The 72,089-nt window shown below is 36.6% G+C and overlaps 3 protein-coding genes, 1 long non-coding RNA gene and 1 other non-coding gene across 7 annotated transcripts; 2 read left to right on the top strand and 3 right to left on the bottom strand.

Annotated features, from left to right (window-relative positions):
- The first annotated feature begins 2,750 nt into the window (after nucleotides 1–2,750).
- Nucleotides 2,751–3,660, top strand: LOC138895440 (uncharacterized). The gene is made up of 2 exons (XM_070180127.1): nucleotides 2,751–2,893; nucleotides 2,997–3,660. The coding sequence occupies exons 1-2, from the start codon at nucleotides 2,751–2,753 to the stop codon at nucleotides 3,658–3,660; spliced, it is 807 nt and encodes a 268-aa protein (XP_070036228.1).
- Nucleotides 3,661–11,403: 7,743 nt separating this feature from the next.
- Nucleotides 11,404–13,692, bottom strand: LOC104115194 (uncharacterized). Of its 3 annotated transcripts, XR_690553.4 has the most exons (5): nucleotides 13,336–13,692; nucleotides 13,044–13,153; nucleotides 12,622–12,746; nucleotides 12,185–12,494; nucleotides 11,404–12,101 (listed from the first exon to the last, which is right to left on the bottom strand). It is a non-coding gene; the product is annotated as an uncharacterized lncRNA (long non-coding RNA). The 3 variants fall into 3 exon arrangements; XR_690551.4 differs by lacking the exon at nucleotides 13,336–13,692 and having other exon boundaries at nucleotides 12,185–12,500; nucleotides 13,044–13,304; XR_690550.4 differs by lacking the exon at nucleotides 13,336–13,692 and having other exon boundaries at nucleotides 13,044–13,303.
- Nucleotides 13,693–30,036: 16,344 nt separating this feature from the next.
- On the top strand, nucleotides 30,037–33,701 carry LOC104115196 (GDSL esterase/lipase At4g10955). The gene is made up of 2 exons (XM_009625777.4): nucleotides 30,037–30,322; nucleotides 32,479–33,701. Exons 1-2 carry the CDS (start codon nucleotides 30,165–30,167, stop codon nucleotides 33,455–33,457), a joined length of 1,137 nt encoding a protein of 378 aa, XP_009624072.1. The 5' UTR covers nucleotides 30,037–30,164; the 3' UTR covers nucleotides 33,458–33,701.
- Nucleotides 33,702–34,006: 305 nt separating this feature from the next.
- Nucleotides 34,007–34,079, bottom strand: TRNAR-ACG (transfer RNA arginine (anticodon ACG)). The gene has a single exon. It is a non-coding gene; the product is annotated as a tRNA-Arg (tRNA).
- A 7,016-nt stretch (nucleotides 34,080–41,095) lies between these two features.
- Nucleotides 41,096–60,861, bottom strand: LOC104115197 (callose synthase 7-like). The gene is made up of 42 exons (XM_009625778.4): nucleotides 60,285–60,861; nucleotides 59,384–59,484; nucleotides 58,685–58,797; nucleotides 58,498–58,585; nucleotides 58,295–58,405; nucleotides 58,049–58,171; nucleotides 56,804–56,902; nucleotides 56,571–56,662; nucleotides 56,052–56,175; nucleotides 55,360–55,494; nucleotides 55,206–55,282; nucleotides 55,041–55,128; nucleotides 53,550–53,672; nucleotides 52,286–52,403; nucleotides 51,786–52,117; nucleotides 51,660–51,712; nucleotides 51,393–51,453; nucleotides 50,539–50,620; nucleotides 50,409–50,458; nucleotides 50,248–50,334; nucleotides 50,033–50,137; nucleotides 49,827–49,921; nucleotides 49,636–49,717; nucleotides 49,391–49,554; nucleotides 49,123–49,246; nucleotides 48,879–48,982; nucleotides 48,663–48,756; nucleotides 48,405–48,556; nucleotides 47,202–47,311; nucleotides 46,990–47,109; nucleotides 46,817–46,885; nucleotides 46,529–46,718; nucleotides 46,344–46,455; nucleotides 46,065–46,184; nucleotides 45,883–45,998; nucleotides 45,721–45,804; nucleotides 45,310–45,422; nucleotides 45,009–45,238; nucleotides 42,980–43,777; nucleotides 42,837–42,887; nucleotides 42,101–42,286; nucleotides 41,096–41,539 (listed from the first exon to the last, which is right to left on the bottom strand). Exons 1-42 carry the CDS (start codon nucleotides 60,499–60,501, stop codon nucleotides 41,306–41,308), a joined length of 5,727 nt encoding a protein of 1,908 aa, XP_009624073.2. The 5' UTR covers nucleotides 60,502–60,861; the 3' UTR covers nucleotides 41,096–41,305.
- Between the last annotated feature and the right edge of the window lie 11,228 nt (nucleotides 60,862–72,089).

Here is a 72,089-nt window from a genome sequence, read left to right as displayed (position 1 = left end):
ATCTATAAACTTTAAAACTTCAAACTTCCACAACCGATGCCGAAACCTATCAAATCACGTCCGATTGACCTCAAATTTTGCGCACAAGTCCCAAATAACATAACAAAACTATTCCAATTCCCGGAATCACAATCCGATATCAAAAATTTCACTCCCGGTCAAACTTTCCAAAAATTTAACTTCCGCCATTTCTGGCCAAATTCCACTACGGACCTCCAAATCACAATCCGGACGCGCTCCTAAGTCCAAAATAACCCAACGGAGCTAACAAAACCATAAAACTCCATTCCGGATTCAAATTTACAAAAAAATCAAACTTGGTAAACTCTTTTAAATTTAAAGCTTCTAGCTGAGAATCATTCTTTTAAATGAATTACGAATAACCTGGAAACCAAAACCGACGATTCATATAAGTCATAATACATCATACGGAGCTACTCATGCCCTCAAACAACCGAGCGAAGTGTAAATGCTCAAAACGACCGGTCGGGTCATTACAAAAATAATGGAATATTCATTCTTTATCCTGGACTATCCTAAAAGGAAGGGGGAAAAATCCTTTTTCTCTCATTCTCGTTGTATGTTCTGAGAATTAAGAATGCTTTTGAATGTGTCAATAGCTTTAAGTAATAAGAATAGTATAGCCTTGTACATTCAATTACTAATCATGAATCACGTTCTTTTATCTGCAAATTATGAGGATTGGTACTGCTAGTATGAAAATCTTTTATGCCGCTTTGGGCTTCAAAATCTTAAAGGTCCTATATTATTGTTAATAATAAAATAAGGATGAATGGAGAAGCCTTAGCCTTGAAGGTGGCGCCGATGATAAAGATCGAATGCATGGCTTGTACGATTCTGGCATGTTTAAAGGAATTAGGTTATGAAATATCTTCCACCTAATTATTAATTTATTAAAACAAAAATTGATAACTTTATTATGTAGCTGTTGTGGAGATATTTAATTTAGGTTCTCATCTCTTATAATATTTTGGATTATTAAGATGTGAATCCATTTATTATTTATTTTATGTATGTGATCAATGTTTATATAGTTTGTTAGTCACTAAAGTGATCAAACTAGATTGTTTAAACTATTCACATGCATAAAATCTTCAGATATTTAATTTATGTGTGGATTATGTTTATATAGTTTGTTAGTCACCAAAGTGGCCAAACTATGGGACAAAAATCTATATGAGGTATCTGTATGAAGGTGGATGCTCAATTTTTACACTGTCATGTCAAGGAGAGACAAGGGCCTTTAGATTGTATAATTACAGTAATATATGGCTTTAATGCAATTGAACATAGAGAGGCTATGTGGCAAGGATTGAAAGGGGAGTATTATACATGGTCAAATAAGCAGAGTGGTGCAGATAGGGTCTGTAGCATAATAGATAGAGCATTTGGTAATCATGAATGGATGTTGCAATGGGGGCATGTAGTAACTCCGTATGAACTTCCTTTAATCTCTGATCATTCTCCTATGATCTTGTCCCTCAAGACTAAGGCTAGAAACATCAATGTATGGACTGGTCATCAGGATTTCCTGCCTATGGTGCAATAAAGTTGGGAGCAGAAACTAGATATGTGGCTTATGAAGGATATATGGTTAAAGCTTAAGTTGCTTAAACCTTTGTTGAAACAGCTGAACAATGCAAAATTCAAGAGTATTTCTCAGAAAATTGTCCTAGCTCGAGAGGAGCTGCAGTTAACTTAGGAGATGATAAATGCTCAATGTACTGACCATCTCTTGGCAAAAAGGGAAACAAATCTTGCTTGATTTGGAGAAATGGTCACTTGTGGAAGAAAGTGCTCTTAGGCAGAAAGCTCGTGCAAAATGGTTAAAACTTGGGGATGCCAATACCAAGTATTTTTCAGCTTTGGTTAAGGAAAGAACACAAAAGAAGCAGATATTACATCTTACATCCCTTACTGGTGCATAACTGACTGATCCTCTAGCTATAAAGGAGGAAATTATTGCTTTCTATAAATCCCTTATGGGTACAGCTTCCCCTTCAATTCCAGCAGTTAACAGACTCACAATGATGAAAGGTCCAACCCTCTCTCAACAATAAATAAGGGAGTTATGTGATGATATTACTGACCAAGATGTATGGTATGGATTACAGGCCATAGAGAATGACAAAGCTCCAGGTATTGATGTGTACAACTCTCATTTCATTAAACAAGCTTGGCCAATACAGAAGGATGAGGTGACTCTGGCAGTTAAACAGTTCTTTGCATCGGGGAAAATGTTTAAAGTTATTAACTGCACTACGATCACTTTAGTTCCAAAGAATTCTAGTCCTCTGACAGTAAAGGAGTATAGACCAATTGCTTGCTGCACCATATTGTATAAGATCATAGAAAAAATCTTGGCTGCTAGGATTCAGAAAGTTATACCTAGTATCATCTGTGATGCTCAGGTAGGTTTTATTCCAAGAAGGAAAATCTCAGATAATATTATCTTGGCCCATGAATTAGTCAAAGATTATCGAAGGAAAAATGCATCTCCCAGATGTATGGTGAAGATTGATTTGCAGAAAGCCTATGATTCAGTAGAATGGCCCTATTTGAAGCAGGTTATAAGTGAATTGGGGTTCCGCGACAGATTTGTCTCTTGGATAATGGAATGTGTACAAACTGTGAATTATACTGAGATGGTAAATGGGGAAACTACAAAGCCATTTGATGCTGCTAAAGGATTGAGATAGGGAGACCCCATTTCTCCTTATCTATTCACAATGGCTATGGAATATTTGAGCAGGAAGCTACATGAACTTAGGGACGACAAATCCTTTAACTTCCACCCCAGATGTGCCAAATTGAAGATCACCCATCTGAGCTTTGCAGATGACTTATTGTTATTTTCTAGAGATGACCTGAAGTCAGTTAATGCACTTTACCAAGCTTTCAAACAGTTCTCATAAGCTTTAGGGTTACAAGCTAATCTACAGAAAAGCTCTATCTATTTTGGTGGAGTTGATCAGGTGGAAAGAGATAGAATTGTACATAAGCTTGGCATTCCTGCTGGTGAGTTACCTATTAGGTATCTGGGAGTTCCCCTATCCACTAAAAAGATCTCCTATACTCAATGGAAACCCTCTAATAGAGAATATAGTGGCCAGAATTACCTCCTGGACAGCTAAGAAACTCTCTTATGCTGGAAGAGTTCAACTGGTGCAATCTGTTCTTTTTGGAGTCCAATCATATTGGTCTAAGCTATTTCAAATTCCAGTTAAGATCCTTAAACTGATTGATGCATATTGTAGAATTTTTGTGTGGTCGGGCACTGAAACTATTACAAAAAAGGCCCTTGTCTCTTGGGGAAAAATGTGTTTTCCCAGAACCTTTGGAGGATTAAACCTCCTTAACATAAGGATTTGGAATAGAGCTGCTCTAGCTAAGACACATTGGGACCTTTCTCATAAAGATGACAAATTATGGATCAAATGGATCCATGAGTTCTACCTCAAAGGCCAGCCTCTTAGCATAGCTAGAGTTCCCCAACAAGCTTGTTGGATCATGAGGAAAATCTTGGAAGCTCGACAGACTTTGTTGCAAGTGCAGATAAGAAAGGGGCCAGGCAGCCTGACAAACAAATTTATGAGCAGCTGCTACCTAGTTACCTTAAAGTACCCTGGAAATGTGTGATGTATAAGAATGATGCTAGACCCAAGGCCAAATTCATCATGTGGCTGCAGCTACAAGACAAGCTTCTCACTACTGATAGGCTAGCAAAATGGGGCATAGCTCTTGACTTAGAATGTGTCATGTTCCATACTCAACCTGAAAGTAGAAATCATTTGTTCATGGACTGTGATTTCACCAGAGCAGTGTGGAATAGGATTCTCCTATGGCTTCAGAAGCAGGAACGGCCAACCATTGGATGGGATCAACATGTAGCTTGGATAATCCAGAATGTAAAAGGGAGGACTCAACAAGCACACATCTTCAAAAGTGTCTATGCAGAATGTGTCTATGCCATTTGGATGGAGAGAAATCAGAGGATCTTCGAAAAGAAATCAAGGAACTGGGAGATTATAGCTAGAGAGATTGCCTACTTGTCCAATGTTAGAGCATCTCATGGTGTCCAAAACTTGTTACATAGCATGTTGTTCTAGCTTGGCTAACTAGAGGTGATTACTGGTTTGCTAGTTCAGCTTAGACTTTTGGTGTTTTTCTTTAGATAGCTAGTTGTGTTAAACTGGCTATGGTATTGTAATGTTGATTCCTGGTGATTAATATAAAGTTAGTTACCAAAAACAAAAGTATCCAAACTAGTATGTTCATGAAAAATATGCATACATAAAATTATAGTTTATCCATGAAATTAATGAAATGTCTATAATTGAAAATAAATGGATAAATTAATTTTCACTATTGCTAGAACCTAAGGATTTACCCAAAGGTGGATCAATCATTCTATGAATAGTGAAAATAATGAGGTAAATTAATATTCTTAGTCAAATATATATTGTCTGTCCAAAGATGTCATATGTGTTTGGTTAAAAATATTTAATTGCCTATTAATGACTAAATGACATTTAAATTATGATAGTGTGTCGTAGTATTTACCCCAAGGATAATTACAATATGCTTTAATTGTTTAACTGAATCCATATTGATTTGTGAGCATGTATTATCTATTTTGCAGCAATTCCTCTTCATTCGCATGCTTCTTCTGTTACTGTGTTCAACAGATTGAACTTCTCTGAATGGCATGAACAAGTCAAGTTCCACTTAGGTGTAATGGATCTTGATATGGCTCTGTTGAATGATAATCCCGCTGCCATTACTTGTCACGACCCAAAAATCACACATATCGTGATGGCGCCTATCTCAATACTAGGCAAGCCGACAACATCAATAACCCATAATATTTTTTAAATACTGAAAATATAATAATTAAGTTTAAGAGAAAATCCCACAAATACTGGATATAAATGCACTCCCAAAACTCGGTGTCACTGAGTACATGAGCATCTAAAGGGTAACAAAGACTGACTGATAAAAACACTGTCTGAAAATATAAAACAGTACAAAAACTGAAAGGAGGAGGGTCAAGGTTTGCGGACGTCAAGCAGCTATCTCAATAGTCTCCAACAGATAAAGCTCCGAAAAACTAGCAACTGCCGTGTCCGGAGGTACCTGGGTCTCCACACGAGGTGCAGGGTGTAGTATGAGTACAACTAACTCAGCAAGTAAAAATACTAAATAAAGAAATGAAGATAGTGACGAGCTTCACAACTAAGTCCAATTACAGTAATTTCCAACATAAAAAGGTAGGCATGCTTTCAAGTTCAACATTTACAACTCAAACAGTAATTTTATATCAAATTCTACTAAAATAGAAGATAATGTCTTTCAGAAGTTTCCAAAATAGTGATATATGACAACTGAAGTGCAACAATAATGTATCAATGCATCCTCTCAGAGCAACAGTCACTCAGTCCTCTCATTCACTCCAACCTCACAATCACCCTTTCCTCACAGTCACTCATTCCTCTCAATCACTCAGCACTCGACACTCGTACTAAGTAAGTACCTGTGCTCACTTGGGGTATGTATAGACTCCGGAGGGGCTCCTTCAGCCCAAGCGCTATAACAAGCCAATCATGGCATAAATCATTGAAATATGTTGCGACATGCAGTCCGATCCCATAAATATTCTTACAATTAGGCCCTCAGCTTCACTTAGTCATCAATCTCTCTAGTCTCTCGGGCTCTCAGAAATCATGCTAAACAGCCCAAACAACAATGATATGGTGCATCAATAATGAACAATAGAGACTGAGATGTAATGTGCAAGTAAAACTGTGACTGAGTATAAAATAGCAAGTTAGCAGATAACTCAACATGTACACGACCTCTGTGGGTCCCTACAGTGTCAACACATGGTTTAAACGTGATTTATAGTTCGATTTCTCTAATACATCGAAAATGTACGGATATCAACAGATTATTCAATCACATAGTTACATGAAATTTATCAAGCCACAATTCCTATGGTACACGCCCACACGTCCGTCGCCTAGCATGTGCGTCACCTCAAAACAATCACATATCACAAAATTTGGGGTTTCATACCCTTAGGACCAAATTTAGAACTGTTACTTAACTCAAACCGTGAAATTCTTTATTCTGCAATGCCTTTGCCTCGCGAATCGTCCTTCAAATGCCTCGAATCTAGTCACAAATAATTCGGTTAAGTCAATACAAATTATAGGAATTAATTCCATATGAAAATATTAAATTTCCAACAAAAATCCGAAATTGCACTTAAAAATCGTTCGTGGGGTCCACGACACGAAACCCGACAAAAGTTACAAAATTCGAAATCTCATTCAACCATGAGTCCAACCATATAAATTTTTACCAAATTCCGACATCCACTCCACCCTCAAATATTCAAATTAAACCAAGAGGGTTTTTAAAATTTTCCAACTTAAATCACCGATTAAAAGTTAAAAACAACAATGAATTCGGGTAATTTGACCAATATTGATTTAAGAACACTTACCCCGTTATTTTCCTTAAAAATCTACCGAAAATCGTCTCTTCCCGAGCTCCAATTCGTCAAAAATAAAAAATGGGACGAAGTCCCATTTTCAGAACTTAAACTCTCTGCCCAGCGATTCCTTCTTCGCGAACGCGAGCCTTGCCTCGCGAACGTGATGCTTCACCGGGCTGCTCAATCGCGAACGCGTCCTCTCCATCGCGAACGCGAAGACCAATTTCCCCCAGGCCGACTTTCCCCTTAGCGAACGCGTAGCTTTGCCCCATACCCCCCTTCCCCCCCCCCCCCGAACCTTCGCAAATGCGTGCCCTCAGTCGCGAACGCGAAGCACAAAATGGGTCAGTCCAAATTTCCCCTTCGCGTTCGTGAAGAACAACATCAGTGCCAGCAACCCAGCAGCAACAACCCAGCCAAACTTGGTCCGAAACCACCCCGAAACACACCCGAGGCCCCCGAGACCTAAACCAAATATACCAACAAATCCCAAAATATCATACGAACTTAGTCGAAGTCTCAAATCACATCAAATAACACTAAAAATATGAATCACACCCCAATTCAAGCCTAATGAAATTAGTAAATTTTAAATTTTACATTCGACGCCGAAACCTATCAAATCAAGTACGATTGACCTCAAATTTTGCACACAAGTCATAAATAACATAACAGAGGTATTCCAATTTTTAGAATCGGATTCCGGCCCCGATATCAAAAAGTCAACTCCCCGGTCAAACTTCCAAACTTAAATTTCTATTTTAGCCATTTCAAGCCTAATTTAACTACGAACTTCCAAATAATTTTTCGAACACGCTCCTACGTCCAAAATTAACATACAGAGCTATTGGAACCATCAAAATTCTATTTCGGGGTCGTTTACACATAAGCCAATATCTTGTCAACCTTTTCAACTTAAATTTTTATTTTGGAGACTAAGTGTCTCAATTCATTTCAAAACCTCACTGGACCCGAACCAATTACCCCGGCAAGTCTCATAACAACTGTAAAACATAAATTGAGCAGTAAATAGGGGAACATGGTTGTAATACTCAAAATGACCGGCCGGGTCGTTACATTTTCCCTCTCTTAAACAAACGTTCGTCCTCAAACAGGTTTAGAATTATACATGGAGCCTCAAATAAGTGTAGATATTTGCTCCGCATCTTCCGCTCATTCTCCCAAGTAGCTTCTCCAACTGGCTGGCCTTTCCACTGCACTTTCACTGAAGTTATGTTCTTTGATCTCAACTTTTGAATCTGCAGGTCTAAAATGGCCACCAGCTCCATATCATAAGTCAAATTACCATCCAACTGCACTGTGCTGAAATCCAAAACATGATACAGTTCCCCGACATACTTCCGGAGCATAGATACATGAAACACTGGATGGACACTCGATAAACTAGGAGGCAAAGCAAGTTCATAAGCCACCTCTCCAATCTTTTTAAGCACCTCAAACGGCCCAATATACTGAGGGCTCAACTTGCCCTTCTTCCCAAACCTCAACACACCCTTTGTGGGTGAAACCTTGAGCAGAACCTTCTCCCCACCCATGTAAGCGACATCACGGACCTTCTTGTCGGCATAACTCTTCTGTCTAGACTGCGTCATACGAAGCCGCTCTTGAATTAATTTAACCTTCTCCAAACCATCCTGAACCAAATCAGTACCCAATAGCCTAGCCTCACCAAGCTCAAAATAACCCACCAAAGACAGACACCGTCTCCCATATAAAGTCTCATACGGAGCCATCTGAATGCTCGACTAGTAACTATTGTTGTAGGCAAACTCTGCGAGTGGCAGAAATTGATCCCAAGAACCCCCCAAATCTATAACACAGGCGCGCAATATATCTTCCAATATCTGAATAGTGTGCTCAGACTGTCCGTCCATTTGAGGGTGAAATGTTGTACTCAACTAAACTTGTGTACCCAGACCTCGCTGCACTGCTTTCCAAAACTGTGATATAAACTGCGTGCCCCGATCTGAAATGATTGACACTGGCACACCATGTAGGCGAACAATCTCGCGGATATAAGTCTTAGCCAACCGCTCCGAAGAATAAGTAGTACCAACTGGAATAAAATGCGCGGACTTGGTCAACCAATCTACAATCACCCAAACAGCATCAAACTTCCTCAAAGTCCGTGGGAACCCAACTACGAAGTCCATGGTAATACGGTCCCACTTCCACTCCTGAATTTCAAGTCTCCGAAGCAATCCGCCCGGTCTCTGATGCTCGTAATAATTAATGTGATATAATAAATTGTATTAATATTATATTGTGAATATAATTAAATTACACTGAAATTATACAATTGAAATCTTTGGGGAGTTTATTTAAGTGAATCATATTTGAAATTGTACACTGGCTATAAAAAATATATTAAAATTTTACTATGGATCATAAATTTTATAAAAATTATATTGTGAATATAATAAATTATATAGAAGGTATACTGTGAATATAATAAATTATACTGAATTATATTGTAAAACTCGTGGAAGTTATCTATGGTCCTATGAAGAGTGAATCGAATCATACTAAAATTATACTAATGAATATTTTGAAGATAAAGTGCATAAAAGTTTTATACCTAAACACAATTAGATAACCAAAATATACCATGGATTTTAATTGTGTTTAGGTATAAAAATGGTATGTACTTCATCTTAAAAATACATGGATATTTTGTTTACTTAATTGTGTTTAGGTATACAAATGGTATGCACTTTATCTGCCTCTTGATTAACATTTACTTGAGTTAGGTATAATACTTGGGTGTCGAGATTGGGTGTGAAAATGGAAGATATAAAAATGGTATGCACTTTATCTGCAACTTGGTTAACATTTACTTGGGTTAGGTATAATATTTTGTTGTCGAGTTTGGGTGTGAAAATGGAAGATATGGAAGCATATATGAACATATAATAGACGGATATGTATGTATAATATACTTAATATATTTTGTACATTTTATTAAGAGGCTATTGGAAAAGAATATAGGAGAAGTTAAACATGATTTATGGGCGGGAGGGGAATGATGTGTTAGCAATGAATGTATTTAGGAGATGATGGCAAGAATTAAGGAGATAAAAGTGAAGTCCTAATTTTTTAGGAGAGATTTTTGGGATGAAATTGCGACATTCTCGGACATTAAGAAGATGCCAAAGTCTTTTAGGTGTCTATACTTAATGATGCTAGGATTCTGTATATACTATTATTTAAAAATGTGATACTTAAACTCCACGGATGAGGGACCTCTATAAATACTACCACTAACCTAAACTAAGTTTTCCCCTGCCTTCTTTAATTCCCTGATCGTTGTTTCTTCTCTTTCAATGGCTTCCCTTACCAACCATTGTTTCTTCATCTTTCTATTAGTGATCTCCTCTTTCTTTTTCGCGCAGGCTGAAACTTCCCCGTTTTATTCCATTTACAGCTTCGGAGACAGTGATTCTGCTTCTACTTCTGATCATTTAGCCGCTGTGCTTGGTCTGCCTTCTCTACAACATTACACCAAAGAAGGCGTTGAGTTTGAGTCCGGTATTAGTTTCATGACGCCTGGAGCAACAGTTATGAGTCCCTTTTCCTTCATAAAGAATGGCATCCCAGCGCCTCAGCAGTCTCATCACTCGCAGATTTCCGCCTTTATGAAACTCTTCTATAAGGATTGCTTCTCTTTTCATGACTGCGGCAGGAACAAGGTTCTTCAGAAAGCTATCGTCTTTATGGATCAGCCTGGTTTTAATGATTACAAGCACTCTCTTTTGCATACAAAATCTATTTCCGAAGTGTCCAAACTTGTCCCTGATGTTGTGGAGACAATCAAGAGTTCTATCGAACAACTGATCAAAGATGCAGAGGCCAAACACTTAGTGGTTTCTGGAATTATTCCAATTGGTTGCCTTCCAGGTTTTCGAACGATGTTTTCCGATAATAGCAGGAAAATTCAATGTCACAAAGGACTAAATTTGTTCGCAACATTGCACAATGATCATCTATGGCAAGGGTTGGAGGAGCTACGATTGAAGTACCCTGAAGTTGAGATCATATATGCAGATTATTTCAAGGCGTTTATGGCAGTTCTATGCAATCATGAGTTCTTGGGATTCAAGACTAAGACATTGATGAAGGTTTGTTGTGGTAGTACTGACAGCGGTCCGTTTAATTTTGATCCGCATAAGCAGTGTGGAGAGGAAGGAGTTGTAGCATGTTCTGATAGGGCTTCGCATATACATTGGGATGGATTTCGACTGACACCGGAGGCTTCGAAGAATATGATTGATACTCTCTTCAGCAAAAACGGTTTTGTATTTCCAGAGTTTAAGTTCTCAACAAATCATCATACAGCTGCAGCAGAAAGGCACCGTTCCAAGGTTTCTGGACGATTTAGAGATGGTCTAAGGCATTTATTGGAGTTGCATGCTAATAACGTAGTGGACTACTGAAATACTAGTATTTGTTTTGCTCTGTCCAATCTGAGTCGTTTTAATTTTGCTGATGAGGTTCGAACAAACAAAGAGTTTTGTACTTTGATATATATTGGGTAGGCCCTCAAATATTGTTTTGTATGTACAGAGGCTGATTTCCTCTTCTCACTGTATACCTTTCGTGTTTACTAATCAATAAGCAATTCTTTGATTTGTCTCGAATGATGCAGTGTCTCTTGTTTTTGTTTTTCTATGCTTAATTTCTGACACTGAAAATTTGAAAATTGAGTACATAAATTAAGGGGAATGGGTTCTTTAATTGACAAGTTAGGGGAGCGTGACCTATCTGATATTCGTGGTAAGATCTTTTCTATCCTTGGATCCTCAGCATTTGAGTTATACAGCTCGGATTAGCGCAAATATGACGCAGATGACTATATGTGGATGTTGTGGCCTTAAAGCTGGCTGTTTTTGTATAACAAATGCACATGGAAATGTTTGACGTTAGTGTTTTTGTAAAGTAGCCAACTCAGATGCACATGAAGGACAAAGCTTAACTGATGTATTGAGCTACTCGCACAGAAAGTGATGTTTTTCATGTACTCGTCTTCAAAGTCTAGAAAAGAATCTTGGTATGGTTTGCGAAATCCTGAGGATTCTCACTTCCTTTCAATTGCTTCTGCCCATATTTCCTCCAATTGTAGCCATCTTCTGCTTTCTGTTCTCTAACATATTGAGATGGTTGATTGTAATGTATTGGAGCTGGATTACTCTGCATGTTCTCTTGGAAAAGCTTTGAACTGGAGCCACTTCAGTTTTCACCCCAGTAGTTTTGCTGTGGGGAGTTCATTTTGCTGGTTAAGTTTCCTACTGCGGCAATAGATGGGCTAGAGTCCTCCCCAGGGTGAGAGTGGGTGACATCTGCACCAAAAACTAATGCTAGGACTGTCGCTGACAAGGGGAATTCCCCTTGATATAGAATAAAAAAGCAGAGTGTTTCTTCCTCCCACCTTCACATTGATTTTCAGCGCTACATTGGCTAGATCGATACTGTTTGCTCATCTTATATACTCTTACATGTTTTGTGAAACAGCACTGTGAGACAACTCCTAGTTCAGTCTCACAAATTCGCTTCTTCAGATCACCTGGTCAAGAAATAAAAAAGATTAGCCACCACAAATTGCAAACTTCTGCTAAAGAAGACAAGAAGTTTTATTTTCATTTATACCATAAAGATAAAACTTTATTGTCATAGCATGAGGCTGCAACTTTGTCATAGCATCGCGTAATCGAGTTTTCAAGACTCTTTCGACCTGATCAGGGCGTGCACTCGAAGGTGGCAGAACAGGATTTGGATTGAGAAACAAAATAGTAAAGTCAATATTGGGTTGAAACACCAAACAGACTAGAAAAGAACACTGCAAACTGCTTATTTACCATGCCAGATATCTGGCACATTTGTGCAAGCTCAGAACAAAACTCATGTGCAACACTGTCTTGCTCCTTGCCAGAAAAGTGTATTCAGATCCAATTGTTAACTGTTCCTCCATTTACCATTCAGTCAATAAGAGATACAAAGTTAATCTTAGCTGAACAACGAACAACAGCCCCACAGTCTGATATAGAAATGGAAATAAAATGGAAGTGAATTTATAAGTAAATTACCATGTCATAAACAGTGACTGGCTCACTGCTAATAAATATTGTGAAGAAGTAAAACACAGCAACGATGATTTCTTTTCCGTGTCTCAACATGTCAAAAATGACTACTGTCTAGCCTTAAAAGAAATCTAGACAAAAAGAACAATCCTCTGTCAGTGATCATAGCAAATGCTTAGCCTTAACGATCTAACATTATTTTCGAAATGTGTTAAAGATGGAAGAGGGATCATAACACGGGACTCAAAAATGGCTATCGTTCACCAATATAGCCCGTGGCAAAGCAGGACAGACGTTCCCTCACCATAAATGAAGAAAACAGAAAATTTTATTTAAATTAATTTTTGACAGGAAACGGAAGGCCAGCATGTAGGAACACCACTACTTGCAGCTAAACATGATATGACCTAATACAAAAGCCTACATACCTCAACTCTCTTGTTGCTTGAGATGTTAATAAACACGAAATGCAATACTTCCTCCACATATTTCCGCTATGAGTAACCTCCACCTTCACACCTCTCAGTGCTCTTTTGATCTGCAACTCAAAAATCACCAGTTACAGAGTCAGAGAAACAACATTCATAAAGAAGCAAGTTGCCGAAGTAAGACAACATATCAAGAAAGTACAATCTCCCACGCTAACTAGATATAGGACTACAAACATCTAAACAATGACTAGAACTTAAGAAGAAGATTCTTATAAAGTAAGAAGTTTACCTTTACACAGTCAGCATCAAACAGTGGTCTTAAAAAGTTAGAGTTGTTTTACTACTGTCAAAAAAGAATGCTTTTAGAGAACTTTTGGAAATTGGAACACTTTGTTCACGTACCTTCATACTATTCTCCTCGAGACAATAGACAAAATACATAGGTTATACCCTAACTATGAACCAAATCTCTGTTACACACTTTTTGCGAACAAAAATCACCTTATACACTCAACCTTTCTAAAGTGTAGCTAAGACACACCACTTTCTTTTTGACCAATTTTTTAAAACATGTGTAATATCACGCACCAATAATATTATGCCATGTGTCATTAATTTTTTAAGAATAAAACAATTTAAAATTACAAATATACCCCTCAACCTTCCTTTTCAATCTCTCTTCTCCGCCTCATCGCCATTGACGCCGACCACCATAAAAAAACCACAATTATCACCTTCCAATTACAAATCAAAATTAGATGCCCAAGCAGATTAATCCCAAGTTTTGGAGTCGGAATTCGAATCTAACACAAATTATGACCCAAAACTCCAAACACCATTAAAGAAATTCGTTGTCGGAGTTTTCATCAATTTTAACTTTTCTCTAAATTCTCTTAATGAATGTTGACTGTGTAAGAGATCATTTCACAATAGAGATCTTTCATAACATATCAAGCAGAGGAAGGTCTCATGTATTTCCTAAAATAGAGCAGAGGACATTATTTTGCTCAACCTGACGAGAGGTCAAAGAAAACGATCCTAATATACTCTTCAAAAATTAGAAAAAAATAAGCAATCAAACCCAGATCTACAGAATTTTCTTAGTTATAGAGTCCACTTAATTTTCTTTATCAATTTCTTCCAAATCCTTTTACATTATTGTTTATCTTAAAATTATCGAGAGAGAGAGAAGATGGAAAAAAAGAGTGTGGAAGAAGACGGAAATGGTGGAGGGGGAGTTTCAGTGGACTAACACAAAGGGGAGGGGCTCTTGATAAGATAAATCGGGGAAGGGATGGGGTCAAAGTTAAGGAACCAAATAGTGTTTAAAAAAAGAAAATATTGAAAGTTTGACAATATGTCATTTAAATAATGATTGAGACAGAAAATTCACAGTTCCACGCGCTTACATTTTTTTTTGTCAACACGCGCGTGTGACGTAACAAAAGTGGTGTATCTTAGTTGCACTTTAGAAAGGTTGAGTGTGTAAAAATAATTTTTATCCGTAAAAAGTGTGTAACGGGGATTTGGTCCATAGTTTAGGGGGTAACTTATGTATTTATATGAAAGTTGCATAATATAAATATCAGAGTCGGTTCACTTTGATTTTGTCTCTTTATGTGCCTAGTTTCATAAATTCACCGATATGTATTATGTAAGTCGCGTATATATATATATGAAATAATAGTGTACCAGTCCTGTCTAAGTTGTTGCTTCATATGGCTTTGATAGTGACGTTGCATCTTATGGCTTTGATTGCAGTGTTTTCACGTGCAAACTATATACCTTGTCTTGCCTCATTTTTTAAGAACGAAATTAGAACAAGGTGAACTAAAGAAATTACTAGAGAATTGAAACACCAAACACAAGGAGTGAAAATATGCCTACAACTTGATATCAGTTCAACTATAGAACGAGGAAGTGAAAGTACCACCCAAAGTTCGTGATTATATTATTGCCTAAATGAAAATGAAAAGAAAAAAATGTTGGGTCCATCCCATATGTGAAAGAAGGGAAGTTTTCTTTTGATTTGAAAACTTCAAACCAATAAATTAATACTAGAAAATATTTGGGAAAACTTTTGCAGTAGTGTTGATGTCATTACATACATCATCATGGGCATTTGAAAGAAGAGAAGTTTTCTTTTGCTTTGAAAACTTCAAGCCAACCAATTAATACTAGAAAATATTTGGGCAGACTTTTGCAATAGTGTTGATGTCATTACATACATCATCATGGGTATTCTGCAACTATAAATAGGTGCCTATACTTTCATTTGTAATCACACCAAAACAAAGAGAAATAGAGTGATTTATAGAGTAAGAAGCAAAATAATCTATGAGAAAAATTATAGAGAGTTTGAGCGGTATTTGTAACGACCCGACCGGTCGTTTTGAGCTCTAGTATGTCGTTTGGCAATTTTAGGCCTTGAATAGCTTCACTTTAGGTGTTATGACTTGTACGTGTGGTCTGAATTGAATTTCAGAAAGTTCGGGTTGGATTTGGAAAGAAAATTCTAATTTCGAAAGCTTTAAGTTGGAAGAATTGGCTAAGATTGGACTTTTGAGTAAACGACCTCGTAATCGGGATTCGAAGGTTCCAATAAGTTTGTATGATGATTTCGGAATTGGGCGTATGTTCGGGTTGAGTATCGGGTGGTTCGGGCGTATTTGGGCTCCTATTATGGAAAGTCGGCATTTTGAAAGCTTAAGAATTTCTTAAGTTTGATTTGAAGTGGATTTTAATGTTATCGATGTCCGTTTGGGATTCCAAGCTTGGAAATAGTTTGGTATGGTGATTTTGGTCGTAGGAGCGTGTCCGGACGTTGATTTGGAAGTTTGTAGGTCATTTCGGCGTCAATTGGGGAAAGTTGGAAATTTGATGATTTTTGAAAAGTTTGTCCAGGAGTGGACTTTTTTGTATTGGGTCGGATTTCGATTCCGGAAGTGAGAGTAGGTCCCTGATGTCAATTATTGCTTGTGTGCAAAATTTGAGGTCAATCGGACTTGATTTGATAGGTTTCGGGATCAAATGTAGAAGTTTGAAGTTCTAAAGTTCACTAAGCTTGAATTGGGTGTGATTCATGGTTTTAGCATTATTTGATGTGATTTGAGGCCTCGAGCAGGTTCGTGGTATGTATTGGGACTGGTTGGTGTGATTGGGCGAGGTCTCGGGGGCCTCGAGTATGATTCGGGGTGGTTTCGGATCAAGTTTGGCTGAGTTGATGTTGTTGATGTCTGAGGTCTAGTTTTGTTCTTCGCGAACGCGAAGGTGTTCACGCATTCGCGAAGAAGGATCTGTTGGTTACTGACTTTTCTGCTACGCGTTCGCAACTGGGGCCTCGTGTAAGGTAAGAAGGTGAAGCTATGCATTCGCGATTGGGGCATCGCGTTCGCGAAAGGGAACTCGGTTGGTGAGAATTTTAGCCTTCGCGTGCGCGAAGAGTGAACCGCATTCGCAAAGGTTCGCCTGGTAAAGCATCGCGTTCGCGAGCTGTGACTCGCGTTTGCGAAAGGCAGTTTTTGAGCTGGAGCTTGTATCGCTTCGCGAACGCGAGGGGCTTGCCGCGTTCGCGAAGAAGATCACTTGGGCAATGTATAAGTTAGCAAAAATAGGTTTTGGCTCATTTTATCTCAAATCTTCCATGGGAGCCGAGCTTGGGGCGATTTTGGAGGAGATTCTTCGTCACCCATCACTAGGCAAGTGATTGCTTCACGTTGTGAGTTAAATATATGGTTATGTATAGATTTAAACATGGAAATTAGTAGAAATTTGAGATTTTGAAGAAAAATCTAGAAATTGGCGTTTTTGAATTTTGACCACGAAATTTGGACATGAAACTGGGAATAAATTATATATTTGAGTTTGTGGTGCTGTGGGTAATGTTTATCTTCAAAAAAATTTGAAATCCGGGCACATGGACCCGGGAGTTGATTTTAACGACTTTTCGAGCGGAGTTGAGAATTTGTTTAAATTTATTAATTATGGGTATTAGAGTGTATTTTGATTGGTTGCACATTGGGAGTTTATTCCCAACAACTGGTATCAGAGCACAGGTTCTGCTCATTCATAAAAATATTATTTACGGTAAATTTTACTTTGTGACAAAAACAAATGTCAGGAGTAAAATATGAAGTAACAAGATTCAACGGCAATGACGGTTTCTCCATATGGCAAAGAAGGATGAAGGACCTACTCATCCAACAAGGGTTAGATATTGCACTAGATGATAAAGAGGCAAAGTTGGAAACCATGAAAGCCGAGGATTGGGCAGACATGGATAAGAAGGCGGCTAGTGCAATCAGACTGCACTTGTCCGATGAAGTACTCAATAATGTCGAGGATGAAAATAGTGCATGTGGTATTTGGAAAAGACTAGAAAGTCTATATTAACAAATAAGTTGTTTTTGAGAAAGCAACTTTATGCCATCCATATGGGTGAAGGTACAAATTTCTTGTCCCATTTAAATATATTCAATGGATTAATCAAGCAGTTGGCAAACCTTGGAGAAACAATCACTGAAGTAGATAAGCCTATCATGCTTCTAAACTCATTGCCATCTTACTATGATAATTTGGCAACAACTATCTTGCATAGTAGAGATACCATCGATTTAAAGGAGGTCACATCAGCCATCCTACTTAATGATAAGATAAGGAACAAGCCCGAAAATAGGGGAAGAAGTTTTTATAGAGCATCGAGTAGCCGTGATAAATCCAAAGCTCGTGAAAAGTCCAGGAACCGATCAAAGGGTAAGAATTGCTACATTTGCGGTCAACTCGATCACTTCAAAAGAGAGTGCCCAAAGAAAGGTCGAGGAGAGAGTAGTGGCCAGAAGAATGATGACAACACAACTACTGCAGTGCACATGATTCGGTGGTTCTCTTCGTGCACGAGGAGGAGGAATGCATGCACTTAGCAAGCCAAGAGTCAGAATTGGTGGTTGACACAACAGCTTCCTACCATGCCACACCGGTAAGAGAATTCTTTTGTAGGTACAAAGTAGGAGACTTTGGAATGGTCAAGATGGGAATACCAATCACTCAAAGATTGTGGGGATTGGCGATATTTGTATCAAGACAAATGTCGGATGCACATAAGTTTTAAAAGATGTGCGGCACGTACCAGATCTGCGAATAAATTTGATTTCAGGGATCGCTCTAGATCGAGACGGGTACGATAATTACTTCGCCAATAGGAAGTGAAGACTCACCAAGGGATCATTGGTAATTTCTAAAGGAGTTGCTCCATACACATTGTACAAGACAACCGCTGAGATATGTGAAGATGGATTACATACGGCTATAGATGATACGCCTGCAGATTTATGGCACCGGAGATTGAGCCATATGAGTGAGAAAGGACTGCAGATCCTATCCAAAAAGTCACTCATCTCATTTGCAAAAGGTACAACTGTGAATTCTTATGATTATTGTTTATTTGAAAAACAGCACAAGGTATCGTTTCAAGCAACTCATGGAAAAAAATCGAATATACTTGATTTAGTATATTCAGATGTTTGTGGTCCAATGGATGTAGAATCAATGGGAGGTAACAAATATTTTCTCACATTTATTGATGATGCTTCACGAAAATTGTGGGTTTATTTCTTGAGAACCAAAGACTAGGTATTTCAAGTATTTCAGAAATTCCATGCTCTGGTGGAAAGAGAGACAAGTCAAAAATTAAAGCGTCTCAGGATAGACAATGGAGGAGAGTATACTTCAAAGAAGTTTAAAGACTACTGCTCAAGCCATGGAATCAGACATGAGAAGACAGTTCCTGGAACCCCACAACACAATGGTGTAGCTAAAAGGATGAATCGCACCATTGTCGAAAAAGTAAGAAGTATGCTCAAAATGGCAAAACTACCTAAGTCATTTTGGGGTGAAGTAGATCGCACAGCTTGTTACTTAATTAACGAAGTTCATCAGTTCCATTGGAGTTTGACATTCCATAGAAAGTCTGGACCAATAAAGAGGTGCCCTACTCCCATCTGAAAGTGTTTGGATGTAAAGCTTTTGCACACGTGCCGAAGGAGCAGAGAACGAAGTTGGATCACAAAGCTATTCCCTGCATCTTCATCTATTATGGAGATGAAGAGTTCGGCTACAAAAAGATCATCAGAAGCAGATATTTGATCTTCAGAGAAGATGTGGTCGGGATTGATAGTGATCAATTAACAAAGACCAAAAATGATAATGGTATAGTTACTAAATTTGTTACTACTCCTACTGTACATGTACATAATTCTTCCACAAGTGAAGAATGGCACACGAAAGGTGTAGCTGGAGAGGTTGCTGAGCAGGGGGAGCACCCTAGTCCACAAGAGGAAGAAGGAGAGCAACAATAACAAGAATAAGGACAACAACCTTTGAGAAGATCTGAAAGAGAGAAGGTAGAGTCCACAAGGTATCCTTCTTCGAAGTATATCCTCGTCACTGATGAGGGGGAGCCAGAGAATTTCAAGGAGATGTTATCTCATCCAGAACAAATCCAGTGGATGGAAGCCATGCAAGAAGAGATGAATTCTCTACAGAAGAATGAAACGTACGAGATGGTTGAACTTCCAAAAGGCAAAAGACCGCTCAAGTGCAAGTGGGTCTTTAAGCTCAAGAAAGATAAAAACGGCAAGCTGATCAGACACAAAGCTCGATTGGTGATAAAAGGTTTCGAATAGAAGAAAGGTATTGATTTTGATGAAATTTTCTCACCTGTTGTCAAAATGATTTCTATTCGAACAATCTTGCGCTTGGCAACTAGCTTAGATCTTGAAGTGGAGCATTTGGACGTGAAAACTACGTTTCTGCATGAAGATTTGAAAGAAGAGATCTATATGGAGCATCCATAATGTTTTGAAGTAAAGGCGAAGAAACACATGGTGTGCAAGCTGAAAAGAGTCTTTATGGGCTGAAACAAGCGTCTAGGCAGTAGTACAAGAAGTTTGACTCATTCATGAGAAGTCAAACGTATATAAAGACTTTTTCAGATCCATGTGTATACTATAAGAAATTCTCTAACAATAACTTTATCATCTTATTGTTATATGTGGATGACATGCTGATTGTAGGACAATACAAGAAGTTGATTGCCAAGTTGAAGGAAGATTTATCCAAGTCAATTGACATGAAAGACTTGGGTCCAGCACGACAAATTCTAGGAATGGAGATTGTCCGAGATAGGACAAATAGTAAGTTGTTGTTGTCACAGCATAAGTCTATTGAACTATACTTAAACGCTTCAACATGATGAGTGTTAAACCAGTTAGCACGCCTCTTGCTGGTCATATGAAGTTGAGCAGGACAATGTGTCCTACAACAAAGGAAGATAAATAAAGTATGGCTAAAGTTCCATATTCCTCTGCCGTCGGGAGCCTGATGTATGCAATGGTATGTACCAGACCTGATATTGCTCATGCTATCGGTATTGTTAGCAGTTTCTTGATAATCCCAGAAAAGAACATTGGGAAGTTGTGAAGTGGATACTTAGGTATCTAAAAGGAACATCAGATGAATGCTTGTATTTTGGGAGATCAAATCCAGTCTTGAAGGGCTACATGGATGTTGATATGGCAGGTGATCTTGATAATCATAAAGCTACTACAGGATACCTGTTCACTTTTTCAGGAGGAGCTATATCATGGCAGTTGAAGTTGCAAAAGTGTGTTGCACTCTCTACAACTTAAGCAGAGTATGTTGCCGCTACTGAAGCTGGCAAGGAGATGGTTTGGCTGAAACGGTTCCTTCAAGAGCTTGGATTGAATCAAAAGGAGTATGTCGTTTATTGTGACAGTCAAAGTGCAATAGACCTGAGCAAAAATACCATGTATCACGCAAGGATGAAGCATATCAACTAGACATATCACTGGATTCGAGAAAGAATAGAGGATGGATCTATACAGGTCAGGAAGATCCATATAAGTGAGAATCCTTTGGATATGCTGACCAAGGTAGTACCAAGAGACAAGTTCGAGCTATGCAAAGAACTTGTCGGCATGCAATCAAATTAGAAACTCTTGTGTTACCTTCTTCAGGTGCATGGAGAAGCAAAATACTCTATAAGGAAAAATATAGAGAGTTTGAGCGGTTTTGTAGTGAGGTGGAAAAATCAAAAGAGGGTTATTTCTTTTAAGTGTTTAGTGGTCTTGGAGTATTTTACTCGGTACCACAAATTGTAAAATCCTTGCTATAGTGAAATCAGTTGTTTCTCTCGGGTCGTGGTTTTTCCCTTATTCAGAAGGGTTTTTCACGTAAAAATCTCGGTGTCCTTGTTTCTCTTACTATTACCGTTGGTTACAGTATTTTAGTAATCCGCATTTATTATAGTCGTATATCGTAAATATTATTTCTGTGGGGGTTTATTCCCAATAAAAAAAACAAAGCTAAAGAAGGCCAAAGGTATATTGTAAAACAAACATTTTATTTTAAAATTTATATAAGGTATATTAATTTCTAATACAACAAAATCAAACATACAAATGAACAGTCCCTACATAATTAATTCTTGTATAACTAATTCATGCATTACTTATTGATACGTAGCTTCTTCTTTTTTGGTAAATAAAAGATTTTATTACCAATTCGTCATTATGTACATAAGGGGAAAAACAGCAGATTGTTGAACATATTGTTTCAATAGCTGAAGCTAAGCAAACATCTACTACATGCTACTACAAACCTACTACTACCCTAGTGCTAAGGATAAAGGTTCAACATTTTCAATTTTCGAGCTAGCCTTGGTTTCATTGATCCCCTGCAATATACTTCTTGAATGATTTGCTTTAGAATAAGATCTGGTACTGAATATTTATCTTGAAACACCTTTTGATTTTTTTCCCTCCAAACATAGTATATACTTATTGTAAGTGTCATCCTATAAACTTTTGCTGCAGAGCTTCTCCCCTTTGCATGATCTTCTGCGCACTTTAATTCCTCCGACCAATCCATGGCCCTCCTGTTAACTCCTTGTCATAACAAGATTTTATTCCAGATATAAGCAGCACAGTCATATTGAAAAAATAAGTGTGAAATACTCTCGATCCCGCTATTATAGAGAGGACAAGATTGTGCTACATCCATTCCCCAATGAAGTAGTCCATCTTCGGTAAGTATTCTCCCATGTGCCACCAACCTCAATATGAATGCCCATTTAGGAGCTCCTATATAACTTATCCATGCATCTAATTCTTGCATAATTAAGCCCTACATTACTAATACCAGCATAATTCTAACGAGCAACCAAATAACCTTTGAAAGAAAAGAGGAAATTCAATGATGGATTCTTTTGACGGGAGGTAATGGTCTGAGTATCTTTAGATTTAAATCAACCCAACTATTAATGGATATTCCAGAAACAACTGAACAAAGGGTAAACGGGTGGGTTGGGTTTTGAAATGGTTCAAGTTTTAAATTCGTGTTTTAATTATTATTTTTTAAATTAATTTTTGATATGTCATTAAATCTCACTAGAAAAGTGCAAAATCGGCAAGAGTGATCAATTAAGTGAGATAGATAAAGTAAAGTGACTTTTAAAATATAAAACAAAAAATATATGATTTTGATGGCTAATTACCAAAAGTTAAATGACTATCCGAGCGATCAACTCTTGTTTTGTATGTAGAGTGTGGGGGCTAACACCCTCTTTTTTCTGTATGTCTTTCTAGAAAAGTGCAAAATCGGCAAGAGTGATAATTTAAGTGAGATAGATAAAGTAAAGTGACTTTTAAAATATAAAACAAAAAATATATGACTTTGATGGCTAATTACCCAAAGTTAAATGACTATATGAGCGATCAACTCTTGTTTTGTATGTAAAGTGTGGGGGCTAACACCTTCTTTTTTCTGTATGCCTTTCTTTTAATGAGTAACAAGCAATAAGCAATATTTTGATTTGTCTCCAATTATGCGGCATTTTTTCTTGTTTTTATTTTTCGATAAAATTTTGAAAATTGAGGACATAAACTAAGGGGAAAAGAGAAAATTTTATTATGCATAATGCGTTTTTGGTACTACAATGTAATGCATCTTGAAACGTTTGTTGTTTCATATATTTTCTGCACTATCCATATTTATAATTTTACAAGGAACCAGTAGGAATAACTAGTTTAAAGCAAAAGGTAGGAAGTATTATATGGCTTCCTTAACTGTCTAATGGGGAGTGATCATAAATTCATAAGTTGCTCCACTAGTTGAAGAATCAAATATAGTAATAGTAATATGCTTTATTGCTTTTGAAGATAAGACGAATAAGCACACTCACCAGTCTTTGTCTCCTCACACCGTACATTTAGATTTTTTCTGGTTTGAAAATTGAAATTGAGAATGAAAAGGAAGAGAACAGGATTAGGGTGGGTTCAACCTTTTGCTTTCGAACTGATTCTTGTTAGGAAGAGCAAAAAAAAAAAAGAGAGAGATAAAGGCTGCGAAGAAAAATATTTAAGTTATATATATCAACAGTTTAAAATTAATTTATGTTATTAGTGTCCTTTAACCTATGATAAGTTTTATTTTATCCAAATATTAGCTGAACGAAGGGACATTAGACCACTCTTGTTGAAACGTTTTTAATGTGAAAATGACACATCAAACTATTATATTTTACAGGACACTAGTATCAGTTGATACCCATTATATTTTATGAAACTAAAAAAAGTATCGCTCCCCTCCTTTATTGTTTGCTAGATATTCTCTATTTCTTTCTTTCAATCTAGAACATCCATAAAAGAATAAAGTTGTTCCTTGCTAGTATTCTCTCTCTTTTTTCTCTAAACTCTAAATATTAGATTAAAAATTACACAAATAGATATAAATTGAGGTAAAAAAAATTCTGTCACAATATAGAAACATTTATTTATAAAATGATAATTGATATTGAAGATTTATTTAGTTGGAAATCACTAGTTTGAGAATGAATAATGGTAGTATGTCCAAAGTGTTATAAGAAAAATCAAATTATGGTGGATATCTACTCTTCCTCCATGATCATCTCAAATGCTTAATGACATATTCAATGACATATTTCTATGCTTAACGACATATTCAATGACATATTTTTCTTCACTTTTCATGCCTATATAAAGGCCTTGTAATAGATAGGAAAATACACACAATTGAAGAAAAAAATCTCTTCCTTCTCTCTATCTCCATTTCTTGTTCATGTTTTACTAAATTGCTTTTATTTCATAACCACATGTCTTGTTCATGTTTTACTAAGTTGCTTTTATTTTATAACACGTTATCAGCACGAATTGCTCATTTCATAATCTTATATGTCAAGACTATGTAAGTTATAAGCAGGCAATGAGATCAAGTACAATGAAAAATGTCTTGGATGATAATACAAAGATAAGTTTTACATCCATCTAAACCTATTCATATTTTCATATCTTTGTATTAACTTTATGTGCAATATTTAGTAAAAATATTTTTTTTAATTGTATCCAGTGAAATAAAGAACTGGAAAGGTATGTCTTTATTTGCTACATCTCTTATAGAACAAAGATAATATTCTAACGTATATATATGTTCTGACCTTTTACATACTATGATAGATAATTATTAAGGTAATTTAGTAATAATATTTTTACCATCACATGATGTATTTCATTGAAAGTAAAATTATTAAATATGTAGGCGATTTTACAGTACCTTGCAAATTTGGCATTCGAATATATAATCAATATAAACTCAATATAGTTATAATTTATAATAGTCACAGTTATGCATTAAGCCTTAAATATTTTTGCTGGAAATATAAGGCTCATTCCTCCGTATTGAATTTTTTTGGTGATGTTCTTATAGTCTTTGAAATATAAGTGGTTATAGGTTATCTGCACCTTTCCCCTAATTAATTTATTAAAATATAAAAGTGATTGTATCATTTGAAAAAGAAAAAAAAAAGGGCATATATCCTAACTAGCATTTTTGTTGCAGAGGAATTGTTTCAAGATTGAAATAGTTATATATGTCTTCTTGAAAGTTAATTTACTTATGCCTATAATTATGAAGTAATAATATTTTAAAGGCTCGAGTGCGAGTCCTAGTGAATTTTGGCCCATTATGCCAAAGTTTGAGGGTAAGACAATGGGTTCATGTCCCAACGCACTATGTTGATGAAAAGATGTTGGATTCAAGTTCCAACGCATTATGGCCTAGCATGCCTTTATATGGGTAAGGCATTGGGTTTGAGTCTAATGCACCATATTGATAATAATAATAACTAAAGAAAAAATAATGTAATTTTCATGAAAAAGCATGAAGCTTGTCCCACTTGATTTGCTCCATTCTTGAAGTGAATGTGATAGCAGTGTATGATAAGTCTAAATAAAGACAAGTGGTTGACCAATGAATGTGGGCGTGCGAAAGGCCAAAATAATAATAGTTATCACTATGGTAATTATAAAAAGGGAGAAATTCTTTGAAGAGAATGTGACTTGTGATAAACATTGAGATTGCATACTCATTCCTGAAAGTGAATATGAAAATATATATATGATAAAGATTATGCATAATAATGTACTTGTGCATAGTTGGATAAATACTACAACTCACCTCTAAGGGAGGTTTGAAACAAAGAAAGATAATGAATATTATTGTGTAGTTACATAAATATATCATTGGTCGCATGCATATGATACGCCAAAATATATTTTGTCATGCCTTATGAAAATTATTAAAAGCAAAATTAAAGCAAAAAAAAAAAAAAATTATTTTGCTTGTGATGATTTTGAACATTACAATTATTACGATATGATTCTCTTTGTGAAGGAGACATTCATTATATGGATGGTGTGACAAAAGATCTTGTAGTACAAAAAAAAACAGTTAAGAGTTCTGAAAGAACTAATTTGTTACTACCCGGATGAATGAAATTTTTCATAACATTAATATTGTAGTAAGTCTCAAAAGAAATATTTTGATTTACAAATATATTAGCCAAAGTGGTTGGCATATTGAGACTTTAAATGAAAAGAAGATTGAATATCTTTATATTACTATAATCATACCGGGTAAATATAAAAGGTTACCTGACTTTTCTTTTATTTGTACTACACAAGTATAAGCATGATGATGCAATCACAAGCCACAAGTAAACTAGAGGTAACTGAAATAAATATTAGTTGGCATGACCGGTTGACCATCTCGATTCAATTATGATGCGAAAAAATTAATTGAGAATTACATTGGCATATATTGAAGAAATATAAGATTCTTCAAGAATTCTCTTGTGCTGCTTATTCTCATGATATACCAGTTAAGGTTAGGGATTGAATCCCTTGATTTCTGGAACGAATAAAAGGTGATAAATATATGGGCCCAGTCACCTTCCATGTGGACCGTTTACTATTATATGATTTTCATAGATGCATCTATTTTATGGTCACATGTGCATTTGTTATCAACTTGTAGTTTGGCTTTTGCAAGATTGATTGCTCAAATTATTAGAGCACAGTTCCAGAATATAAATTATGATAATTTATCTTGATAATACTGGTTTAAATCCAAGTTGGTTTAGTAGAAATTGTATGCCTCCAATTATATCTAAACCATTGGTTATGAGAACAAAATTGCCAAAATAAAATTTGGTATTTGATGTATTATTTAATATACAACAGCACTTGTAAGCATCTAGCCAAGTTATGATAAGTTCTCCCTATCACAATCGGTTCAGGGTCAGGAACCAAATAATTTTCATCTAGAAATATGAATGTGCTATATGATTAAATTGTTCCATCACAGTGCACAAAAATAGATCCCCAAATAAGGTTAGGGATATGTGTTGGTGATCCCAACAATAGAGGAAGAAAATGGGCAGCTGAAAAAGTAATGCATGTAATGAATTATTATGAGTACATCGAGATCCTCGTACGAGAAAATGTGAACTTGAAGTTCAAGTGATAATTCATTTGCAAAATATTGCCGGGCGTATTTGCTGACCCAAAGCTAAATGTCATATTTAGCTGCTAATGCTCCAAATAAAATAAAGTCCATAATGAATAGAGTCCATGGCATGCATAAAGCATAATAGACTAATCGGTTCCAAAGATAAAACTCCTTGAAGAAGGAGAGGAGCAAATGTTCAAGATGGTCATAATAAGGAGGCAAGTGCTCTAGAAGAAGCACCACGACATAACACTTCATAAGACCTCATGGGAGAGGCTCAGGTACCTGAAAATAATAAGATAAAGAGATCTCAATAAGTTATGTCTTTATTGAATAATAGTAGAACCGATATAAAATGATCGTCGACGATATTGTTAATATAATGTAGCGCTCAATATTATTAATATTGACGAGGATCTTGAGCTCAAATCTGTCATGAAATTTGGACAGATAAATAATTGGCCAAATGAAAAATACGCAATGAAAATTGATTTCACATGAAAAATATGAAGTTGGACGGATAGTCCCAACACCTGAAAGTATAAAGCCAGTTGAGGTATAAATGTGTTCTTGTGCGGAAAAAAAAAAGAAAAGGTCAAGTCGATAGACATAAAGACGACTTGTGTCACAAGAAGATTTGCAAATATCCTGGCATTGATTATATAGAGACATGTTCTCCTGTGGTGGATATCGCCATTTCAGGTTTTAATCTGGCAATACAAGAAAAACGTGATATGCGTATAATGAAAATCATTGAAGGATTTAAATTGTTCTGAAGCATATTAAGGTTTCCAAGTAATTTATTAAATAAAGCTTCAAAAATTCTTATACGGATTGAAACAATTAGGGCACATGTGGTATAATCGCCTGAGTGAGTACTTGTTGAAAGAATGGTACAAGAATAATTCAATTTGTCCTTGTATCTTTATAAAAAGATCTGGATCTAAATTTGTTATAATCACCGAGTATGTTGATGATTTAAATATCATTGGAACTCCTAGGGAGCTTCCTAAAGCAGTAGAGCTTCCTAAAGTAGTAGACTATCTAAAGAAAGAATTTGTAATGAAATCTTGGAAAGATAAAATTTTGTCTTGGTCTACAAATTTAGTATATAAAAGATGGAATTTTTGTCCATCAATCAACATACACTAAAATAATTTTAAAGCAATTTTATATGGATAAAGCACATCCATTCCGACCTCATAAAAATAATAAAGAGCTTCTTGGTCCCGACGTACCATATCTTAGTGCAGTTAGTGCACTAATATATTTTTCTAACATTACAAGGTCTGACATAACTTTTTCAGTTAATGTCTTAACAAGATATAGCTCTGCTCCTACAAGGAGATATTGGAATGGAATCAAACATATATTGTGGTATCTAAAAGGGACTATCGGTATGGGATTATTTTATGAAAATGATTGCAGTCTCGATCTTGTTGGTTATGCCGATGCTGCGTATTTATATGACCCACAAAAAGTTCGATCTCAAACAGGCTATGTGTTTACATATGGAAGCACTGTCATATCTTGGAGATCGACTAGGCAATCAATCGTGACTACTTCATCTAATCATGATGAGATAATTGCTATTCATGAAGCAAGTCGAGAATGTGTATGGTTGAGGTCTATAATACACCTTATTCGAAACAAATATGGTTTGAAGTGTGACAAACCACCCACAATTTTGTATGAAGACAATGCAGCATGCATATCCCAGTTGAAGGGAGAATTCATAAAATGGCATAGGACAAAGCACATTTTACCAAAGTTATTTTTTATACATGATCTTCAAAAGAATGGTGATATCAATGTGCAACTATATCCGTTCAGGTGATAATATGGCTGATTTGTTCACCAAATCTCTACCGACGTCAACCTTCAAGAAACTAGTGTACAAGATTGGGATGTGAAGGCTCAAAGATGTGAATTGATGCTCTCATCAGGGGGAGTTAATACGCGTTGTACTCTTTTTTCCTTACAAGGTTTTGTCCCACTGGGTTTTCCTTGCAAGGTTTTTAACGAGGCAACCAAAAGGCGTATTTCTAAATTTGTGTACTCTTTTTCCCTCACTAGGATTTTTTTTTCCCATAGGATTTTTTTTTTTCTAATAAGGTTTTAACGAGGTACATTATCTATGGACATCCAAGGGGGAGTGTTATAAGAAAAATCAAATTATGGTGGATGTCTACTCTTCCTCCATGATCATCTCAAATGCTTAATGACATATTCAATGACATATTTCTATGCTTAATGATATATTCAATGACATATTTTTCTTTACTTTTCATGCCTATATAAAGGCGTTGTAATAGATAGGAAAATACACACAATTGAAGAAGAAAATCTCTTCCTTCTCTCTATCTCCATTTCTTGTTCATGTTTTACTAAATTGCTTTTATTTCATAATAACATGTCTTGTTCATGCTTTACTAAATTGCTTTTATTTTATAACACAAAGAGAGTTGTAATGATAGAGGGTCAATATAATGCCACAATATCATAAGGGGTCTTTTAGGTAAGAATACAGTTATCTTAGGATTGAAATTCCATACTCTGTTTATTATGGACCAAATAATAAGTACCAAAATTTTGATATAAAATTTATTTCAACATCAATATTCATAAGACCATAATTAACCATTGAATAAATATAATCCCAAATTTATATCAGGATTAATTCAATCCCGATAACAAAACAACCCCTAACAGTTAAGAAATCATAAATTTTAATTTTTAGTATCACAAGTTTCAATCTCATAAGTAACAAGTTGCCCAATTACTTTTCCCTTGCCCGTTGACTATGTGAAAAAAAAAAAGGAGAGAGGTAGATCTCACAAATTGCCAAAAGTAACCTCCATAACAAGATAGGTTTTGTTGCGTGCACCTGGATAAAGTTAAGGGCTTTCTTGTCAATTACTCATCAGGGGTGACGGGCTGTTGAAAAAGGTAGCAAATCCAGGTAGGAAAAGAAATATGACCGTTAGAGACACCAACATTTTCGAAATAAACGATTTACTCATAGATTATTAAAATCCAACAACTTGAATTCCCTCATTAATTCCTTCGAATCCAATACCATGAAAAAGCCTTGACAACACCCCAGAAAAGGCAACCATTCCCCCACTCCTGTCTCTATCTCTTCCTCTGAAGTTCCCCTTTTTTTTCTCTGTTGGGGTCGCACATGTTCAGGTGATTAACAAGAATAAGAAGAGAAGTGAGGTAGGGTTTGCATATATGGCCAAAATTAGTGCAGAGGAGATGAGAAATGAAGCGGGAACTGAAGGAGAAATAGTGAAGGAGAGTGCCACTGAGTCTCATCCCTATGCATTCCATGTATCTGGACCTCGCAATGTTTCTTCTCCTAATTGGAGAGACCTTATTAATTCCAGTTGGTTAGTTTTCTAATACTCCTATTCTTATTTTCCTCTTTCTAAAATTGGATACCTTTTTTAGCTTTGATTTGATTCATTGAGTGGTTTATACGAAGCTGATTGTTAATTTGAGTGCCTTGAATTATGGTTCTTTTTTTTCATCTTTTTTTTTTTTGTTGGATATGTCGGTCCTGATTATCTGACTAGAAATGCTATGCTGGTGATGTGTTCTTTATCAGTTGGTAATGGTATAATTTATTTTTCACAATATCCGTTAGTGTAGTGGTAGTTCCTTGGGTTCTAGATCCTCTTTCTATATATTATTGAAGGGCATTTGCAATCCAAAAAATTGTTGTGGAGAAGACAAGCATAAAAAAATGAGCAAGATGTGATGAAGTTGAATTTGTTGATGTCGTTTGGATGTATCAAGAAAACGTTGAGAACATTAAAGGATCTAATTGTAAATATATTTATCTTTTCGGGACTGACTTTTGTTAGAAACTGATTAGAAATGGCAAATCTATATACATCAGAACTGGATTAAAGGAGTCAAGCAATGAGGTAAAAGTTTCCTCAGAAGAAGTCCTTTCACTTTGATTTTCGCCCCTTGCTGCTTCCTGTCTTTCTGGATTTTGCGCTCCTCACAATTAGCTCAGAACTTTTCACACAATTCTCCACTTATTTTCCAAAATGTTTTCTCCAACATACAGCCGAAATTCACTTCTCATCACTAATATACTAGGTTTGAATTGAGCATTAGGCTTTAGTCATGCCATTCAGCATGAAAAATAAGTTCCGTTTAGCTATTTTTGGTAAACCCTATAGTTATATTTATCTATGTTATAGCCATGGGCTGAACAAGTTATTAGAGATTATCAATTTAGAGTTGCACAATATTGATTATAGGTCATCACCAGCATAATTTTAGTTTTAGACATTTGCCCATCCCACATTGACAGGGTATATTCCCTCCCTGTGGTGTTCTAATGGTTATGGGAAGTGCTTTATGTGAGTAGAAACACGGCAAATTAATTACAGTATTGAAGAATTTGATCGCCTGTCTGCTTCGCTTATACCACTGGATGTCTTTCTGTTTTGTTCTTTCTTTTTAATTCTTTTCCACTTTTTGGATGGTGTTGGTAAGGAAATATTTAAGGCTTTTGCAATTTGATTTGAAGTGATAATTAATTGAAAGTTTAAGTAGCCATTCTAATAAAAAGAAGGAGAATCTTCTTTTCGAATAAAGGCCAGAGTCACATAAGCTTCCTACGAATATCCTATCACCAGGCACTAGAAGAGATTTGCCTTCTCTGAATTCATATTAATAAGTGTTTTCCCAACTACTCTCTTTAGCCTAAGGCCATGGAAGTTGACTTTGAATATGATCTCTTTCTGCTATTTATGTTTTTCGATAAGAATCTCTTTCATGCTAATTATTTTATATACAATCAAACTTCTCTATAACAGCATTCCTATATAACAACACTTCTCTATAAAAGCCAAGCTTTTTCGGAACCATTTTTTATGTTATGTTATAATATATATTCTCTATAACAGCACTTCGCTATAACATCCAAAAATATTCGGAACAAACAAGGTTGTTATAGAGAGGTTTGACTGTAATTGAATTCAATAATGTGAAGAACAAGTCCATTTGCTAGTAAAGGTTCTTCTGGTCTTGGGGATAACATAACTTCAATTCCATTCTGGATGTTAAAAGCACTGGCATTATCTTACTGAATCCCTAAAAGTTAAAGGTTCTTGGAAATTTTTATTTGTTTCATGCAATTTTTAAGATCACTATTTTCTTCTTTATTAGTAATATTTGTACTTTCTGGGAAATGGCTACAAGGCTTACAGCGCGATCTTAGTGTAGGCTTTTTCTCTCTTTCAATTATTTATCGTGTATGCTAATTGCACGTGTAATTAACTATTTACTTAATGTCTAGCTCTGGAGCCAAATCCATTACTAGTCTAAATAATCCGGAACTAGTCTTTTTTATGAACTTGTAAGTGGTCTTCCTGCATGATAAAGTTCTTATCATCCTCTTTCTTCTATCCGTGAATATGCAACTATTGCGATGGTTTACTAGATCTCATAATGCTTCTCTGTTCACTTTTCTGTGGAAATATTAGACTTTTTTACTCTGACACCAATCAGTAATTCACTTGGACAGGAAGGATACTAACTACAGAAGAACAGTAATGGCCTGCTTTATCCAAGCAGTTTACCTTATTGAGCTTGACAGACAAGAAAATAGGACAGAACAAAATGCACTTGCTCCAAAATGGTGGATACCCTTCAAGTACAAGTTGGTTGAGACCCTAAAAGATGAAAGAGATGGATCCATATTTGGTGCAATATTGGAGTGGGATCGATCTGCAGCTTTGGCTGATTTTGTACTTATCAGACCCAGTGGTGCACCTAGAGCTGTTTTGGCCTTAAGGGGAACACTTCTGAAAAGCCCAACAATGAGAAGGGATATCGAGGATGATCTACGATTCTTAGCCTGGGAAAGTCTGAAAGGATCTGTGAGATTTAATGGAGCCCTGAAGGCGTTAAAAGCACTTGCCAACAAGTATGGAAGCAATAATGTATGTATTGCTGGTCATTCCCTTGGAGCTGGTTTTGCTCTTCAAGTGGGAAAATCATTAGCCAAAGAAGGAATATATGTAGAGGCACATTTGTTCAATCCTCCTTCAGTTTCACTTGCTATGAGTTTTAGAAACATTGGAGAAAAAGCTGGCTTTGCCTGGAAAAGGCTCAAAGCAATGCTTCCGTCAAAGTCTGATTCTCAGATCAGCTACGAGGAAGGCGCAACGACATCTATTCAGGTAGGCCTAAAGCAATGGGTGCCACACTTGTATATTAACAACAGTGACTACATATGCTGCTCTTATACTGATCCAGACGGAGCGCAAAACGACCAAGCTGCTGACAAGGAGAATGCAAAACCAACAATTGGCCAAGCAGCAGCTAAACTTTTCTTGTCATCGAAAGGCAAGCAGAAGTTTCTTGAGGCGCATGGATTGGAACAATGGTGGTCGGATAACTTGGAACTACAAATGGCTATTAGTAACAGCAAGCTTATTAGCCAGCAGCTGAAATCCTTGTACACTTTGCCAGCTTCTCAACTAACGCCAGGCAAGCGATGACAGATGAAAGTGGCTTCGCTCCCTTTGCTAAATAACTCATTTTCAATGCCAATAGTTGTTCATATGTCATCATGTTGGTATTCATTTCAAGTGTTCTCACAATTTTTATTTTTATTTTTTTTGTTGAGAAAGAAGTGTTCTTGCGATTTTCTTTCCCCTCTTGTATTGAACAATATATTATAGCTTTGAAAATGCTCTGAAGGTGGAGCCAAATAATCTCAAATGTGGAACCCATATTTTCTTATTTGTATATTCGTATGGTTTACCAAACATTTAACCCAAAATACAGTCCAAACATAGCAATGTGATCTTGCAGATTCACTTATCAGAAAGAAGGGTAATGATTCTCTTGTTTTTTCCGAATAATTGTGTTGGTTTACCAAACATTACCCAGATACAGCCCAGACATAACAATAGGGATCTTGCCATGACCACTTGTCAGAAAGAGGGGTGAATATTAAGGGAAAAGGAAAGAAGAAAATGAACAATTAACACAAATAACCGTCTATTGTAAAGAAATTAAAAATTAAAGAAAAAAAGGAGGTAGATCGACTCTGCTGGGGATCGAACCCAGAATCTCTGGTTTCGTAGACCAGCGCCTTATCCATTGGGCCACAGAGTCTTGTTGTTTAGCAATTGAGAAACATATGTATAACATGTCAATTAGCTTATTTTATGATTAAATAATTAAGAACTAGAGCTGTCAAGATGGGCGTGGCCGGGCTAGCCAGCGTAGCCCATGTGGGCTTTAGCAATTGCTGGGCTGGGCTAACCCACCATTTTGATGGACTTTATAATGGTTAGTCCACCCCAGCCCTATGTGGGCTGTAGGCCCCCATTGGCCGGCCCATTATTTTTTTAAATATAGTTTTATATTTTTTTCTTTAAATTCTAACCTAAAAAAAGATAAATATTTAAAAGTTAAAAAAATCTTATTGAACAAATTTCACAAAACTTAATAACTTTTTATATTGTTCCAATATATCACAATAAACACTAAAAAAGTAAAAGACAAGACTATATTTCATTCACTAAAAATCAAAACTCAAAACAAACTATTCAAGAGAACGTCCATGACGCTTATGGAATATCCACCACATCATTTTCATCAAACATATTTGAATTCGCTTGTGAGAACATTTTCACTTTCATCTACATCTACAATTCATATGCAATATTAATTAGTTAAATATTAAGAATAATTAAATTTTAAAAACTAATTAACGTTTTAAGACGTTGATCTTTTAATATGATGAGCTTAATAAACTTTAAGTTGGGATACTCTTCTTGTTATTTTTAGTGTCATATATTTTTTATATTTTAAAGACATTTTTATTAGGTCCACGGGCCGGCCTAGCCCAAACTCAGTCAAGCCTCACGGGCCACTGGCCGGTCTTAAAAGCCTTATTTCTAAATGGGCTCCAAAAATTCTAGCTCAACCCTGCTAAATCACGGGCTGAGATGGGCTGGCCCAACGGGCCAAGCCCATATTGACGGCTCTATTAAGAACACATAACTCATTTGTTTGCACTTAATGGAGGTCTGAATCTTAATTATTCAGATCTTAATCATTAAGTGTGTTTGTTTTTTTACTTCACAACCACTTAATGGGTTTGAATAGGTCCGTATGATTAAGATATATAACAGAGAATTAATTTCATTAAGATATTATCATCTATATTCATTATTAACTGTTGTCACCGCCTACCATTATCAACTATACCACCATGCCGCCACAACCACCACCACACTACCATCTTCATCAATCATAGCCGCCACCATTATCGACTATCACCACCCACCATCTCCACCACTGCCGCCACCAGCATTCTCAACCAGAATCAACACTCATTTACCTCAACTACCACAACTAACTACCACATTACCTTCAACAACCACAGCCGTCACTGCCCATCATTATAACCTCACCACTCACCACCACCTTCCTCAAGCACAACTACCACCACCACCTGCCATTATTAACTATCACCACTCACCACCACCATCCTCAATCATAATCGCCACCATTATCAATCACCACTAGCTACTACCGTGAACCACCACCATCAACCAAAACTACCACCAACCACCGCCTCTAGTCGGCATTCACTTGTTAGCCATCACCACTAACAACTATCATATTTTAAAAAACTAGATATTTTATGGATAGAATAAGAGATTAATTAGTATTTTATTTGAATTTTATGTTTATTAATTTTTAAATAAAGATAAATCTTATACATTCAGATGTTAAAAATCAAACAGTCTTAATTATTTAGTATTCAGATCTTAATATACATCTTAATATTCAGTTGTGTATTTAGATTCAGATGGCTTAATCTTAATACATATCTTGATATTCAGATGTATATTCAAATTCAGACGTCTTAATCTTAAAAAAAAATGAGGCCTGAGTCTCCCGTCGGTTTGAGATAGTTGTACTTTCTTTTTGAGTTCGTTCCATCTTCCAAAGTAACTTTAATACACTATATCATAAAAAGTTATGTAGGCCTTTCTTTTTACTCTTCCTAGCACTAAATTCTCTCTAGCTAGTTACTCCTCCGATCCACAATACGTGACCATTTTATCTTTTTATTTTGGTTCAAAATAAGTGTTCATTTACATAATCAAGAAGGAATTAATTTTATTTTTTCAAAATTTATCCTGATTTACATATTCTAATTTGTCAAGATAATAATTAATTAAGGTTAATTTAGTTAATATATTTTTTTTCTCTAGGAGTTCGTATTTCCTTAATGGGTGTGCCAAAGGTAAAACGGTCACTTATTATGGACCGGAGGAAGTAGTAATATTCTAGAACACAAAACTCAACATATTACTCCACATGTTCCTCTAATAAATACTCACGCTTCAAACTTTTTTCAGAAAAAATTGTGACAAATAAAACTTGAACCATTATAATGGTAGTGAGGGAATAAATTTATTTGTTTTTAATTTGAATTATTTCTCCAAACACCTAATCTGTCCAATCTTTAGTATATAATAAGTTTTCAGCCAATTAAGATATATGCTACTTTCTTCACTATCAAAATTCTCATATTGATTTTTAATTTTATAAAGAAAAGACTCTCCATCTCATAATCAATAGATGAATGGTAATACTTTAATTTCTAACTTTAAAAGGTTAAAATGGGTAATTACAATTTACTCAAACAAAAATGAAGGCGGCATCGTATTCGACATTAATGTCATATTTGGGCAAGATTATTGGAGAAAACTGCATATATAATTCCATGGAAAAGAAAACTTAAGATTGCTAATTGCTTTGATATGGCCTCAAGAAAGAGCAACGTCTCATGCAACATTATTTACACTGTTTCATACGAGCGTATAAATGGCTCTCTCTTATTGCAAATCTTGTGATATATATGATATTCATATAAAATGAACATCGCCGAGCAAGAATCCCATACTTTTCAGAAATTGTTTAAAGTTAATTAAAACCTCCATTAGACCACACACTCCATTATATCCTAGAGGAGAACGAGAAAGAGAAAGAGGATTGAAGAAGAAGAGGAAGGAGGAGAAAAAAGGTTGATACATTGATGATGTATATAATTTAAATTCACAAGGAATAAGAACTATCTGTAAAACTTGAATTACACATAAAAGAGATCCGACTTGAAACACTAGAATATAACTTCTCTGTCCTAATGTGACAAAACCAACGTCATAAAACTACCATACAGAGTTTGGAATGTATCAAAATAGACATTTCTAATTAAGAACTTGCAGCTGAAACTTTATATATAGACATTCATATGTATGAACAAAACCTATGTACATACGTACAATATTCACGGCATAATAATAATAAATCCAACGATTGCCTCTTCTACATACAAGAAATGTACATCGACTAATACTGATCACTCCACACTCACTAATTATTAAATTAACAATCTACATCTCTCTCTACATCGAGATCTAGACAGAGAAAAAGCCAAAAAAAGAGATATGAAAGTATAACATATATATGCACAACCATTTACAGTACTTTCTATATATAGCTAGATATGAACAACACGTACGTAGTCTAGATAATCATGCAGACGCGGGACTTATTAGCTAATTAAGTCTCACAAAAGACTGGATAAATCATAACCATAATCATCAACAGAAACCTGTTCTTGAATAAACGGAACGTGTCCTTCATACTGTTGATGATAGCTAGTATATGAATCCATCTCCAATAGCCATGTCTCTATATTCCTATATTCTTCAGAAAAATCCATTTGATTTTGGCTTCCCATATTGGAATATTTATTACTATCCAACAAACTGAAAGATGGTTCTTGGAAAGAAGCTTCAAATGTATTAAAGGATGATGGTATACTTCCTTCTGATGAATCTATGGATAATTCCTGGCTATATTCTTGATATTGGTGATCAATGAATTGCAACCGTTGATCATGATCATGATGATGATCAGGAGGTGATGGGGATGAGATCATAGGACTTGATGATCCATTGCCAGTGAGTTGTTGGACAAGATTCTTGAAGTTTGAAGAGTTTGTGATATAAACTTTGGGTTTCAAGAATTTGATCAAACTGTTGAGTTGTTTCTTATTGTCATGAATAATATGGTAATTGTTATTCTTGGATATCTTCTGTGATTTTGAAGCTTGACCAGCTGTGATTTTCTTCCCCATATTTTCTTGCTTAGAGAACTAGGAAAAGTCTTAGAATTCACCGAAGCTTTTCTCTTGCTTTCTTAGCTCCTATCGAGGAAGTATTAATAATATATGTGAAGGATTTTGAGGATGATATATATGACGTGGTTTGAGTCGGGACTTTGGAGAAGGAGATTTTAAAAGATGCTGAAAATGATGTTTATTAATTCTGCACTAAAGTGTGAAAATTGGATCGGAGTTCATTATTCTATCTTTTCCTTTTATTTTTGTCCAAATCAACTTGTATTTACATCAACTATTCTATTCGATATCTATACCTTCAATAAATATTAGATAACTCTAAAACATGAATCATAATTCTCATTGACTCTTTAATTACTTCCGCGGTGCTAGTTATCTAATATTATACCCTTCGGCAGAGCTACAACTAACAAAGAGTGATTAGTATATTAACACCCTTCGCTCAAAAATTATATATACAACGATAACATCATACGTCGTAAAAGTAATGCGTACACAGATCTTACCCCTATTTTGTAAAGGTAAAGATGTAATTTTCGATTGACTTTGACATTCGGCTCAAGAAAAGCATTTCAAAGCAGATTTGAAAAACAAAACAGGCAGTGAAGAAGCAACGCAAAAAAAATATGGGAAGCAAAATAATAAGACACTGTTTGCACGAAAAACTACTGGTACGAAAGGAAAAGCAGATAACGAGCAAAAGAATTATATATATATATATATATATATATATATATATATATAGATATATATAATCATATATATATAATTTATCAAATTTTAAACACTTTCAATAAAAATTCTTGGATTTGCAATTGATTAATTATACGATGTTGGTCATCTAAGGCCTAAAACAAAGCCTTAATAAGAGGTCTTAATATATATATATTATTTAATGAATATCGTTTTCTAAAAAAGTAGATAAGTGAGGATGTGGAATTTAAAAAAATGAGAACTTAGTTTTATAAAGTACAGAAAATTAAATGAATTTAACGTTGATTGCATCACAACTGAAATGGGAGAACCCAGAAAACATACTTCCTCCGTCCCAACTTAAGTGACTCCTTTTTTTAGTAAGTCCCTTTCTATATTTGGTAACAATTCAACTTTAGATTTTTCTTTTTACCATTAATGAGATGATTTCTAGCCCACAAATTTCTATGATTTATTTAAGATTACAAGTTTCAAAAGCCTTCCTTTATTTCATAAAATTCACGTCCAGTCAAATACTTTCATATAAATTGGGACGGAGAGAGTATAATTTATGTAAGGAAAATAAATAATAAGTTAGATTATTAGATATAGTTACGTGACCAACTAATGAATAGAGAAATATAATTAAATAAAAAGGTAAAATAAGATTGACATAAAACTATTTTAGTTATATTAATTAGAGGAAGAAATCGAGTTATTAAAAATTAATATGACAATAAAAAAATAAATTTATCAATAATAAGAAATAATTATATAAATATTATACTACTATATATAGAAAAATAGCAATTTTGGGCCCTTAAATTTTTTGGGCGTAAAGCAACTGCTTCACTTGCTTTAGGTTCTGGACGCCCCTGACCTCAAGTTGTAGACTTATCGACAATATACCAAGAATTGTAATTACATGGATTGGTGTGTATTGTTAGGCAGTTAAATGTAAACGTTAGTCAATTTCTATAGGATTGACAGGAAATTGTATTGGCGAAATGAATGAATAAAATAAAATGTATGTATCAGGCAGAAGAACAGTAAAGGCACGCAACAACTATTCAGCTACTTTGTCTTATTATACTTCTACAATTACATCCAAAGTTAGAGAAAACAAAATGTACTAAATTTGGTTCATATTTATGGTTGTAAAATAATTAAAGTCAATCTTGTTTCTGATATATGAAATATTTCACCTACAAAGATCAACCTTCTATCTTTTTATTAATGTATAAAATTTGAGTAGTTTCTAATTTTTTTTAACGTACTCAAACTGTTATTTTATTGTTGGAGAAAACGTTCCTTAGAAATTATGATTCATATCTTGCAAATAATATAAAGTTTAATTGTACAAGTATTAGCCTGAGAGGCTTATGATGCTCCTTGAACCATATCGTCAAAAGTTAGAAAGAAGTAATGCAATTATTTGGACAGATGGAGTAATTATTTGCAAGTATTTCTCCTCTAATTGGGACAGATATGTATATTATAATTAGAATGAAAAGAGACATTTAGCATCAGATGATAAACATCCTTATTGCTGCTTGAAGTGACTTCATATTAAAATCGCATCAGAATCTGGAATTTTGGCTGGTGGCTGTCTTGCATATATGTTGATTGCGATGCCAGAAATTAAAGAAGACAGACAAGGATAAATAAATAAATAAATAAATAAATAAATAAAAAGAGAAGAAGCCACAAATATCTGTGCCGACTAGGAATCAATATTTATCTTCTGATGGTTCCAAGTTTCAGCACCATTGGCAAATCATATAAGAATATAGCCATGGTAAGTACCAGAATCTGTACAGGTTCTTGACTTATTACTAATCATAAATTCAGTTTATGAGTAGTCCTTTTGGTCTCTGATATTCAGATGCTTAATTCACCAAATGGTAAAGGAGCTATTAGAACCTAGTGGAAGTAAAGACAAATTATTTAGTACTGAAAAATAAAATAGGTAAAAATTATTCGCATCGGGTGTTTACACCAAATTATATTAATTTATCATGATTAAGCGATAAAATAAGTGAGAAGTTTGTACTCCTGTGACATCCTGAGTATTGACCAGGAAGAAAAAGTAGGAGCATCTGAAAAAATTTAAGAGGGTCGAAAACTTCAATACAACATTCTTTAATTTAGACCAGTTTGCTGATAAAGGACACTGACAAGCATATCAACTGATACCATTATCGCTTTGAGTCTTTGCATTTTCAGTATAATAATAATATTAATGAGAATTTATAAAGGCTACAAATAATTGTAAGTAAAAGCCTAAAGATTCGTGACCAACAGAAAAACAGCCAATTGTATGTATCTTCTACACGAGTATATGTAATATTTTCAAGACTTCCAAGTTGCTACAAAATATTTTTACACCCTATTGAAACATATGATTGAACCCTATAGAATAAAAGATTTCTTTGTGCATTCAGTTAAAAAAATGTGCTAAACAATAGCCAGAAAAACATCAAGAATTTGATTCTTTCTTCCCTGCAAGGATCATTGAAATCTGGAGACCTCTACTGAAAGCCTGGTTGAAGAGCAGCCGCGTCTGGAACTCTGATACAAATGGGAACCAAGATAATACTACAATTGGCGCAAATATGAACAGTCCCATAATGCATTCATATGCCCTTGCCAATTCCATTACTGAATCCCAAACTCCGAGCCCCTTAAAACACGGCCTGCATGCCTGACCAATCTATGAACATGAAGAAAGATATAAGTCACAAAGGTATATATCTTCGTCACATGCTCTTACAAAATATTTACTATCTTTGAAAATCTTCATTTCATCTTCTTTGATAATTGTCAAGTCCATTAGCTGTATCACTTGACAATGGAAACATTTTCACTTCATTCTAGTAGCTTATTATATTGGAGAAAGAAAGACAAAAGTTGCTATCGTAGGATTCCATGAATTAAGAGAGAGTTTCAATGTTAACCAAACTGAAAGAATGTAAGACGGGGGATTGTCAGAAACGGATCCAGGATTTAAGCTCTATGGGTTCACCTTTAAGATTTTTAATATTGAACTCATTGTATTTTTAAGGTTATGGGTTCAGACCTACTATTTGTTACAATTTTAGTATATTTTTACACATAAATTTATGCTCCGCATCAGATGAACCTGGCGGTACCGCCCCTGGGGTTTGTAAATTTAAATTTTGCTATTTCAGCACAAGCCCGAGAACGAACCATATTAGCAAGTAAATAGAACAAAAATGATGATCCGTATGATACGCAAAAGAAATGAACTTACAAGAAGAATGCCCCAGCCTGTCGGTACAAAGGCAAGAATGGCAGCAAATAGATCAGTTATGGTGAGGCCACAAACAACAAATAACACGGTCATGACAGATACAAAACCAAGGAATAGAAGTGCTTTCAGAATTCTGAACATGAGCTGAAAATCAGTCCCAAATCTTCGTCTGCCCATGGATACCATCTATAGCAAGCAAGATAACAAGAAGCAGCATCAGAGAAACACATTTAGGCCAACATAAGCATATGCATAATTGTTTTCATAACATTTCGCACATCCAGTTCAAGCATATAGAAAGGTGCAATATGAATTACTCTGATAGATACTGTCGATGAAGCAGGTATTTTGCAATTGAAAAAAAAAACTAGATATTCTGTAATAGACATAACTAGGTAAGATAGAACTTTGCAATCTGGCTTAACCAACCCCTGTATCTAGCTGTGAACAACTTTTGGAAGGTGTCTGCTCCTTAGTTATAGATTATTTTTTGTATCTGAGCAGTCACCTTTTCACTCTATTGTAATTTTTGTCTGCATCTACTTGACGCCTTTTAATGAAAGCTCTATTACTTCATCAAAAAGAAAAAGAAGGAAAGGTAGAACTTTGCAATCTGTTTAAACAGCATTTCACCCCCATCAACAGTAAGACTATGGTAAATGTGATTCCTTCGGCCACTTCCTATATATTAGTTTAGTTAAGTTGTAATGTGTCAAGCACGTTAAGAGGTAAATACCTTTAAGACGAGAAGAGCGGTTAGCATAACAAACCAAGAAAGTCCATACACCTGTATGAGATGATTTAATGGAAACCGTAAGACTCTTCTCCAAAAAGGAGAAACAAAATTTAAAAGGAAAGAAGGACAAGTAAAGCTCTTACCAGTAAACTTCTGCTGCCATGAGCTATATCAAGGTGATAGACAATTCCATATTGGTAAATAAAAAAGCGGAAGGAAAGGATTATGTCAATTACTCTACCCCTAAAATTTGTGTGTTTTAGATGTTCCTGCTCTCCATTCCACCAAGATTCCCAACTTTTATCCGGTGAAATCCCAATACCTCCACGATTTCCCATCCACCTCTTCCAATCTGTCCAATCATCTACCGTCTTTTGCCAGTCAAAACCAGATGGATTGAAGACAAAAGGAGCAAACAACCAGGAAGCTACCAAGAACCACATTGAAACAGTAACAAACCAATACAACTGTGAATCGCGATATGATTCCCCATAGACTTCATAGACAATTAACAGCATAAACAGCTCAAGCCCCTTGACAAAGTGACTGCGAGAATACATCCTGTAGTTATCGGCGTACTTTGCATGAAAAACAACAAAGCCACGACCAGTAGCTCGATATTTAGAACCTCCATGCAAGATTGTTCTACCGTAATAATGTGCTTTTGTTCCAAGTTGGAATGTAAAAAATACAGAAGCAAGCTGCAACTGCATAATTATAAAATCACCCAGGGCCGTGCGAAATCCTCTCTCCAACCCAATTTCCATTACCATAGGGAGTACAAGCAACAATCCCAGCTGAAATACAGACGACGTAGCCATAGCCTCTTCAAGAGCTTTGGACTGACGAACTGTAGGATCCTCCAAAATTCGCCTTTCCAACCCACTCAAGACCATATATAAGCGTCCATAAAGAAACACATAGACAGTAAGCACAGTAACCTGGAAAATTTAGACTCCAGAATAAAACTCTGGTTGCAGCAGAAATAAATGGCAACAACAAGCTTGAAACTGAAGGAGACAGAAGCTAAATTTTTTTCGAGGACTGGATAACTACTGCTAGTTTAGAAACAAGAGAAAATAAAAGTATCTGGACTTCCTTGAAGATAACTAAAGGTAAGGAAATCAGCAGTCGGAGTAAGTACAACATAGTCTGCATAGAGAGCTCAATTCATTCACATGAATGAAATACTTACACATGAAGTCCAGTTTTCACCATTTAACCAAGTTTATGATTTTCTGTACAGCTGAAGGAATTAGGTTAGCTTTTTAATGAAAATTAATCTTTCATATCGTACAGTAGTAGAGCTGCAAGTCACAAGCAATAAATGCAGGGACAAGCCCAGGACTTATTTTCTTTATCCTATTTTGTATTCCAAATACTAGAACTATGATCTGATGGTTAAATAATTTGTTACTTAGAATTGTGTCCTAAATTTGTTTACTGCATAGTCATGAACAGATACAAAACGTTCAGAAACAAAATGTGCAAGTAGCATGAGGCTTCACATCTGTACTAAATCATGAGCCCTAGTACATAGTTTCATGGGTCCTAATTTCTGATTTTCCCCCTTCTGTTTTAGGAATGCCGGAAGATAGGGTATTAACAAAAAAGAGAGAGAGAGAGAGAGAGAGTGAGAGAGAGGATGATATGTCTGAAATGGGGAACCACTCTCTGAGGCTGTTTGGATAGCACAAACACACAAACTGCTTGAAGCAGTTCTAAACATTCATCTCTATCAAGATAAACAGATTGAAGTTGAAATAATGTGCTTTAAAAATTAGCCTCTGAAATGTTTAAGCCAAGTTCACTACATAATCATCAGCGCTTTATCAAGCCTCCAAAAAAAAAAATAAAGAGACGCTGCATGAATCTATAAGTATGTGCTTTTCTGCTACTTTTTGTTTTTTATTCATCAACTTCTTTCATATGTGTGTTCCAAAATTTTTATTTCTCATTACTTTTTCTTTGGTAATATTTCAGCTATATAGATAATGTCATGCATCAGTTATGCTATATCAGCTAGCATTGTTTACTCGTGCAAAATATTGTTGTTGACTTAGTTTTTTACCACAACAGTTAGCCAGAAACCCTGCCTGATTCCATCAATCAGATAGTCAAAAGATTTCATGTAATGAAGTGTATGCATAGAACTAAGAGCAGTTTGCATACCATGCTACTGAAGTAGAAACCAACTGTGGTGAAGTAGAATGACAACATCCTGTAGAAGTCAAATCGACGCCCAAGCCTATAGACATCACGGCTCAGTGTCTGTTCTCCGTTTCCATTTGCCACCTTTGCCTCAAATTGAGAGATCTGATTCATCCCCACATCACGACCCTTCCCTACTTGGATGTATTCATGATGTGTTACGAATCCTCCTCGTAAAGTTGAATTATAACCTGAAGATGCACCCCAGTTAAGTATCCAAAAAATGCCGTAGCACTGTCACCGTTAAAGAATACCATCTCACCTGAAAATATATCTTCACTTAGGTTAATTGTTTTAGAAGCTTTACTAACACCACCCCTTGTTACATGAAAGATTCTGTCGAAAATATCAGGATGACCATAATGAAATCTTACCCTGTGAAATTTAAAAAGAGTAAAAACAAAAGTTATGAGTCAATCTTTGAAAAGAGAGAAAATCAAAACAATAAAGTAGCACGAGTTAATTGCAATTAAAATAATGTAGTAACCATTTCACCACAATTGGAATAAAAGGTATGCTCGCAGACAGTTGTAAAGGCAAGAGGCCACAGGAAGAAGCATCAAATAAAGCTTCTAATTAATGATCTATATGTAACGAACATTAGCAGCTTCTGGTGACCTACTCTGTATCAGTGGAGAACCTACTTCATTTGAAGGTAGGTAAGAAGACTCACCTTAATGGGTTTGCCAAAACTCTTTGTCCAATGGTTACAAAACTGGTCTCCTGATTGGACATGAACCAAGCAAGCGAAGAGACACTACAACACAAAGGACACAGTAAGCACTTCTATAACCATGTGAGCTATCAAGGACTTGTAACATCAAATATTGCAAACCTTCCGGTAAAAATATGCTCCCTTAAACCTAGTATTGTCGGTCTTCGCTGCCTATGAGGCTTCAAGAATTCCTCCAATACATTCCTCATCTTGAAAGCTTCTTCAAAATAATTATCCTAGAAGAAAAAGGAGTAAGACTCCTCGTACATTATAATGAAGAAGCAGAAAAAATTGAAACTTACTTGATTCATATCTATGGTTTGTAATGCTTCTCCACGAGTGAAAATGATGGCATGATTTTGATTTTCAGGTTTCCCTTCCCCAATTTTAGGAGGACCAGGAAGCTTGATACGGTATATTTCCTAGCATGGTAGCACAAGAAAACACTGCTTATTCCAGTTATATGAAGACAGAAAGATCTTACTTTAGTAAAGAAAATTTTTGCGCAAATAACAAATCATTGAGAAAAAAAGCATTTGTTAAAAAAAAATCTTTGTTTTCCTTCGCAGTCACACTCATACCTCATCCAATTTATCACCTCCCTTCACCAGTACGGAGTAGTAAACCTTCTCGGACTTCCCATTAACAGTTTCATCACGCTCATCTATGTAAGCAACACGCAAAGATGGATACCTGAAAGGTTGAGAATAGAATTAACGATACCCCCTATTTCCAACTAGTAGAGTACTCAGATATTCCAACTTACGTCAACATGAGATTCAGAATATTGACATAACAACTACGGTCTCGCTGTTCACTGGATTTCTTCTGAGCACCATAGATCTGACAAGACACAACATAGGTGAACTTCAGATCTGCCAATGCCTGTGCACGCTCCTTCAGTGCTCTGTAATCTGTTTGATTCATATCAATGATCCGATAACCTCCAAAAATTGCTGCAAAGTAAAGAGTAGATAGTTAGCACCAACCACATCCGACTCACAGTCTCACGTATGTATCAGTACACAATGAAACAAAAAGATTCAAGTAGCACCTTTGTCCTCTGCAAAATCTAGAAAGTACTGAAGCTCAAGAGCCTCCCTGTAGTACATCATTCCTCTCACTGGAATTTCACGAGCACAATAGAAGAAGAGAGCATAGTTGAGTGAAAACAAAATATACTGTCAGAAGTTGCATGAAATATCAAATATGTTATTGCTATTTGACCTGTCCTTGCAAGTGTCTGTCCTCTGTAAGATACCCAGTAACGAATCAATTCATTCCTGTCTTTATTTAAGCATCCCATCTTAGGATCATTGATGCGGTCCTCAAAATTTTTCCATTGATCTATTTCATGGTCAAATAAAAACAACTAAGTTTAGTGCTTTATCTGTGTTGCAATGTGATACAGCAATTAACAAGCCACAGATTACACTCACCTGGATATATCTTCTGAAGGTAAAACAGAGTGGTAATACCATCCTCATTTTCCTTGTTAAGTTCCTCATCAGAATAGAGAACATCTTCATTATAGTAAGGAGTCAAGACACTGGACAATAAACAAAAATATTGAATCAGTTCTGCAATTGCAGCACAGCAAGCAGACACGTCGTTGCAACATGAGAAAATATTATGAAACATGAATATCAAGCACTATAAGATATTTAGAGGAAGAATTTAAAGGTAACACGCATGGTAAGTAGAGAATTGGTGTTTTCAGAACCAATCAAGTGAACAAACGAAAGAAGAAGTTTCTCAAGTGCCTGTTGTCATTCATTTAATATATGAAAGTGAGTCCCCATATTTTCTACAAAAATTTCTTTGCTATTGTCGTTTTTCTCCCTCAAAATCCTCGTACCACAACTATCAAGTATCTGTACGGTGTCGGTGTGTCCATAACAGAGGACAAGCATCTGTTGATAACTGCTTTTCTAAACCTATTAATAAGGGAGTGTACTCCCTTTATCCCCAAAACTTGATCTGCTCTTCTTTTTAGCCATTCTTAAGGAACTCGCATTTTGTCATTATAGAAATAATTTCTCTGTCCAATGTTCAAAGTATTATAATCATACAGTATTCTATATCATGCCATACTTGATGTCACAATTTCAACTAACTACTCATACTTCAAGCTATAGTTTGAAGTACTACAAATTCAAAATATCATCTGTACAAACAGTTTACTCTTAATTTCATTTTTAATGGAACAGTGAGTTGAAAAATGAAAGAGTGAGCACTTTACTCTATAATTAAACATCCATTCAAGTTGTATATGGAGCATAATAGTGGACAAGTATCTTCTAATTTATTGTTCGCTTAAAACTGTAAGTTGGAAGATGCTGAAAACTGAAAGAGTCAGCATTCAGTAACAAATTCTATTAAGGTTTGCTTTGTGTCACTATTTGAAACATGTTAAATTTGCATGCGTTTTGATAAATAACAAAGTGTAAAAAGGAAAAAAAATATAAAAGAAAATATAAAATGCCACTCCTATATAGCTTCAGCAATGCTGCATAAAGAACAACATCAACATACTCAGTGAAATCCCACAAGTGAGATCTGGGGAATGCTTCATAAAGAAGAGAGACATAAAATTCACCAGCAAAGCAATAAAGGTCCTTTAATTATAGCTCAGAACTAACCTGAAAGAAAGCATATTACGAACTTTTGGAGCATCTGGCATTTTCATAAATAGGGAGTTTGCGAAAAAGGTCATTCGACGGCGAGCATCCAAATTCGTTGGCACATTAATTGCAGACTCTTTCACAGTCAACAATAAATTAAGCCTGATAACCTATAGAACAAATGTGGTACAGAAGAGCCAGATAAAAAGCATTAGTAAGATATAACAGCGTGATTTACAGAATTAACAAAGAAACAAAGCTCAGATTTCAAAATACCTTTTCCCTCCAAGATCTGTTATGAGTAAGATAGATATTTATCCTTTCAAATATCTGCTCCTTTCTGTCAACCTGGTGAGCTCTCTCCAGAATTCTAGGGGGAAAAGAACAGAAAATATAAATTGTACATCAAAATTGAAGATGCTCGTTACAATGCAGATTTGATTCCGTAAATCTCGTGTCCTCTGAGAAAACTACTTTCTGTCAAGAACTTACTCATGGCCAGCAACCATAACATCTTGAATGATAATTTCCATGATATCTTGGATAAGGTTAATCATAGGGGATCTTTTCGCCTCTTCATCTTCATAATCAGTCACCTGTAAGTACCATATTAAACACACAGAACGTACTAGCAGACAACTAAACATCCACAATTTCTTCAAAAAGTAGAAAAATACAAAAGGAAGCATTTAGAACTAGTTAGTTGTGTTTGTGCAAATACATGTATTGCACTAACCAGCAGATTCAAGAATCTCTCCAATTTATCATTCAGTAAGGGCAACCCACTCATCCGAAATTTCCTTAAGAACGTTCTTTCTTTTATGCTGTCATCTACTTCTCTGCGTATCTGCTCCACAACCCTATAAAAGAGACCAAATTCCAAGTGGTCATATGGCTTCTTCGCGACAAATTACGGGAAAACTGTATGACAAGCATGGACCTGAACCTTCAGCATTAGATAGCCCGAAAAATAAACAAAAAAATAGTACTTGAAAATGCCTTACATCTTGTCATCTTTGTTTTCCAGAATGCCGACCAGCAAATATCTGAGTGTCTCATAGCATTCAATCACTGCAGAGCGCATAAAATCATCACTTTTAATCTTCCTGAACAGGTCAGCATCTTCTTTTCCTCTGAAATCTTTTGCCATATCCAGTGCTATTGGAATCTAACAAGAATCAGGTAAAAAAATGAGCCAAAAAAGGAATATTGCAATGATCTAAAATAAACAACAGGAATCAAGTATCACCTTACTAGCGAGCAAGAAAGGAGGCCACTGAATAACAGAGACTTCACTTGATGAATAGGGTACAAGAAGCAGATCTCTTTCCCTGGCAGTTCACAGCGACAAAAGAATCACCAACTTAATTTTAAAGTGCATAACTACCAAAATCTATTCACTAAGTTCGGAGCATAATGAATTTCAGGCATAGTCCCCACTTATGGTTGATGAGATCCTCCATCCGCAAGGAAAGTATGAACTCATTCCACATCTGAGAGAACTTTGCAATGTTCTTCCTTTCCAAAGAATCATCCTACCACAGTAACACAAAGTTCAGCAGAACAAAAATAGTAAAGAAGGACTAAGGATTTGTGATGATGCAAGAATATGGGAGCATCAATTTGCATATATAAGTAAGTGCTACCTGATGTCTATGTTTTCTTTCAGCTTTTGAAGATGGCACAAGACGTTCACTAAAAGCTGAAGGAATTGACTCAAATCGTGATCGTAACATCCCTAGCGTCCTTATCTGAAAAACAAAAAAAGTAGAAATAGTTAACAGTGTGACAAGTTTTTTCAAGAGGAACCAGAATAATTCAGTCCAAGAAACCATTCATCGGTTCAATAGAATTAACCAACCTCGCCGAGGTGGCTGAATGCACCATAGATCCCTCCAACAATTGTAGAGAATATAGCATACCAAATTTGTGTGTCCATGAAATAGACCTACAGGCAATCCACATCTCTTAGAACTCAACATCAGATTGTCATTCTCGAGTGGTTTTTCTTCCATAACATACCAGAAGAATTGGCGCCCATATGACAATCACTACTCCAATGTTATGTGGCACTGAATAACATTCAAATTCGAAATGATTAAGCACACGTTGGCAACAAAGCAAGGTCAAAGATTTTCGGACAAAGACTTACTATGTGGAAAGAACTCATGCCAGTCAAAGCTTGTGACTCTTATATCCATAATTGTCTTGGTAGGCTGCACTAATGGCAATATCTGCAGGGAAAAGTAAAAAAGAGACACGAAGGAAACAAGAACAATCCAATTAAGAACCATCACATACTGAAAAGACATAGAGAGTTCTGACGAAAATTGAAGTTTCAGCTTGACTTTCTTTCATTTTCTTCTTCTTGAAGAAGCAAAGGGAGTGGACGCTTTTGCCAATTGAAGTTGCAAATAACACCGTTAGTCTTAAGTAATGCTTCTGAAGTAGTACAGATTAGACTATTGAGATAGAAATTGGTCTTAAAAATAAATCAGAATTGACATTAAATTGCAACATCAGAAAAACTGATTCCTAACCTTGTAGTGCAAGCCAACCATGCACCATAGTTTCTAAGAACATCTTAGTTTGAACAGCTAGAACTAAATAACCAATACTTCTAAAGGGACAAAAGGTGTCGCAGATAGAGTTGAATAATGTGTGGTCCTTTCGGAAAAGCCACGTTGAAAGAACATAACATGACGGTTATGCGGAAGTAGAAAGCAACGTGGACAAGTTTATTCACAACGGTCTAATGACGTGGCAAGCCACGTTGACAGTATCATTAAGACAACCTTTTGATGACATAGCAGTCACGTCAGAATCACCTGGATTGCATGTTATGTAGGAACCCACAACGGTTATACAAGTTTTCGTTTATATTTTTTTTAATTTATTTTTTCTCAAATGTGGAATAAGGTAGTCATAAAGATAACCACTCCTCAGACATACTAAAATGGATTTACAAGGAGAAAAGGAATAATAGAGCTTAAGGAAAAACATTACCTCAACATAGTAGCTGAATCCAAGCTTGCTAATGATGAGCATGATCCAGAAGAGAGTGTACCTGAGCAAATAAAATGAGCAAATGAAATGTTAAATCAATTCGCTGCACGAAAGATGATTACGAGTATTCACTACAACCCATTAGCCTTGCCCCACATCCACACACGCAGACTACCAAAAACGAATATGAAAGGAACAGAAGAATAGAAATGCTATCAAACAAGACTTGTTTATATGTGTAAAGATATAAGACAAATGAGTTCTTACTTTAAAAGGGAGAACATGTCTTCGTGCATGCCTCTTCCAACATAAAGCTTAGGCTGGAAACACTATAGCTATTAGACAAATGTGACAGAACTGTCCATACAAGTACAAAAGCATAAATATGCTGACCTGAGCCCACCACATAAGGAGGGTGATGATTCGCCAATTTGAACGCTCCATGGATTTCCGCAAGAAAGGGAAGAAAAATAGAAAGACGGCCAATATCTCTGGTATCAAGTAAATAGCAACACAGTAGTAATACAGTGACTCATTTTCAATATAACCTCCCAAATTACTCAAGATTCTCAAAACTCCCCCTGGATCCTGAACAGACTTTGAATAAGCAACAGGCATGACAACAACCCAGAATGCGGCAAATGTAAATTTCAGAAGGTAGCGAAGAATCTGGGTAAACTTTAAGCTCCTCCAAGCTCTCAAACTAAGAATTATGTCCAAAGTAGCTGCAGAAAGCACATATAGATGGACCAACGCTCAGCTTCCGAATGAAATACATGAAATACAGTCACAGTACCAAAAGTGGTCAAATCTAGATGCACTCCTTACACTTTCAATAAAAGAGTTCCCGGTAGACGATAAAGAAAGGAAATTAAATAAGGTAATGCAAGTACCTCTCAACGCGTTAAGAATAGCAGCAGTTATGAAAATGCTCAAGACGCTTTTGAAAACATCCGCGTCAAAAATCACGGACAAAGATCCTGACTGATTCCACGCAATGATAACCATTGCCTGAGAGGGAGTGAAATGAGATCATTACAAATATTTTATAAAGATGACATGAGCTACAACAGAACTTCAATATATTTGCAAGTATAATTTTTTATATTGTAAAAACCCAAACACCCAATCAAAATAATGACAACGCATGTTTAGCCCTTAATATTTATTAACCACCTCAATATCTTCTATAAAAATATTCTTATTCTTAACAATACCCGAATAAGAACTCATAACACTAAGAATAAAAATATTCTTATTCTTAACAATACCCGAACAAGAACTCATAACACTCTAAGTGATCAGGTAACTGTCAATTGGAGGACTTACTGTGGACATGCAAGGTAAATATATGGCATACCATGTGTCAAGTTAACGAATCTGAACTCTTCAGTCCAGTATCCATTAAATTCAATGCCAACCCAGAAAAACAAACCCTAAGAATTCAGCAATAGTTAAACCAATAAATTTCGACTCTAATCATCTAAAATACATCAAATAGATTTAAAGAAAGCTATAACATTCGCCAAATGTGAGCTTTGCTAAGCAGTGACGGACTTAAAGGAGGAGGCCGCATATGATAAATTCTAAGAGTCTGAATAAAGCAGAATGAATTCAGATGATTCATCCAGCCAATCCCCACTAGTTCAGAATCCAGGGCTCAGTTGATTGATGCCTTTTTCAGTAATGACCGCGCTTTAGTTGTGCTTTGCCTTTCCCAACAGACTTCAGCATATATTTTTTGCACTTTTTGCCTTTGATAACACTGCTCTTCAACCACAAAATAGCCAAAGGTGGATATTTGAATAACTATACATTTCAGTGACATCTATATGGAGATTTAAATTCTTAGTACGCTTGGTTTTCTAAGTACTACAGAAGAATAACGGCTTATATCCAATAAAATACTAGACCACTATCTTGAAGCACCAGATCCCTTAACATTTACTGGGGCATGTGTAGCACTCAGACCTGCTGATTAGTTCCATTTCCAAAGAGTGCTTGTACTAACTTATAATGGTTGTGTGGCCTTATTATCTCTGCCTTCTCCTTCACTTCTTTTTACCTTTCATCCCTTGTAAATATGTTCCCACACAGTTTATACTATTAAGACAAGGAAAGAAGAGCGTGCAGATTTTCAAATAAAACATAGCATACCTGAAGTGCCAATATAAAAAATATCCACATCCGGTCAAAACTCCTATAAAGGTGCCAAAAAGTTCGAATTTCAACAAAATTTGTCTTAGGCTTCCTCCCTCCAGTAGCACCATTATTATGTCCCTGATAATCAAGCTATGTTAGTCCAATTATAGAGAAACATGAGAGAATACTGTGTCTAAAACAAAGCAAATGTCAGACAAAGTAAAGCCAAATTCTACAAGTTTGACAATTTAAGGTATTTTGAACGTCTTAGTTCTTGCCAAGGAATGTTAGAATATTCACTTCGGAAGTCAAGATACCGACCTGCCAGACTTTCAGAGAAGAGCAATTACGTACCTTCTTTTCTCCCGGAGTCAAGGATCATGTGTTCTTTTTATTTTTTATTTTCTAGTTTTTATCTTTTGGCATATTGGTACAGTAGAAAAAGTTCATTCTCCTTTTCCGCAGCTCCAAAAAAAAAAAAGTTTGTCTAATAAGTTTAACATGGAAGTTATGAGTGAGCACTTCAAAGCTAAGCATGGTTTATAAGAGAATGAATACCAAAACAAAACAATCCTCAACAAGTGGAGCACCTTATATTTTTAACCACATTCAAAGAGCAACAAAATTCTCTTAGTTTTACACCTGCTATGTGGAAGTTGGAACTAACTCAAGCTACGCACTCTTAGTGCTCAAACTTACTCGGGCAAAGAACTCAAAAAGTATGCACAGTATACAGTGGTTCACATGCTAAAGGTTTGATGACTATTTTTATTCTTAACGCTATTCAAAAGTGACGCAAATTGTTGAGTTCCCACATTGGTGGGTTAAGGGTGATTTGGTGTCTCTTTATATGGTCTAGGGAAATCCTCACCTCTTGAGCTAGCTTTTGGGGTTGATTTAGGACCAAGGTCCATTTTCTTATCACAAAAAACCCACTCAAACTTGCGTAAACAAACTGCTTATTCAAAGAACTTCACTTCCTATTTACATGCATGCGTGAGTCTAAATATCTCATGTGAATGGTTGAATACTGACTCAGTCTCACGATGCAACATCATGTTAAGAATCAAATCACCCAACAGAAACCCAATTGGAAGTAAGTGAGGCAGGCAAGACCTTGCCAAAGTAACTTGTGCTCTTCTATTTAGCCAGATATAATTGTTTCGTTGTTAAATATATAAGTACAAAAGAATATGACATTCTTGAAGTATGATTAATTTTCCTGTTGAGGTAAGGCAGCAAGAGTTGATCCAAAGACAACATTTTATGACGGGATCTTGCAAACCAATATCATAACCTTATTTAAGGAAGCATAATTCAATACAATGGAATAATCTAGTGAATAAATTTGATGCCATGGAGAGTTTCGTGCTTCCATTAGTATACAGGAACCTCAGGAAGTTAATAGGACTTAAACATAGCCACCCAAGATCGTCGCAACTACTAAATAATGTCTCTCACGCTATCTCTACAGACATGATAATAAATCTGATAAGAGACACATACCACATTTGCTTTATTTATTTTATCTGAGTGTACGAAGAAATCAGCTTTTTTGTCCATTGGCCAACCTAGCTTAAAACATTTATCGGACCTGCAAAGGAAGAGTATAAGTCTCTTCTTCCTTAGACAGCAAAAACAAAAATTGTAACATGTTATACAATTGATTACCAAAAGTATTCATTCAGATCATCATAATTTCTCCATGCTGAATGGCTTGCTGTCCCACTCTGGTTTCTCCTAGCTTCCTTTTTCAGAAAAAATAATTCATATAAGGTGATAAACAACAATACTCTGAAGCAAATAGCACAAATATAGGAGTTACCTTACGAATGACTTCATAAATAGGGGTTACAACATCCCGCAGGAAAGACTCCTCGCCATGGGACACTGGTTGATATGCACCTCCACTGACAGGAAGTACATTGCCAAATAGTATTCCATGCATCTCATGTGCCATCTGATTTTTAGAAGTACAAAAAGCACACACACCGATCGAGGGTTACTTCTTATACAAATAATGTAGCGCTATTTCTGGAAAAGAACATGGAGAATAATCTCTACAATCCATCTGAAATACTTGTGTGCAATGTGTATAGAACTCTTGCATTACATGTGTGCAATGTGTATAACACGACTGGACAGTTCACTATGGAGAAATGATCGCATCAATCAAGCATCGCAAAACTGGTCACATTTCATGAAGAGGTCACACGGTAACATTATACATGTTGTCACACTGTTCCTCCACTTCACCCTTCCAAAAAAAAAAAAGAAGTGTCCCTTAAGACTTATTTATCTTGGTATTACCGTATTAGTATCATGTCAGTTCTTCAGTGTGTGAGAATAGTGCACATGAAATGGTCTACAAGAGACAACACAAGCAGTGATTGATGTAAACTGACCAGCAGATTCTAGACAAATCCAAGGCATGTACTGAAGATATTGATAGATATCCAAGCAATCCAATATAAAAATAGAGAAGCATTATCTCATCTGATAGGAAAGCAAACCTACATTGTGGAAGATATAACATAGGCATTCTGGCATAAATCGTATATTTGAAGCTTCCCCCCATATAAGAAGATATAGGCCAATGTAAAGAAGCTCCAACTGTAGCTTGTCACAACCCTGCGGAAACCTGAAACACAAGACGTAAAGGCCAAGCAAGAGAAAAATCGCTTCCTGTCCCATTTTTATAATACACTATTACTACCTGAGAATCAAATATATTTTTTACTTCGATTATGACTCTTCAAACATCTTCTAAATATGTTTTAATTATAAAAATTGTGACTTATAGTACGTTTAATACAATTTTTAAGTATGTAAATTTAACGTAAGGAGTAAAGAACTAAGCTTCATATTTACGGCAGCAATGAGCAGGTTTGGAATCTTTACACTGAACTGATTCATTCACTTTAGGATGAAAGGAGTAATATATACATTTTTTTTTTGGAAAAAAAAAAAAAGCAAACCAATTCAATGTATTCTAGGAGGTTGTGCTTGTAATTTCATAATCGCTACTTGGCTCACCTGAGGTTTGAAGGCCAGTGCAAATATTTGCACCATGATTCATAGTTTTTGAATATCTTATCCTTCAGCTGCTGAACTGTATACATGTCCAACTGCAAAAATGTTCTCTTGGACTCAATTTTCAAGAGAAAAGTGCCAAAAGTGTTGTCTGCTAAGCAGACAAAATAAGTAGAGACCACTATGGATATTTAATCAAACTGGCATAATTATTAAATGAGCAGATACACAGTTACCTGATTATAATTTGCATCTTCCTCCACACTCTTGTTTCTTATATCCATGTTTGCAAGTAGCAATATTAAGTGCTCCCTTTGATTTGCCACATTTGCTTTCTTGATTCCACATAAATCAGCAGCAAGATACAGTCAGATGAAGTTAGGAAATCTCAACTATCAGCATGTTGAAGGAAATGGTACTAGAAGCAATTGAAAAATGCTAAATGCCACATCTTTGTTCTAAGGCATCACAAATAGTATCGAATGCAATTAACAGAACCAAGGCGAACTCAAGGAGGTAGCTTCCTGTAAGGTAGTATACGTATTCCTGATATACTAAGGTATGCCATAACATATCTCACAGCACCCCAAGTGTGATGCAATAGAAATTAAAAGACAATCACAGACTAGCAGGTGGTTCGCTTTCAACAAGGGAAACTTGCAAAGTGTAGAATTTCATCGAGGAAGAGTTTAAAGTACCTCTGAAGTTCAAACAGAAACTCATGAATTCATGTAAGCGTCTTGGTTTCACATGTATTTCGTAAACACTTCAGAAAACAAGTAACTAAATGAGGTCAGATATGCTTTACACGTTTGAGATTTTTCTTTTCACTAGTAAATTCTGCTCATTTCAAACTGGACGTGACACATGTTTCATACAATTTGTTGATGATAGAAAGAAGAATTTATCCTGGTTTGAATGCACTGTTATCATCAGACAGCCAAGGGAAGATCCAGGCAGCTATGCTTATTAACTGAAGATATCTTCCGCAGCATTCTGTGGGAATTGGGTTCCAAACAAGTTCTACTCATAAGTCATAGTAATAAAAATGTCGGGAGGTGGTGGGTTTCAGAAAGGAGGTGGTTAAGATACAAACATGTTTCAATGAAACATATTTCAGATACATGATTTTCTAGGTGGAATGAGTTGAAACTGTAGGGAATGAGCTTTCAGATCCAAACTCAACTTTACCCTTCAACTCCCGAAATGGTGACACCACCATCTCATTAACCTGACTCTGCTGTCTAAAACAATATAGCTTCAAAATGAAAATTTACACTGGCGAAGAAATGAACATTAACTATTCATCCAGTGTCGCCTTTTGTACGAGAGATTGTCCCCTTTCAGAACTTGAGATTTTTTTGGTGTGAATGAAAATTTGTGCAATGCAAGAGTTAATGGCCACTTAAGCACGTTGTCTTATGTAAGGCAATTAGTTTTGAACGCCTGCTTAGAGAGTCATGGTCAGTACTATATTTTACCTGGAAGCCAAAGGCGGAAGCAAGCCATTCGAGTATATCATTGACTGACTTATCCTTGTCATCAGGCATTCTGAGAACAGGAAGATTATCCATATTTCTTATAGCTCGAAGAGCAGCCTTAATCTGATCAAGAAAGACAATTACATCAACCTTTCTGTAATAATAATGATACAGAAGTACTTTTTAATCACACAAAAGGAGCATGCCAGCAAATGAAACTGAGATTAAAGCGAATTTTCGTAAAACCTCAGGAAGTTCCATTATTGCCGGTTTGACCCCAACTGCATAAATAGGAAGAATGTTGTAGTGCTCATAGTATTCTCTTTTCTCTTCGACATCTTTGGCATATCTATGTGTCTGTGAAAAAAAAGACACTAGAGCTTAAAGTTTTCATAAGAGGTATAAGTACTGCAAAAATTCAAAGGACTACATACGAACACAGATCAAACCTCATCATCCACTTTTGAAGAGGGTACCACTGTCTTCAGCACATCATATAGCACACTTGCAATTTGATAGATCTTAGCCATCTCTTCTCTAATAAAGCAACCAAGGTCAACCCGTAATTAAATGAACAGCGGTAGGCCATTACAAAAGAATTCCAAAAAGGTCATGAAATTTAAGTTGAAGTCTCACGGTTTCTTTGTTTGATGGCCATCTCTGATATTTTTCTCATAGAAGTTCTGGTAGAATTTCTGAATTTCTCTAGGATCGTTTCTTGCAAGTTGAGGTTGAGTTTCTTCTTCTTCCTACAATCAACAAAAACAGTACAAATTTTGCGTCCTGCTAATCATTGGGAGGATTTCAAAGCTTTTAACACTAAAGGCATAGGACATAAACAATTTAAAAGATGAAAATGAACTACTTATTTACGGAAATAACGAATACGGGTACTGTCAAACAAACATGTCAAATGCAAAATATTTGTCACAACCACACAGAGTTTCAACACGTAAACAAGAAAATGGCAGAAACAGGCTTTAACCCTGAGGTTGAAGTAGTACACTCCAGACAGTGAACACCACTAAAAGGAAAGAACTTATTATTTTGGTACACATTGAGGCCATATCCCAACATAATGGGAAATCAGTTGAATTGTGCAGATACTAGCTAAATATGAAATTATTCCATGAATAGGTTTCAGGGGGAGCCTAATGTAAAACCCAGACATGTAATCCTCTACAAAGAATCTGCTTAAGTCACTCCTCCATGTCAACTTGCGGAAGGTTGTTCCATCTATATGGCTATACCAAACAACATGTGAGAGACTACACTTAAGAAGGGAGCTTTTTATGATGAAACCACAAAGCTTTAACTTGCATATGATGCCCCTACCCTTTCAAGTCTATGTAACAGGTATGTCTTGAACTGACGAACGCCACGCCCACTTGATGTTGGATCCATCCTATGAGCCTTTTCGAAAGCATGGAAGCGACCTAATTTTAAAATATATAAAAAGGAGGAAAAGATGAGAAAGCGTAAACCGAATATAAGTGAAGACAATTACTAGCACCAAGCAAAGATAAGAGAGCATAAAAAATAACATTGACCTCTTCTCAACATAACAACAACATATTACCCAGTGTATTCCCACATTGTGGAGGTAGAGATGCATTTTCCGAAAGACCCTCCGCTCCTGCTATATGACTAATCATGACACTGCATTTTTTTAAAAACATAACCTAGATATCTCCAGTACTAATGATCCACATATGATTTTCGCGCATCCAGAGTGATGTTCAATAAGTGTGCCTCGAATTACCAATCACTCATCCTATAAATTTTATGAGGTCCCATATGCACTAGTTGAAAGATTTTCCATGTTTATATTTAACTTGACCGCCATAAAGATCCAAAGTAATCTGTTATTGGTCATATAACTACAAAAAACTAAGGGCTTGAATCTTTATTTAAATTAAACATTAGGTGATTTCTTCTCATTTGCCGGCGGAACATCAAGGTGAGCGCAAGCTAGGCTGGACACCACCAGCATTAGAAAAAGTAAATCTTTATCTCAAATTTAAAATAAAAAATAAAAACTACGGACTTGAAATTAAACCTAGACTAAGAGAATCTGATTTTAGTTTGTTATACCTATTGACTCCAAAATGTAAGTTAAGTCCTTGAGTGAATTTCCATGTTAATCATAAGGTACAAAAACTCCAATCAGTAGAACTAAATTATCAAATTAAAGCAATCAGGCATCAGAAAAAAAAAATCATGGAAATTTGCTTACAGAGATAAGCAACTCTAGGATTTTCTTTTTCGACTTCATTAGCAACACGAAGAATAGGAGCAATGGAGGCCAAGGAGGAAGGCACAAGTTCACTGTCTAATGAATTTTGATCTTCACCGGCGGCAGGGTCTACCATAGTGGGGGCCTTAGAAACCCGCCTAGACGCCGTTCTAGGCGGTGGGCCCCCTTCCGCCTTCGTTCCACTCGTACTCGCCATAATTTCCCCAAAATCTCTGGTTCTTTCGCCAGAGTTGTAGTAAAGAAAGACATAATTTGTGTATATATTACTTAGTGTTGTGGAGATACTTTGGATGGAAAGTGGGGGCAAATAGGGAGGGAGGGAGGGAGGGGGGCTTTAGCTTTTGATTTCTCTATGAGCAAGAAAAGAATGTGATTGTGATATAGTAGAAAGATTTCAAACTTCTTTTTCTTTCTTTTTGTTGGACAATCTTGTTTGTATGCGGGTTTTTGGATTTGCTTTATAGCTTTAATGGTGTGATTGATGAGAGATATATTGTTAAAGAAATGGAGAGAGAAGAGGGTGCGCGCACTTTGCTTTGCTTCGACCAAGGAATTTGATACAGACATGACCCAAAGGCGCTGTGGGAAAAAGAGGAAAAGTTTAACGGAGTTTCGTACGTTATTCATTCCCGCGCTTTAATAAAAACTCAGTTATGCAATTGAGAAATAAAAGCAAAATCCGAATTTAAAATTTGTGAAATGTGAGTATCATGATGAGTTCACCTCTTTATTCTTTAGTGATAATTAATTGGTTCAGACTTATTGTATGGGTATATTCACCGCCGAATTTAGAATTTAAATTTTATCAATTTAATCTTTAAAAATTTTAATAATAAATTTATTATTTTCTTAAAGTTACGGATTCATATATACTTTTTGTTGTAATTTTAGTAGATTTTATACTTAAATTTATGCACGGTACCCGTCACCTACATACTACATACGCCCCGAGAGCAGTGGCGGATGCACGTGGTGACAAGCGGGTTCAACTGAACGCGCTTCATCAAAAAATAATATTGTGTATATGCATAAATTAGGATTAAAGCTGCGTAAATTTTATATCAATATTCTATTTGAACCCACTTGACAACTACTATTTTACGACTAAAATTATGTATTTCTAAGATTAAACACGCTTTCACAAAATCCTGGGTCCGCCACTGCCTGAGAGTGTGTGTATATATATATATATATATATATATATATTACGTGTATATAGAGTTGGACCCCAAGGTATAATGTAGTTGCACCCATAAACATACATATATTTCCTGATTGACCCTAGCCTCTAAAAAGTATTTTTTAATAAAAGTGTAACTAATGGATGAGGAAATCACTTTTACAATCAATTAAAAAAAATAGGTTGAGATTTAAGTTGAAGCGCCCAACTCCATCATGCATCTTCTCTTCTATTTTAATTATCCCAAAAAAACAAAAACAAAAACAAAAACAAAAAGATTTTTTCTGTCACTGAAAGTTGAATAGGCTGCAAATCTCATTTGAGAGTTTAACCACTTAGACATAAGACATAACAAACTACGTAAAATTTCGACTCAAAACATCTAGTACCATGTTTAATTATAATTATATCGTCCAACAACTTAATTAAACGATGTCTTCAAACAAATTAAATTTGTCGTTACTCGAGCTTGCATCACTGCCTCCCTTTTTAATGCCCACTAAAAAAAGACATTTAGCGACGAATTGAAAATGATGAAGCTGCCAATTTAGCTTAATTATTCTAATGAAGCTCTAATTAAGGCCTTTGGGTTTGATCCAATGGGGTGGTCATGTCCATAGATTTGCTTGAAATCGAACCCATCTGCAGCTTATAAATCTGGCCTTATTAAACCTTACTAGTATTTTCTAAGGCTGGGGAACGTGTTGTTTTATATAGAGCCAAAACGAACTTTTCATGGGAAAACCTGTTGAGTGGAAGTAGGAAGCTTAGTTGGGAAGGAAAGGTGTTAGTTTGTTTTATCTGATAATCATGGTATTGTCATTCCACGGTAGACCTTTGAAATGTTGAATATCTGCTCCATTAGCTGAATTTTAGGTCCATCTTGTGATGACATATTGACGTAGACGTACACCTAAACTATTTTTCGGGAGAAGTACACAATCAATGGTTTTAGGGCGGTTATTTAGGCACTAACTATTGTTTACCCGTAAAATGATACAGTTAAATTTATACGTGGTTTTTAGACAAGTGAATTAATTCGATCCTGAAATAATATAAGAATTGAAGAAATATGCAATACTTAGCCTTGAGATGAAGATGAAATAGCAGAAACAGTAATTTCGGGAGCAAGGCTTCCGGGTACAACAGTAATGAAACCAAAAAATAAGAAGATAAAATTGTATAAAGGTTTGAATATATTATAGCGTTAGTTTGCCAGAAAATTCGTGTCATTTACAATGATAACAAAGCTCATTATTTATAATTGCACCTAGGAAACAAGATCCTAGGATCATGCCCTTCTTTAATGTCAATTATGAGGGCCAATGAAGAATGTGTAACAGTGAGCATAAATGACAAATTCTTTGTAACGGTCAGTATACTAAATGATGTAGAATATTTCCCATTAAATGCTACTGGATGGCAGCTATTTATTGCATCTTTATGAGCGTTATTCTTTCCGGTAATAAATGGAACAGTTGTCTTCGGTTTTAGCTATCCTCTGCCTTCGGCTCCACATGTCACTCTCTTATACAATTACTTAGCATAGCATATTTTAACCCTATACAAATAGTCCCCCTGCTTTTCGGTGACATAACTTTGAGTCACCAGGAAATTGGCAGGAACATTCTTTTTGGCGGGAATTTCTCTGACCCCTTCTGAAAAGTTTCTGACTGTTGATTATACATACGTCTCTCCGTATTTAATGCCCCGAACATGCGTTATCCCATAATTTAGCATAACTTTTGCTGGTTATCAAGATAATTATGCCCACGAATTTAGCCACCTAAACCTTTACTTATATGCATCACTCTCATTTATTCACACCCCATAGTTCTCCAAACTCTATCAAACTCTCTTCATTCAATTTGTACTTTATTCTTCAACCTTTATTTAACTCTCCTCATACGAGAAAAGTTTTTCCTTATTCTATAATATATAATGGCTTCTTCTTCAAAAAATACTAGTTCCTCAAAGAACAAAACAAAGCCGATGAAGCCGCTCCTCCCACAGTGAGCACTATCATCCCTAGAAGTCTTGTCACAACTAAAGACTTCAAACAAAAATTTCCTTCTGTTAGCCCTCGTACATGGGCCGTTAGCAAATATCCTCCTTCCATATGTTCTTCCAGCATTCCTGCTGTGAAAGAAGATTATCGTTGCCAGGACTTAGATATTATTTCTCCTGATCTGGCGGAGCGGGTAACATCACCCAAGAAGGGTTTTACGTACTTTTATACGTATCCTTCACTTTGGGGACATTTGCACTGAGCGGAGAGCTTGACTTCGTTATTGTGGAGTTTTGCCTCTGCTACCAAGTATGTTTGGCCCAGGTGGGTGCCTCTGTATAGAGGACGATTGCTTGCCTTCGTATAACGACCCAGCCGGTCGTTTTGAGTATTATAACCCTGTCTTCCCATTTATTGCTCAATTTATGTTTTACAGTTATTTTATGACTTACATGGTTAGTTGGTTTGGGTCCGGAAGAAATTCGGAGTGAAACAAGACACTTAGTCTCATAATTAAAAATTTAAGTTAGAAAAGTTGACCGGATATGGACTTATGTGTAAACAACCTCGGATCTGAATTTTTATAATTCCAATAGCTCTGTATGGTGATTTCAGACTTAGGAGCTTGTCCGAAAAATTATTTGAAAATCCGTATAGGAATTACGCTTGAAATGCCGAAAGTTAAATTTTTGGAAAGTTTGACCGGGGTCGAAATCCCATTCTTAAAATTTTAATATGTTTGTTATGTCATTTATGACTTGTGTGCAAAATTTGAGGTCAATCGGACGTGATTTGATAGGTTTCGGCATTGTTTGTAGAAATGAAAAGTTTCAAAGTTCATTAGGCTTGAATCTATGTGGGATTCGTATTTTTAGTATCGTTGGATGTGATTTGAAAACTCGACTAAGTTCGTATGATGTTTTAGGACTTGTTGGTATATTTGGTTGAGGTCCCGAGGGCTTCGGGTGAGTTTCGGATGTTTAACGGATCAAAAGTTAGACTAAAACAGATGCTGCAATTTCCTTCTGCTAGGAATTCCTTCTGCTGGAAATTCGGGGAGCCCAGAATCAAGCCAGGATCGAAGCCACGTTCGAAGGCAAGGTTGAGGGCCATGATCGAAGCCAGGATTGAAGCCACGATCGTAGGTAGGGTCGAGGGCCATGATCGAAGGCAGGATCTAAGCCACGGTCGAAGGCAGGGTCGAGGGACATGGTCGAAGCAAGGATCTAAGACACGATCGAAGGCAGGGTCGAGGGCTATGATCGAAGCCACGATCGAAGGCTAGGGTCGAGGGCCATGATCGAAACCAAGATCTAGGGTCAGAATCGAAGGCCAAGATCGTGGCAAGACCGAGGGCTGTCCGGGCAGAATTATAAAGCAGGGGACTTCGTCCCATTAGCCATTTTTGACAGATTGGAGCTTGAGGAGAGGCGATTTTTGATAGATTTTCAAGGAAAACTTGAGGTAAGTCCCTTGTGATCATTTCTACTCCATAATATTAAATTATCATCGAATAATTTGACTAGATTACATGTTTTTGAGTTGTAAATCGGAGATTTGAACTTGAAAATTTGGAAATAAGATTTGATGATTTGGAGGTCGAGTTGAGGTCGGATTTTGGTAAAATTAGTATGGGTAGACTCATGGTGGAATGGGCTTTCGGATTTTATAACTTTTGTCTGGTTCCGAGATGTGGGCCCCACAGAAAAAGTCTTGCGGATTATGGCACTTGGGTTGTAGGAGCCCCTTCGGAGTCTGTACACCCCAGTGAGCGCGGGTACCCATTGAGTGTGAGTGCTGAGGGATGGGAGCCCAGTGAGTGATTGTTGTCCTAAGAGGGTGTACTTTCTTTTTCATTTGTTGTTGCACTTAGTTGCTATCTGTCATTGTTGTGAAATTCTCTGAAAGATTTTATATCCGGATTACATGAACTTGAACTGTTGGATTTGAAAGCATGTCTACTCTCTGTTGGAATTACTAAAAATGAACTATAACTGTGTAGCTTGTCTCTATCTTCAGTTCCTTATTTATTATTGTTACTTGCTGAGTTGGTTGTACTCGTACTATACCCTGCACTTCGTGTGCACATCCAGGTATTCCCGGACATAACGTGTGTTGATCTTTTCGCGCAGTTAATTTTTCGGAGATTCTGAGGTAGCTATCGTGTTTTGCAGACCTTGTGTCTCCTTCTCTATCTCCATGTTTACTGTATTTGGTCTCATACTATTATAGACCGTATTTTCTAAACTTGTAATCATATTAGATGCGCATGTACTCAGTGACACCAGGTTTTGGGAATATTTATATTTGTACTTGTGAGATTTCTTTCGCTGAATTTAATCATTCTCTTTTCAAATTTAAAAGAATACGTGGTTTATTGAGATTGTCATCTTTCCTAGTATTGAGATAGGCGCCATCACGGCGGGTGGGATTTTGGGTCGTGACAAGTTGGTATCAGAGCAAAAAAATGGGGGAGGAGCTATCCCTAGCTCACGTGATGAACCATTATTCCCCCAAGATCTTCCGTGGGGGGTGATTAACTTCAGCAAGCTAGGCCACCATCTATTGCTATCCAGCATGGATGATGATAATGATCGCAGGTAGATGGAACATTTTATTTCAGTTGGCACCAGTGACATCATCCCGGCCTCGGCTCATTCCTTCTCGGAATTGTGGAACTGCACTCGTAAGTATACAGTTTGTTTCTACTCCTGTTAAAGATCCTTCCTCGTAATTATTAACTTTTCTTCCTTTAAATGCCTCAACGACTCAATGGGTTCCACCTAGAGTTGAAGGCTTGAACCAATGGGTTCAAAAAAATTTGGACGTTACTACGCCCGAAACCCGCTCGTGAAAAGAGTTGTCCCTGAAATATGGGTGGAAGGCCAAAAATCATGGTAAGTTTAACTCATCTTGTCCTTACCTTTTTTTATGAGAAAAGTTGTCTAATTCTTTTTATTCTATTGAATATAGGTCTACCTTAGGGTTCAGTTATTGTCCCCGAGGAGGACGTTTTGGCTAATCCTGCTGATGTGGCGAGGCTGCTGCAGAAAGTTTTTTCAAAAACATGCGCCTCTAGGCCTGCTTCTAGTGCAAGTGCTTCTTCTTGGAGTCCCTGACCGGAGAACAAGCAACCAAAAAGAAGGCGTTCCTCTACGGCCGGGGAAAGAATAAGAGGGAGAAGAATGATGCCCCTGAGTCATCTCCGGAAGTCGTGGTGATGAGCCCTCCATCTGGGCCGGCCATAGATACCGTGATGATTGACGACAATGAAAAAGCTAGCGAGGAGGGAGATTCTCTACATATAAGACAACGACCTTCCTCAACTCAACAGACTTCTCAATCTATTGAGTTAATTACACCAACCGAGGTTGAAGCCTCGGCGCTCTGGGGAGTATGAGATGGTGAAAAATGCCAACTCCCATTTTCGAATCCTAGTCGCTACGCCCGGTACTGTGGGGCTGAGTACCGGGTCCCTGCCGTCTTCAGTTGATGAGCAACCAATAACCAGCACTACGTTTGACGCAACTGATTCTCACCCTTCAGCACCATCAACTTCATCTCCATCTTCACCAACTCTTCCACCAGTAACTGCTACATCATCTCCACCGGTCGTATCTGTCCGAGAGGAGGATGTTCCTCTCCCCCAATCCCCAGTTCATGGGAATTTGGGGCAAAATTATGTTGCCCCCTTAGAAGATCCGTAAAGGTGGAGGAGCGTTACTCTCTCGGTCTCCACCAGATGCAATTTTCTATCCCGGCTGGTGGAACTTGCTAACTATTAAAGCCTTTAGCTTAAGAAAAAGATTAGGAAAAGATACAGGCTCTCTCGGGAGAGTGCTTGTTGAACAATGCCATGCACAATTTCGCAGCGGTACATTCTTTATTTCTTTTTTCATTTCTCTTGTCTTTGACTAAATAAATATTCTAAGCTTGTCTTTCTTGTTCTGCATGCAAATTCCCTTGCTTCCAATGGCCTCTAGATGTTGATTCAGGAAAAAGAAGGACTTACCTCCTAATGGAATCAACTTTTGGCCGAGCGAGATCAAACTGTTGCTCGCCTCTTAGAAATGGAAGCCAAATCTATTGAGGCCGTTGTGTTGGAAACTCATTTGCAACAAAGAGATCAAGAAGTGAAAACCCTTAACCAGGAGATTGCCCCACTGAGGGTTCAATTTGAAGAGGCTAATGCCAAATGGGCTGAAGTCTATAGTGTCGTTCTTGCTGTATCCGATCGTGAGGCTGCCTCTGCTGAAGATTGACAAACCTAGAGGCAGCCTTGAACTCCAAAACTAAAGAGCTTGCTGCTGTGGGGGTGAAATATGCCCAATTGGAGGAGAAGTATAAGAAGACCATTGAGCATAATAGAATTTTCAACTCTACTGTCCGCGAACTTGACGTTAGCCTCAAGCCCATTAGATCCGCCAGGGAAAACCTTTCTGTCGAGGTTATCCAACCTAAAGAAGAACCCAAGCACCGAGTGACTTCCCTCGTTGTTGAGAAAACTTATGTTATGTACAACATGAGGAGAAAAACCTTGGAAAAGGCTAAAGCGCGTATCATTGACTTTGATGCCGAAATCGCTAAAGCCCGTGAACTAAAGTCAGCTGCTAAAAGAGGTCTCCCGGCAGGACCTGATGCTTCCATTTCTTCTTGTTCCGGTTCCGAAACTTCGAGAACTGAATAGGAACCGGAAGGTGAAGATGTTGAGGTCCAAACTGATGTGTGCCAAGATGTTGAGACATCGGCGGATCTATCCACTTCCCCTGGGGGCGCAAACACTCACTTCCTTCGGGTTTCGGAGATGTAGCAGTTTAGCTTTTCCTTTCTCTTCCCAACTTTTGTGCCTGTGCCGTTTTTGGCATATTTATTATGAATAAAAACATTTTTTGCTTCAAATATTGCATGAATCTTTCAGCGTTCTTTTGTCTGAACATTTATGCAAGTTTTAATATTTGCATTCTTTCTTGCTTAAGTGTTGTGCGCAAGTTCTACTATTTATGTCTAATTATGTAAGGCCTTGGGTGTATTTTTCCCTAAAAGCATTTGGATTTCGGGCACAATCCGAAATCAACCCTTTTTATCGTGGTTTTTTTTTATAAGAGATGGCCCTCTTATGTTTACGATGCTCTTGAAGAGGATGTCTCTTGTTCATTACGGCACTAGCATTTGAAATACTTGTTTAACTTTCAAATAATAAAATTAATTCATCGTTCAGACAAGAAAAAAGATAGAAATAAAAGGACTTTATTCTATTCCTTTTATTTTCAAAAAGTACATAAGCATTCGTTATGCTAAAAAGAAATTGTCATTCTTGTGGCTAGCTTATACCACTTGTTTCTACGGGGCTAGCTGCGCAGTCCTCGGTCCCGATGACATAACTATGTTCCTGGTCTTCATATTCCGGTTAACGTGGCAGTCATTGTTGTCATATCCTCATACTAATTCCCCTAGTGTTCGAATGCGAAGAACGCGAATTGGTACATTGGAAGTTTTGCACCTTCGAGGTTTCCACTAATGAATTGCTAGATAATTTTTAGATTGGTAACAAACTTCGCTTCCCCTTAGGAATTTATTCTATCGAGCCAAATACTATCTAACAATCCTCTAGTAATTTGCACTTGTGATTGGGCGGCTAACCTTTGCTTGATAGCAAAATCAATTTCTCGGTAGGAATTTAGCTATCGAGCCAAATATTATCTAACCACTCCGGAGTGGTTCTTCGCTTATGTGCCTTACTATTAAAGGTATTATTGCTGCTGTTGAAACCTTATTCGTAGTATGCTTTCCGTTGCTTCCTCATTAAAAACCTTACGAGAAAAACCCAATTGGGACAAAAACTAGACGAAGGGAAAAAGAGTGCAGCACATACTTTCAGTACATGTGATGTTTGTCAGCAATAATATCTCTTGAGATGTACCACATTCCAGTTGCTAGGCAACTTTTCTCCATCCTGATTCTCCAACTCGTATGAACTTTTCTCGGTGATAGCTGAAATTCGGTAGGGGCCTTCCCAGGTTGGACATAGTTTCCCTTCGTTGAGTTCCCAGGTGTTTTGAGTTACTTTCCTTAGAACCAAGTCTCCCACTTTGAAATAATGGAGGTTGGATCTTCGATTATAATATCTTTCCATTCTCTGCTTCTGGGTTGTCATTCTTATATGTGTCAGGTCCCTACGCTCATCGAGTAGCTCCAAGTTGACTAACATTGCTTCGTTCTTCGTATCTTCACTGGCGTGGAAATATCTCAAGGTAAGCTCTCCTACTTCCACCGGGATTAAGGCTTCGGCTCCGTACACAAGGGAGAAAGGAGTTTCTCATGTGCTTGATTTGGTCGTTGTTCCGTACGCCCAAAGCACCCCAGACAGTTCCTCATGCCACTTACCTTTATCCACTTCCAAGCTCTTTATGAGATTTTGTATAAATCACTTTATTCGTTGATTCCGCTTAACCATTTGCGATTGGATGATAGGGCGAATATGTGATTCTTTTGATTTTCAAGTCTTCAAAGAATTTTGTGATCTTTGCGCTGTTATCGCAGGCTAACTCTTTTGGTATTCCAAATTTGCAAATTATATTCTCCCACAAGTAATCCACCACTTCACGTTCGTCGTTCTTCTGATAAGGACCTGCTTCAACCCACTTAGAAAAATAATCAGTTAAAATTAAAAGAAATCTTACCTTACCAAGGGCCAGTGGCAGTGGTCCGACGATATCCATTCCCCACTTCATGAACAACCATGGAGATAAAACTAAATGTAATGGTTCTGCTACTTGATGTACCATCGGGGCGTAGCATTGACACTTATCGCATTTTTTCATGAAATCTTTGGCGTCTTGTTCCATTCGAGGCCAATAATATCCTGCCCTTACCAATTTTAGTACTAAGGAGTCTGCGCCCCAATGATTTCCACTTATTCCTTCGTGGACCTCCCGCATAACATAATTAGCTTCGAACGCTCCCAAGCATCGGGCCAACGGGCCTTAGAAAGATTTCCTATACAGTTGGCCTTCTTTGAAGCTATATCATGATACTTTGGCACATAGCGCCTGTGACGCCTTGGAATCTTCGGGCAACTTCTTGTTCTCGAGATAATCGATGATCTCATTCCTCCAGTCCCAGGCCAAATTAGTCGTATTTACCTCATAGTAACTATATGCGTCCAGAACCGAGTGCATGAGCTATATTACCCTCCCGAAATTTGATCCATTCATTTCTGTTGATGAACAGAGGTTAGCTAATGCATCTGCTTCTGCATTTTCTTCCCTCGGGATATGAGTGATCGACCACTCCCGGAACCGAGCCAGTAGAGCATGGACTCTTACTATGTATTATTGCATGCACTCCTCTTTGGTTTCGAAGATCACGTAGACCTAATTTACCACTAGTTGGGAGTCGCATTTGATCTCTATGACCTCGGAATCCAGTCCCCGGTCCAGTTCGAGTCTTGTAATCAAAGTTTCATACTCTACTTCGTTGTTAGTTAAAGGGAACATTCTTATGGCTTGCTGTAGGGTTTCTCCCCAATGCGTGGTTAATACTATGCCAAGCCCGGACCCATTTTACAGTGGAAGCTCTGTCCGTAAATAAGGTCCAAACCCCCGATGTCAATTGTGAAACCATCACTGCTTCTTTGGTTGCTAGAGGCAGCAATTCCGTACTAAAATCGGCCACAAAGTCGGTCATAACTTCTGACTTAATCGCAGTCCTAGGTTTATACTCTATGTCGAATTCACTCATTTCGATGGCCCATTTGGTCAATCTACCCGAGATTTCGGGTTTGTGAAGGATATTCTGCAGGGAAAAGGTGGTCACCATAGTTATCGGGTGACATTGGAAGTAAGGCCTCAGCTTCCGAGCGGCGACTACGAGAGCTAAGGCCAGCTTCTCCAAATGCGGGTAGCAAGTTTCTGTTCTTGTTAAAATTCTACTAACATAATAAATGAAATATTGCGTACCTTCATCCTCACAGACTAAAAAGGCGCTTACCGCTAACTCTGAGACTGCTAGGTAGATTAACAGTGTTTCACATTCTTTCGGTTTTGACAGTAACGAAGGACTTGGCAGGTACCTTTTCAAATCCCTCAAAGCCTGCTGGCATTCCGGAGTCCATTCGAAGTTATTTTTCTTTTTGAGCAGCGCGAAGAAATGGTGGCATTTCTCTGATGATCGGGAAATAAACATGCTCAAAGTGGCCAATCTCCCTGTGAGCCTTTGAACTTCTTTCACTCTTGATAGCTGGTCCGGGATATCTTCGATGGATTTGATCTTATCGAGGTTTACCTCAATCCCTCTTTGTGATACTAGAAATCCTAGAAACTTTCTGGAGCTGACCCCGAACGCGCGCTTCTCGGGGTTAAGCTTCATGTTATGCTTCCTTAAGATGTCAAAAGTTTCTTGTAGATGCTTAAGATGATCACATGCATTCAAAGACTTAACAAGCATATCGCCTATATAAACTTCCATGATCTTCTCTATCTCTTTTTTAAACATCTTGTTTATGAGCCGCTGATAAGTGGCTCTAGCGTTCTTTAGCCCGAAAGGGCATCACATTACAGCAATATGTGCCAAAATTCGTTATGAACGAAGTATTTTC

Source organism: Nicotiana tomentosiformis, chromosome 7 (assembly GCF_000390325.3).
Source record: "Nicotiana tomentosiformis chromosome 7, ASM39032v3, whole genome shotgun sequence".
Classification (NCBI taxonomy): domain Eukaryota; kingdom Viridiplantae; phylum Streptophyta; class Magnoliopsida; order Solanales; family Solanaceae; genus Nicotiana; species Nicotiana tomentosiformis.
Note: the sequence above shows the minus strand (reverse complement) of the source record. Positions and strands in the feature narration are given on the sequence as shown.

What these genes read in the sequence shown, in the direction of transcription:
- LOC138895440 (XM_070180127.1), top strand. Translation starts at nt 2,751, where the DNA reads ATGGCTATGGAATATTTGAGCAGGAAGCTACATGAACTTAGGGACGAC. An exon ending in TTTTCTAGAGATGACCTGAA is followed by an intron (nt 2,894 to 2,996) that starts GTCAGTTAATGC and finishes GGAGTTGATCAG; the next exon opens with GTGGAAAGAGATAGAATTGT.
- LOC104115196 (XM_009625777.4), top strand. Translation starts at nt 30,165, where the DNA reads ATGGCCAAAATTAGTGCAGAGGAGATGAGAAATGAAGCGGGAACTGAA. An exon ending in GACCTTATTAATTCCAGTTG is followed by an intron (nt 30,323 to 32,478) that starts GTTAGTTTTCTA and finishes TCACTTGGACAG; the next exon opens with GAAGGATACTAACTACAGAA.
- LOC104115197 (XM_009625778.4), bottom strand. Translation starts at nt 60,501, where the DNA reads ATGGCGAGTACGAGTGGAACGAAGGCGGAAGGGGGCCCACCGCCTAGA. An exon ending in TATGTTATATCTTCCACAAT is followed by an intron (nt 55,495 to 56,051) that starts GTAGGTTTGCTT and finishes TCTAAAAATCAG; the next exon opens with ATGGCACATGAGATGCATGG. An exon ending in AAATAAATAAAGCAAATGTG is followed by an intron (nt 53,673 to 55,040) that starts GTATGTGTCTCT and finishes CTTGATTATCAG; the next exon opens with GGACATAATAATGGTGCTAC.